Genomic DNA, 72,089 nt, shown 5'->3' with positions numbered 1-72,089 from the left:
ATCTGGGTCATGTCACACACCAAAACCCTTGCACCAAAGGCAGGTTCCAGATCCTGAACAGCAAATCAAGCAGTTCAGTTACACATCACAGAAACTGGAAATCAGGCAAGTGAAGCCTATGGTATTCCCAAAGGTCAAGATCAAAGATAGGAAAGATTCAAGTCTCTCTTTGGCCATTTGCAAGCTATCTTCATTGGGAGAAGAATCACCGAAACCACATCCAAGATCTTGTCTTTCTCCTCAAGGGTCTGAAGGAGTAAGCAGTTCTTTTCGCAACACACTGCACATTTGGGAAAGTGCTTTAGCACAAGGTGACCAAAAATATGATGCAACACCACCACAGTGTACAGTCAGGACAACTTCTCTTTCCCACCCACAAGTTGCGATTTTGACAGAGGACAAAGCAAAAATAGCTGGACTTAAGCAAGGGATGGTCCTTGATGTGTGTAAGCCTCAATCCCATGTATACAACGAATTTGTTCCTACAACTTCACCTCCGGTTCCTCCAAGAAGTCATACAAGCTTAAATAAAGTGGTTGCTGGTTTTTCTCCAAGTAGTTTGAACAATTTAAACAGTCTAAGCAAGGCCTCAAATGGTAAATATCATGTTTAATTTTCTTTTCTTTTCTGATAGGTCTAAGAACAATTATAGTCAGAGCACAGGCAAAAAGTGATTAGTTTACAGCTGTTTCCTAGGCTTTTAGAAGTATTATATATATCCATCGGTGATAACTGTTTTTTGAGGTTGTAATCTGGGGTTAGTACAGATTGTTTTCCTTTTATATTCTTTAAGAAATCTTGGAAATTGAAGATGTTTGGGTCATGCTTGTCTCACTATTTACAAATGTGAAAGAATCCAATACAAATAGGTTCTGTTGACTTTATTTCTATTATGAAGCTATTAAAATATATACTAATTTTTAACACAACTTGGGAATGGCCAATAACATTTTATTGGCTATAAGACCTGCTGTTAATATTTGGATAGTGATAGAGGGTGGTTGATAGAGAAAGGCTCATATCACACCAGCCAGCATAGAAGTTACTCCCCCTTCTTTATTAGAATGAGAATTCTTAAACTAACATAAGCTTAACTTCTGTTTGGGGACATTTGAGTGCCAAAATATCGTAAAGCTTTTTCTAACACATCATCAAATCAACTTGCTACATAGGTGACAACGGGACAGCTAATGCAACAGCGAACTCCATGCCTTGTTTCACAGACTATAGCTTAATACTAGTAGGAGACGGATAAAAGTTAAGCTTTCTGACTGTGTTATTTCTCTATTGTTTGATTAAAGCCTTGAAGTGATGGCACCCAAATAGTTACTAATCAGCGTATGTTCTTCATAAATATTAAGCAATGTGCCTGCTCTTATAGTAACCAAAGAGAAAAAATGTGGTGGCTTCCCAGGCAAACATTCAGAACATGCTGTTGTGGCTACTGAAATGAATTTTTGCAAACTCAGGAGGAGAAACCTACCATCAGGAAGGTTGACAGGCTTCACAAAATCCAGGACCAAAGCCAACACTGAAGAAGATTAATATTGAGTTGGTTTTGTTTTTTCCTGGAAATAGTTGCCTTACAGCAGGGGTGTCAAACTCAATTTCATTGAGGGCCGCATCAACATTGCGGTTGCCCTCAGGAGGCCGGGTGGGTGTGGCCTGGGTGGGCGTGGCCTACTGGGTGGGCATGGCTAGAGTGCATATGGCCTACTGGGTGGGCGTGGCCAGCTCTACATCGTTCGCATCAAGGGTGCCTATGGGGCCCTGGGCAGGAGTGGGACAGATCTGAGGGTCTCTGGCAGGAGGAGGGTCTCTGGGCCAGGGCCAAGGCAGTGGGGGCCGTTCCCTCACTGTTTCCAGGATGGCTTCGCGGGCCACATGAAACCACTTCGTGGGCCGCATCCGGCCCCCGGGCCTTGTGTTTGACATGTCTGCCTTACAGGAACTTACTATTGAATGGTAATTTTGCCAACTTACAATGAATGCAGGTGATTCATATGCTAAGATTTTGAACGTAGCTTCCAGGATTTTCTCCCATCTGACCTTTATAGGTGGCTTTTCAGTGCTGAGTCACAGGTTTTTTTCATTTTTTATGAGTCTAACATACAATATGACTGTCATAAAATAACATAAACAAGTTCTGCAAGATCATACAAATCCCATTTTATTAGCTGCTTATTTTCCAGTCCGCATGCAGGAGAGATGCGTCATCTCTTATTCATTTTCCTCAGCAAAAGAATATTGAGTTGATTTTATAAGGTGTCATACAGGTTCTTAAAATCAGTAACTCTGTAGCTATCATGGCTTTTGGTTGCTGATGGCCTTATCCAACACAAAGTTGTCCAATATCTTTTGGTTGTGTGAAGAAGTAATGCCCTGACTTTTTTATCCTATAGTTTCATTAAATGACTTTAGGATTTATGACAACCACACACAAAATAGAATTTATTTTATTTAGGAAAAGTATTTGGCTGCCCTTCTTAAGCAAATAACTGGGGGTGGGTGGGTGTAATGATTTTATTCATCAAATTTATATGGCCTCACATGGTTTCACTGGAAAGGTGGATGGCCATATAAGTTTCAGAGATTAAAAGACTCTTCCAGCTATTTTGTCTATGTTGTTTCAGTGCTGCCATGCCTTCCTCTCCCTTTTTTAATCAAAAAAGTCTTAAATTTAGGGAAGTTGCTCTAGGCTTTGAATAATTTGGGTTGAACCATTCTCCTTTTTCAATTCTACTACATACAATATGCAAGACTGCATTTTTTTGCAGTCCCCAAGGCCATTGCTTTATTAGTTTACCACATTTATATCCCAAGTTTTCTCAGAGAAATGGCATAGACTAGAAGGCAGCTCATTAATTTTATCCCTTAACAATTTAGTATAGGTTGAACTGAGAAGGAATGATTGGTCCAAAGCCATCTAGGGATCTCTGTGTGTCAGTGGAGTCCCGAATCTGGGTCTCCCAATTAAATCCAATGTATTTAAAATTGCTTGCCTTGCTGCAAATTAAATGACAGTATGATTTGCTGTTAGGGTTTGTTTGTTTTTCCCCCCAGAAAAGTACAAGAATAAAAAATCGAGTCTAATCCTTAAAGTGAATATATTTAAAGTGAATATATTTAAGCTACCCTTCCGCCACCAAAACATGAGAATCTTGTCCCACTGTGCTCCAATGATATTTTTGCATCACTGCTCACTCATTGCAGAGTTCATCCATCAAATAAATAAATTGGAGAAAAAAAAGAAATATGGTTCCTGTGATCAAAAAAATTGCCCATTCATGCTGTAACGTTTGGATGAGTGATTCTCCTCTTCCCTGCAAAATGCTAGGAATCAAAAGTTTGGAAGACATTAAATGATACCTTGTCGGTTATGTGGTACATATGCTGCCAGTTCTGCACCCAAAAGGCCAGAGCAGGCTTACATTGGCATGGACCTTCTCTTCCTAACTTTAAGAATAGGAAAGAAATGTTCAATTTGGAATTAATGGACAATTTACTACAGAGGAAGAGGAAGAAAATTTTGTGGGTTAATGCGGGTTAATTTGTGTAAGAACTATCTATTATAGCCTATTTTGGCTAGAGAGGTTAATAGGGATTGGTGCTTGTGATGTGTAAGTGAGAATATGTCTAGGTAATAGTGAATTGTGGAAGAACATAGATGGGAATGATGCTAGTTTTCTTTTATTTTAGTTCTTTATACATATTTAGTATTGTTAAGGATTGGTTTACTCTATATAAGCTAGAGAGTGATGGATTTTAGAGTTTATAATTGTTAGTATATGATTGTTTATGATTGCTTTTTAGATATATACCTTGTATTTTGCTCTGGGAAGTCGGGGGGGGGGGGAGGGGGGGAGGAGGGGAAGTAGAGGGGTGGGAGGCAGGGGAGGGAGGAGGGAGAGGGGGAGGGGGGGAGGTAGGGAGGGGAGGAGGGAGGGGGAAGGGGGGTTTTTCAAAGGAAAATTGTATTTTAAAACTTTTCAATAAAAAAAAAAAAAAAAGAATAGGAAAGAAAGATGCTGGAACTAGAAGAAAACAATTTGTTGTTTCATGAGTATACATTTTCCACTCGTCTGTCCTCAAATCTTAAGATTGTTTCATTTCTTTGGTACAGGAAGATGTCCTGATGATGAAGATGCCAAAGTTCCAAAAATCAAGCTCCTTCCTTCCATCAAAGAGCTTGGTCCTCCTCCAAAGAAACCACCAAGACCTCCCAAGGTAGATCTGGGCACCTTTCAACAAAATTTTCCAGGTAGGGTGTTTACTTGGAAAGAAATGGTTATTAAGTGCCCAGAACTGCAGTTATTACTATTGAAGTGAAGCACTTATTTCAACATATCCTGATAGCTATTGAAGAATAAGGAATTTTTATTTTATTTATTTTATTTTAATTCCATTTATATCCCGCCCTTCTCCGAAGACTCAGGGCGGCTTACAAGCTTAGCAGTAGCCTTCATTCTATGTATATGCCTGCTTATTAGGGCTTTCACACACACACCCCAAGCGGCATTATTACAAAGTCAGCTTAATTGCCCCCAACAATCTGGGTCCTCATTTTACCTACCTCGGAAGGATGGAAGGCTGAGTCAACTTTGAGCCTGGTGGGACTCGAACCTGCACTAATTGCAGGCAGCTGGTGTTACTTAAGGAGACATTAGCCCACTGCTCCACCAAGGCTCTTTGTTCATTTAAATCTGGGATTGTTTTTCTTTTGTCCCAAAATTCAGTAAGTGATGTTGGCTGCTATTTTAAGGTGCTTCCCCTCTCTTGTGTTCATCAGTCTGAAGTGTCCTGCATCACCATGGCTCTCAACGCTGACATCAAGTTTTAACGAGTGACAAATATCACTCACTTTTAACTCCTTTGAGTCCCTTTTTATTTATTTTTATAAAATTTATATGCTACTCAGCTCAATGCTAAGCAATTCTAACATATAATGAAACTTCTACATGGGCATTTTTCTCATAGTCTTCTCCAGCGTTAGCCCAATAATTAGTCCAATGTTTGGGATAGGTTTGTAGAAATTCAGAGACCTCTGGAACTCTTACTGAGAATGGATCTATTCAAGCACTACATTGGTAAATTTAACTTCTGTTATATTGTATGGTTCTATTAATTATTTCCTTTAAATGTTTCTTTTCAGATGCTGCAGATGATGCATACCTGACTCCCGAAATGTAAGCAAATATATCTTTACTGTCTAGGAATTCACTCCAGATTTCTTTTATGTATATGTTTTGCTGTGGTTTCAGGTTTCTGTGAATAGCAGTGCTAAGCTGCCTTTTGTAAAATGAATCACTGTTTTGTGGGTACATATATGCCATCTTAAAAATGAGATTCAGAAACTGCCGTTGTATATATGCGTCCTATCCTCAGTTTTGTATAAATGTATGGAATGGCTAATAGATTTGGCAAAGGAAAGAGAAGGTGAACAGAGAAAATCTGTAAACATCTAAGAAAATCCCTTCATTACTGGCTTTCTTGGCTGAACCTGATTAAAGCAGTGTTCTTTGCATTAAAAAAACCCAACAGGAATAAATTTATAGGTGCTATATCTCTGCTTTATAAACCATACTGTAATTGAAAATATTTGCTTCAGGAAATATTCCTAGTGTTTTACATTTTATTACCTTTTGGCAAAATCATTAATGCAAAGCATTGTTATGAACTACTATCTCACATTTCCCTGCTCACTGCGAAGATATTCACAACTGGAGCAATTCATCAGTCGCAATTAGCTTTCTTGACTTGTATCATAATTTTTTAGTAGCGGATTTCAGTGCAATGCTGTAGTATATCTGTAGGTTTGGCTGGAAAGTAGCAAAGCTGCATCCCGGTCTAATTTATTTCATAGGCTTCCCTTCCTGCTTTATGCTCTGGAGAAAAGCAAAGCGGCATTGGCTACATTGCCTTGGAAGAAAGACTGAATGGAAGTAATACACAAATATCACTAATTGGATTTAAATCAGGGATACAAATGTTTATATAGATAGCACTGAAATGGTAATGCAGATATATGGCAAAGTATTTCCTTGTTGTGTGTTTTTTCCTAAATATTACAACATTAGTACTTCTATTTGAAATTATTAGGTTGTATCAATAGGCTGTACTAACCTGTCTTTTGTTGGTACTCCTGGGAACATGAAGTGTGCATGCTCTGGGGATCTGAAATAATGGGCTATTTTTTCCCATCTCTCCAATAAAAGAAATTGCCTCCCCTTCTCCTTCATTCTCTCTGGCTTGAAATGTCTGAAGTTCTGAAGACTGCAAATACTTGCATCAACAGGATCCAAAAATACTTAATCCATAGTTATCAGTGAATTTCAACAGCAGATGTGGCTTACACTCATTTTTGTGTCTGGAATGAATGTGGGTTAAGCTATCTTAAGTTGTCTGGTAGGTTCTATTTAGACAGGCTTTTGAACATGGCTTGGATTTCTGGATCTTTCTTGCTAGCAACGTATGTCCCTTGGGTATCTGGTACTGTGATAAGCAGACTAATGTGTCAGGACCAATTAAGACAGCTCATATCAACAGCATTAGAAGTCTTATTGAGTTGCTATTGTACTTTCCTGAATAAGTTTTCATATAATATTGAAAAGAAGTACATAATAGAAATATAAACCACTCAGAAGGCTTCTTGGCTAGTAGAACATCTGTAAGCCTCTATTTATGAATAGAAACAGAACTGATTCCAACCAATATACTGTTCATTTCTGGAATGAGGGCATCAAAAATATCTAAATACTTCTATTGTTTTCTAAGTTCTTTTTCATAAAATGATAATGGTAAGGTCCCTTCCTTTATTTTCAGTACTGAAATGGAAGATTTAAACACCTATGAAGAAACCATATACTACCAGGAACAGCAAGAGAATTGTCCTAATTCTACTCAACGGCCTATACATTGTGAGTTTTAACTCTTGTTTCATTTATACATACTATCTGGTGTATATTGTTCAATAGATGTGCAGGTGCTCCTAAGACTCATTAGCTTGCAACATGAGGGAATTTGGTGATTAACACTGTGGCAGAAGTAATACTTTGAGAATTTAAGTAGCAGAGGTGAGAAATTAGTTGACAGCTAACATTTTAAATCCAACAAAAGAGAATATATGTAGGTCAGGATTGAACTATGGAGATCTTGGTGCTGTTGGGAATGTTGTTTGCTAATAGAGGTTTCATCACCCAATTTGGGAATATCAGTGTACTTAGGTAAAGGTAAAGGTTCCCCCGCACATGCGTGCTAGTCGTTTCCGACTCTAGGGGCCGGTGCTCATCTCCGTTTCATAGCCGAAGAGCCAGCGCTTGTCCGAGGACGTCTCCGTGGTCATGTGGCCAGCATGACTAGACGCCAAAGGTGCATGGAACGCTGCTACCTTCCCACCGTAGTGGTCCCTACTTTTCTACTTGCATTTTTACGTGCTTTCGAACTGCTAGGTTGGCAGAAGCTGGGACGAGTAACAGGCGCTCACTCTGTTACGCGGCACTCGGGATTCGACCCGCCTAACTGCCGACCTTCTGATCAACAAGCTCAGCGTCCTAATCCACTGAGCCACCGCGTCCCTTTATCAGTGTACTTAGATACTAACTAAAATCATCAGTGCACTGCAATTTTGGCTTTTATATTCTGTGTTATATTTCATCACATTCATCAAGCTTTTCTCCATTTTCCCCCTTTTCTTTTTGTACTACTTAAACTTTTTTTTAATTTATGTGCCTCTGAAAAGAGGTGATCTTTTATAGACTTTTATTACACAGGTTTTTCATTTTTTTAGATTTGGATGGGGATAGAATTAAGATTACTTTTAATCAGTGGTGCATTGAACCTTGCAGTTTTTGTCTTTTTTTTAAAAAAAAAATCTTAGTTTGGATTTACTTTGTTTAGCTGGTAATGTAAAGGAGCCTGGATGGAAAAGGTAGAGAAACTGCAAAATGGAATGTACTAATTTCTACAAAACTTTGATTCTAGCTTTCAAGTCTGTGAAAAAGGAAGATACTAAGGTATGTGCTCTCAATCTCTAATTTGATGAGATAATTGGAGTGAGAAAGAAAAAAGAGAACAATGGCTCAGCACACCAAATCTTGGCTTGCTAGAGAAATATCCATCTTTATGGAGATCATCCGTCTAATTCAGGGGTGGACAATTAATGGCCCCTTTATGGCTTGTAGACTTCAAATCCCAGAATTCCTGAACCAGCTGACTCAGGAATACTGGGAGTTGAAGTCCACAGGTCACAAAGGGGCCATTAATTGCTCACTCCTGCTCTAGTAAGCTTCCTTTAACTTATTGGCTATTGTTTATTTATAGCTAGCACCTAGATAGGAGAAGATTAATTTTAAAACAGAAATGCATCAGGTCTCAGCCCTTATTCTGGAATTATTATTTTTTTTTTACCTCAGGACAAATTACTTTTTATTATGATAAAATTTGTATGACATTTAGAATAATAAACACAAGGCAATATTTTACAACTTATAGCTAATTACTTTTTTCTACATAGCATTTTCATTATTTAAATTGGATAGACCTAGTCCTAAAGTCAAGCCATTGTGATGATAATTTTATGTTATTGGCTTCATTGATCTATTGTGTTGCAGGTTACAATTATATAACCAAAATTATGTAATATAAACACAATCTAAATATGTTACATTTTATTTGTTGATAGAACTGAAAATGTTCAAAAACAAGACAATTCTCAACCAATTTTTCTAGTAAACTAATTAATTTTCTTCAAATGTTCCATATGAGAATAATATAAGCTGAAGCATCTGGCAATCATACAAGCACTAAAATGAGTTATCTTGCATGCAGGTTATTTCTCTCATAACTTTTGTGCCAGCCTACTTTTCCTTGTGCTTCAAAGGTTGCTTTGGAAGATTAGCTAATGTTTGAAATGACAACCCTTTTGGAGTTGCGGGTTAAAGTCAGGAAGGAAAATTTGCTTGTGTATGTTTCTCTGCATGCTTTGGAAACTTTGAGTAGTGTCTTTTGGATTCTAGCCACATTTCACTGGAAGGACATAGAACATAGATGCAGACCAAGATATTCTTTAAAACAATGCCCAGGTCAACAAAACTATTATTTTGTGACCAATCTGTGAAAACTAAAGCATTCTTTGTTTTGCTATAAATAGGTGAAGGAATATTAAGACAGGAATATTTATGTACCATTGCCCTTTATGTTGGGTTTTTTAAAGCCTTTAATACAATGAATTATGCAGCTGTATAGTGTGAATGGTTAACACAAAAATAAACAGGACATTTGAAGAAGGAACAATTTGATATTTTGAATGGCAGACAGCTTCTAGTAGAGAATCTCTTATGGATTTCACTGGTGCTGTGATTAGTCTCAATATCTTGAAATTGCTAGTCCAATTATCTACAGTGTTGAGTATCCTCAAAGTATGATCTTCAGAATATCAAATATATATCTGATTTAGTAAGTGGCCAATTCTTAATGTTGATTTTCTGATTGGATTATATGTGGATATCCTGTCTTGTAAAGAGTGATGTGTCTTTACTGAAAACCTTGCAAGCTGCTGCCCACTCTACTCACAGATGTTTCAGAAGATCTTTTAATTGGGAAAATTGAATAATTGCTAATGTTGAATATGTGAAATAGCTCTGTTTTCTTCTTTCCCTGTTGAAATTTTCTACTCACCTAGTCTATTGTCTTAGCCTCGCTTTGTCTTGGGAAAGAAGTAGGACATGCATTTCGCCTTTACTTAAAAGTTCAGTAGAAATTACTCAAAGGAGAACATTCAGCTTGGAGAATGTTTTCTTCTGATGAAATGTGTCTATGCTATAACATGAATAGAAGGTGCAAGATGGAGACAGATTTGGACCTGGATGATGCCTGGTCAGAAATTATTCAGTACTTTACTTAATCTGCTTTGATTTCTATGGTAGAAAAGGTGCTTTTGAGCACCAGGTGCGTTTGAGCACCAGGGACCGGTTCCATGGAGAGAGGTTTCTCTGGACCAGAGGGGGCGTGGTTTCATGTATGCCTGAATCCTACGAATGGGGCTTTGCTTGTTTGCATGGCTTGGTGCCGGTCCAAGAACAAGGGGTTCAGGATCCCTGCTCCATGCTACATCATGAATTTAGCAAGGATTGTTGTAAAAATGCTCTAACTTGAGTAGTGTAATGTTTGCTAACAGATTTGCAGTACCCGAAGTATATTTATGAAACCTAGAATCAGAGGGAATGAGAAAAACGTGCCTCAAGAGGAAACAAATCAGTCTTTCTCTGGTGGAGGATTGGCAAAAGATGGAGATTGTGAGTAAATGTGTGTTGATGTTACTGCTGCTTTACTTTGAGTTAAGTGACACTTATTCCCTTATACCTCTGCATACTTAACACCTCTCGACAAGATGTCCTTTGTATCTCTTGACTTCCTGCCAAGGACTGAAGGGCTTTAACCAAGTTTCTGTTGAAATGATGACACCACAATTTTTCGCCTCCCGGATTGTTTTTAAATCTAGTTTCAAGTAATCCATTTTTGGCTCTAAGGAGTGAACATTTGCAAACAAAATAGATGGAATGGTCTAGTTTTTAGTCTAGATGTTAGACCTCCATATTTGCCACATTTCCTCTTTCGGTCACACCGCCTCCTCTTCTTCCGAAGATGGTCAGCACTGGAGGGAAACCTCCCAGCTGCAATGGCTACCACCCCACTCTGCTTCTGCTGCCTGAAATGCTGCCGTCAGTGCTCAAAATGCTGAGCATGATTCTGACTCCACCTCCAGTTATTCCATTTCTTCCTCCACGCTCCTCCAGACATTGCAACCAATCTCTCACCCTCCATGTGAACCGCCGGTGCCTCTGCTGTTGACTCTTTCCACCACAGTAATCCAAAGCCATGCAGACTCTCCAGAACAGTTTTCTCGACATTTTCTCTCTCATGAAATATCTTCATATCCAATATGGACCGACATTCATATGAAAGTTTAGCAGTCCAACTCTGCTTTCTTGTCTCTATTTTAAAAAAGTCATTCAGTCCAGATCGCTCACTCCCTTCTATAACCCCAACACTTTTGAGAGCTGAAGCAGCTGCAGACAAGCAAGGCACCGGCATCTTGAACCAGCATATGTTAGTGTTTTTCAACCTTACCAACTTCAGTTCTCAGAATATGCGGACTTCAGTTCTCAGAATTCCCAAGCCAGCAGCTTTTATAATAACTGGATTCTGTGACTATGACTGCGTTTTTAAAGGATTGCTTCAGGCCAGGGACAATGTAGAGGGAAAATCAAGGCAAAAAACTTTTGGCTGCTTTCCCCTTAATGGTATATTTTGGAGAAGCATGCATTGAAAAGGAGATGCACTTTTGATAGCTATCTCTCATATCTTCAGAATGCATGTTGCAATTTCAGCATTTAGGCAGGTTTACTCTTTCGTGTATGTTCAGGAGAACTTGAAACAAGAATTTTGCTCCAGTTTCAGATGATTATGTATGCCTGGAATCTTTAAGAACAGATGAAGAGAAATGGAACCCAGATCTAAGAACTGCTAAATTGGAGCAAGCTGCAGAGGAATTGTATGATGATGTGGAAGGAATAGAGAGAGACCTGTAAGTGTTTCATAGACATTTAGAAAGTACATGTAGATTTAAGTTTTTGAAAAAATTTGTGACTCTTAAAATTTCAACTGTACACTACTTTTTTTAAATGTTGTATTGCAGACAATCCTCTGATGCCCACAGATCATTTGCTTTAGAATCCAGTAAGTATAAAAATATTACTTCTTATAGAGCAAAGTGGGGTTGAATATTTAACTACTTAAAGAACTTATGCAAAGGTAGTTTTAACTCTTGAAAAATCTTCTAGATTCCTAGTGAATTCTCTGCACTAGTACCCAAACCATTGGAAAGAGTATGAGTGTCTGTAGACAGAAAAAAGCATAGCTTTATTTTTTTTTCCTGGTTGAGATCCTTTTAGGAAAGAAATATCTAAAGCTTTTGAGTAGTGTGTCAGGAAACACATTCTCAAAGGTAGGTGGGGCCAGGACAGTAGTTTAATTTAGATATGTTAAAAATCACCTGATATGGTCAGATCCCATATGTTTAATAATGCCACCCTTTTGTCACATGAAAATGACAAACTGTGGCAAATTTTGGAAGAATTTGGGGTTTAATACTCAAGGTTTAGAGCAGGGGTGTCAAACTCAATTTCACTGAGGGCCACATCAGCATTGTGGTTGCCCTCAGGGGGCCGGGTGGGTATGGCCAGGGTGGGCGTGGCCTACTGGGTGGGCGTGGCTAGAGTGCGTATGGGCATCATTTGCATCAAGGGTGCCTATGGGGGCCTGGGCAGGAGTGGGACAGATCTGAGGGTCTCTGGCAGAAGGAGGGTCTCTGGGCCAGGGCCAAGGCAGTGGGGGCCGTTCCCTCACTGTTTCCAGGATGGCTTCGCGGGCCACATGAAACCACTTTGTGGGCCGCATCCGGCCCCCGGGCCTTGTGTTTGACATGTCTGGTTTAGAGCTTTAGATTTTGTACCCGCTCCCTCCAGTTGGCCATAAGCCTGAAATCATTTGTTTAAAAGTTTCATATCTAGCAGCATTTTACTTTTATATTTTTTTATTGGAATCTTGGTGTTTGGTAAGCTTGGTTTTCTTCTAGGTGAAGGGTTACTAGATTGATAGTAAAACATTTACCAAAAGAAAACCAAGTTCACTAGTGACTGAGATTCCAATAGTTCAACCTACACGCTATATAATTCATATTGGGGATTTCGCTTTGACTTGTGACACATTCAAGCTGTAGATTTGCCAATGGGTATCTGATACATTTTCTAAAAGTAGAAGGACCATAGTACTTCTGTGTTAGCTTGTATTTAATATATGCGTTCTTATTTTGTAATTATCCAATGGTCTTCTGGGAAGTCACTGGCTGATTGTGATCTATTCAATGAGAGCCCATGTTGGTATGTTCTTTTTCATAACCCAGCAAACTATTCTAGGAATAAAGATTTCCCCCATTTTTCTGTATATGTAGAGTTTATCTGAAATTGTTAATCCTCAAAGCCTGAATAATATACTCTGTCATTTCTCAGTCTGAACTTTCCACTTTGCTCTTGTCATCGATGGAGAGATGATTAGTTGCTTTCTCCATTTTTTCCTTAGTATATTATTCATTTCTTTCTCCCTTCTTTCAAAGGAAAGATATATGGGTCTCTTCCAACTCATCCTCATTTTGTTAGGTTAGGCTGATTGATAGTACGTGGCCCAAGATGTCTTGGTAAACCATTTGGCTAAGCAGGTCATGCTTTTTACTGACAATCTTATTTGAAGACGCTTCAGTTAAAATATCTGTCAAATTAAAAAAATTACCCTTAGTGACACAATGACTTTCAAATGATAGTACTCATTCCACATGGTGTGGTTAAGTTATGGTCACTGAATTTTTAATGTTAATTTATGTGAACTTTCCTCATCATAACAAGTCATGGTTTTGAGCTTGTCTCTGATTCAGTTAATTTATAGACTCTTATTTATTTGTTGGTTGGTTTTATAGTATTGGTAACCTGCCCCAATCCAAAACCTCTAGGAAGCATATGACAAAATGGGTGTGTATGTATAAATCATCTTTTTTTTAAAAAAAATCCAAACTAATTCCTTGCTCAGTCATGAAATTTACTTGATGATCATCGTTGACTCACCAAGTCAGAATATTTGAGTACTGTAAACATAAAAATGAGATCACATTTGGGCTAAACTGAGCTCTTTGGAAGAAAGGCAGAATATGAATGCAGCAGAAAATAAAGTTCAGAAGTTAATTTATATAAGAATATGAAGTAATTTGGTGGTTAGATAGATTCTTTGGGGTTAATCTTTTGGGTGATTTCCCTACCTCATCCTTTCCTACAGGATTGAGACAATTATAGGATGCAATAAAAGCTACAAAGTTGTAGAAGCATTCTTTTGACATATTTTTGAATAGAAAACACATGCTTGTTTTATTCCATACTCCAGTTCATAGTGTTCCATATTTTATAATCTCTTGTAATTTGAAAGTCTGTTTTGTTTAATTCAGGCACTACTTTTTGGATATTCCAAAAAAGATTAGTTAGATTATTAATGAAGCGCAATAAATGGATGACATAAAAAAATAACACTTTTGCTATATTGCCAAATGGTAACTTTTCTGACTATACTTTAAAATTACCAGCAGTGGATGGTTTAGCTGCAAATATAACCTTTTATTGCTTTATATTTCAGATGATACCTATGAAGAGACATATGAGGATATTCAAAGTGAAATTCAAAGTGAAGGTTACAATTCCTCCAAATCGGAGTGAGTAGGTAGTCTTTGACTGTTTGTCTGAACTTCGAGTCTTTTATAACACTGATATAAAAGGGGTAGGGGAAGCTGGTGCTTTTTTGCTAAGGCACATTAAAAAAGAGCTGTATTTTAGTGCTGTCTTCTTGGAAATGGGCAAGTATGTTTACTGTGTTGCTACAGTCCCTTTTCGGAGTGTAGGAAATATTATAGAATCGTACAGTTGAAAGGAATCTCAGATATCATCCCATTCAATTCCCTGCTGGGAATAGGATTTACTATATCATCTCTGATAGATGACTATCCAGCCTCTATTTGAAGATCACAGTAAGAACTCACCTCTTAATAGAGGAGCCTCTTCAACTGATTGGCTGCTTGTATAGTCAAGAAAATTCATTCCGATGCTTAATACCCATATTCTGTGTGCAGGTAGTCCTCCACTTAACGATCACAACTGAGCCCAAACATTTCTGCTGCTAAGTGAAACATTTGTTAAGTGAGTTTTGCCCCATTTTCTGGCCTTTCTTTCCACAGCTGTTAAGTGAATCACTGCAGTTGTTAAATTAGTGACATGATTGTTAAGTGAATCTGGTTTTCCTACTGACTTTGCTTGTCAGAAGGTTGCACGTCATCCTGGGACATTGTGCAACTGTCATACATGTGGCAAGTGTCTGAATTTTGATCAGGTGACCATGGGGATACAGCAATGGTCATCAGGGTGAAAACTGGTCATATCACCTTTTTCATTGCTGTTGTATCTTTGAATTGTCACTAAATGGAACTGTTGTACTACATTTAGGACTCTATACTACATTAGAATATCGACGAACAGACTAGGCCCAAATTTCCTGACTTGATACCCATCAAATTCATTGGACTTATTGCTTACAGAATATTTAACCAGCATGGCTCAACAGAAAACCCTTAGTCCAATTTTGAGAGCCTAAGGTAGCGAACCCTATTACCAGAAATAATCTGCACTGTCCTTCCCTACACTGGTGCCCTTGGGAGAAAGTGGAATTGATACCTCTCCACCACTGCCAATCCTGCATGCCTCCCGCCCCAACATCTTTATCTAACAATAAGTTTATCAAAGTAGTTAAACTTAACTTGGAACTAACTTCCACCTTAAAAGCAAATCAGAAATAGATGCTTTTAGTAATAATCTTCTCTTCTCTTCCATCTTGCCCTCCCAGAATTTCTGGAAAAGGAATTATTCATTCCAGGAATTATAAAAGGTTGGTGTTCCTCAGAGTAATAATGCTAGAATATAACAGGCTTCTTCTGACTTGTTTTCATCCCGCATGGAGCATGGTTATTAATGCCTGGGAAGAATGGATTCCTAGCAGTCTGACTTCTGCTTTTAAATATGCATTTTTCTTTCAGTGTTAACCAGCTGCTTAAGCACAAAGGGGCTATTGAAATGGTCTTTGCTGTATGTTAGCCTGAACTCTTGTAGGAGATGCCCTAACATTGTCTGCCTCTGAAAACTGATTCCACCTTTAGATTTACGCACCATTTGTTTCTCTATTGTTTTTATAAATTCTAGAAAAGAGCAATTACATGTTGGGATGGTGCCAGAAGTCACAAAGTAAAGGCACGTTCACGTTCTCTTTTCCCAATGTTATGTTCATAAACAAAGACAATGTATAAAATGCAGATACACACACACACACCTTCGCTTTGGTATTTGTTAATTTCTCTCTTTTTTTTTGTTCTAGAGATATCAAAGTTGAAAAACTTAAAAGATTTGGAAAATTTTTCAAAGAAAAATTAAAAATAAAAACCGCACATGTGAAAGACAGTTCTCGGTAGGTAATGTGTTACTCTAGTAGTAGAGAATATACCGTATGGTATGTAGAGAATATACTGTATGTTCCTAATCAAGGAACCATCAAGCAAGAAGTCATATTGCAAACAAGACTGGCAGGAGAAGCTACTCTCTATACACTAAACAACCAGCAAACTTCAATTCCCCCATGCAATGATGATCTTAACTAGGTTGGTAATGAAACATCTGCAGTAAAACAACCTCAGAGAACACCAAGAACATCATCAACATCATTATCATTCATAAAAGGCATCTATTGATTAACTTAAAGTGCCAATCCTTAATTTTATTTCATTTTGGTCACTGTGGTGGCCGATGAACCTTTGAAATGCTGGGATACTGCAATAGAAATCACAGCACTATGAGGGTTACAACATCTTAATTGCGAGTTCAATAATTGCATGTATCCCATTGAAATATAAATGGGATATCAATGCAAAAGCTTTAGATACATTTACAGAATGGCAAGACCTTTCCTTTCCATCTTTTCTGGATTGAGTGGAAAGGGCAGAAATGTTAGTGAATGAGGAGCACTGAATATTAAGCTGAAGGAGAAAATGGTAGACGGTATGCAAACAAACACTTTACCTCTCAAAATAGAAATATGGGCCCCGAGGGTTGCTTGACTGCATTTCTTGTTTTTGGTTGAGCCACAAATAAGTGTGACACTTCGTGTTAAGATTTAGCTTTTAGCTTTGTGCTTATCTCCATGCAGATTGGGATGCTGGAAGAAGAAAGTGATCATATTTATATGCAAGGAATTTGAACTGCATTACTTAACTCCTCTCTTTTTTATGTTAAGTAAGGTAAATCCTGACTGCCAGGTTTTCTATTAATATTGAAGACTTGAGCAGGAAATTTTAAGTTGCTTTTGAGACCCTAGGTTGTTCTAGTACCTTACATTAGTCCAAATGGCTGTCCACATGTCCAGATACTATCTGAACTAAAAAAAGTATTTGGGAGAAAAGAGGAAGATTGAGAATGCTGAATTTTTAATATTCAAAGATAATCAGTGATTATTTTGCAATTCTTTGGGAACAGCACTCAGCAGCCAATGCAATTTAAGATGCCATTGATGGAGTAGATTATGTCCCATCTTAGAGATTTCTCAGACTTGTCGGTTTGAAAGCCACCCAATGACTGAATAAGAAAAGGTTATTATAATGCCATTCATGAAAGAAATTCCTAATTCCTATTTGGCTCTTTGTGTGTTACGTAGCCCTCTACTGCGTGTGTATTTTTTGGTCTTGGTTTCTTTTCTCACAGGTTATGTATTGCTGGTTTATTTGAGACTAGAGCTTAATATGCCTTTTCAAAATTCTTTTACTCTTTTTATGTTTACTTCCATTAGTCTTGAGAGCTGTGAAAATACTCTCTGGTTGAATATTTCCCCAATTTTTATGAATAAACCTCAGTTGAAACTATTCCCTTTTTCTAGGCTCCAAAAAATGTAATGCATTTTAGACATGTATATGTGCTGCTTTCAGGAGTCGATAACAAAAATACTGTGAAGTTCAATTTTTTCTATTGGTCCAACATTTTATTCTACGTATGCCTTTTTTATTCAGTCATATAATCTTCAAAATTAAGAGTCACACCAGTGTTATGAGCAATACAGAAATTGATGCATGCTAATTCCTGTTTGAAAATCTTAGCTGAATATGTTGTTATAAATATTATTATTTATAACCTATGCTGAAATGCACATTTGTTTTATTTATCTTCTACAGCAATCTTTCCCGTTCTGTACCAAACCTAGGTAAGCTTATATGCCTAATAGATAAACTGACTCTCTTTTGAAATAACATTTTTGGTCCTGTCGTGTCTGAGATACTTTGGAATAGGCACCCCTTTTTTATTTTGTAATTATCAACCAAAAATATAGTACCTGTTTAAAACACTGCTTCTCCTTTCTAACAGATCATTTTTTTTATGATGGAGTAGTAGAGCCAAGAAGGATTTTTTTAGCAGGTCTGCCATTGTTAGTCTCTTAATTCTACAGATTCAGTCTTTTGTAAGAATAAATTGGTCCAAAACTATTCTTTGTAGAGCTGCTTCAGACAAGTTAGATCTTTTCAGATGTTACAACATTCTTAAGTTATTTTAACCCTTATTACATAGACACTAGTCCTTTAGGAAATCACTTCTAGAGTGGGAAATTCTTAAGGAAACAAATGATAATTGTGCCACTTGGGGTTTTCAAAGTCACCTTGCTCACTTTATGAATTCAAAGGCCATTCATTTTCTGGGATGCACTGGAACTTTTTAGAGGCTGGTGATTGAATTTGCTTATTTCCTACTGTCACTCCATTTGTTTTTCTTTTCATGTTGTGTTTGATAGACTGTAAGATTCTTTAGATGATTCTCTTTATAAATTCTGGGAAATTGTAGATAGTTAATCACACTCTCTGGTTTTAATTGCAGATGTCATGGCCCAGGAAAACTTTGTGTATAATGACATTGACCCAGAACAAAACGATACAAAGTAGGTAAAATAGTCATGATGGTATTTTTCCCCCCTTTCCTATCTAACATTTCTCATGCCAGTAAGACTTTCTTCAGATCTATAAATTATATCGTTATCCTTAAAATGCATGATAACATCACTGGCTACAGTAATATAAAATGCAATAATATAGTTAATTGATTATGTGCTTTTAGAACTGATTCTTAGTGACCATGTAGATACGTAGATTGTTTCCATGATGATCTGTCCCTAACTTGGTCCTTCAGGTTTTTTAGCAGTGCACCTATTACCATTGAAACTGAATCCACCCAGCTTCTTGCTGGTCATCCTCTTCTCTTTCCTTCCACCTGCCTAGCATTAGAGCTTTCTTCAGAGAGCTGGATCTTTGCATAGTGTATTTAAAGTAAAATAATTTGAGCCTGATCATTTGTGTCTCTAATGAGAACTCTGATCTGATTTGTTCGAACATCCATTTGTTCATGTTCTTGGCTGTCCATCGTATTCTCAGGACTTTTCTCCAACACCAAGGTTCAAAAGTGTCAATGCTATTAAGGTGAATATAGAAGTATTAAGAGAGGTCTTTTTTTGCCTTGGAATTTATTTTTAAAGACTCCGATGCACATCTGGAACATTTTTGGAACATATTTTATTCATTTATTCACAAAACTGGTATCTCATCTTTCTTCTATGACAGGGGTGTCAAACTCATTCATTGAGGGCCGCATCAGCATTGCGGTTGCCCTCAGGGGGCCGGGTGGGTGTGGCCAGGGTGGGCATGGCCTACTGGGTGGGCGTGGCTGCAGTGCGTATGGCCTACTGGGTGGGCATGGCCAGCTCTACATCGTTCGCATCAAGGGTGCCTATGGGGGCCTGGGCAGGAGTGGGACAGATCTGAGGGTCTCTGGCAGGAGGAGGGTCTCTGGGCCAGGGCCAAGGCAGTGGGGGCTGTTCCCTCACTGTTCCCAGGATGGGTTCACGGGCCGCATGAAACCACTTCGCGGGCCGGATCTGGCCCCCGGGCCTTGTGTTTGACATGTCTGTTCTATGAGGTCAAGTCAGTTTACTTAGCATTTCTCCAATTTCCTGATTGTCAGCCATACAAGATCCAGTAGATCACACCAAGAAACTGATGCTTAAAGCTACTTTTATTAAGATTGGCTATAGTAATCAAATCTTGCAAATCTGAATATGGTGCTTTTCCTCTTTCTTCTACCTTCATGTGAATCTGGGGAGTATCTGTCAGATATGGTTTCATACCTTTTCTCATCCTTGTTGGAACTTCTGCAATGTTTATCTGCTCATTGCCTTCATAGAGCTCCTTCCCTTTCTCCAGCAGCGTCATCCTCTTTACTTTCTATATTAATTCTAGTCCAACTCATGGTATCTCGCCATTTTAGCTATACAGATTTTGTTACATTTCCTTTGGAATATTCTCAGGATTCCTGAAAATGAATTCCCGGTAGCCTGTTCAAATTGCATTTCATTGAAATCTTTGGAGTGAAACTGATTGAGCTCCAGATGGCGCCCGACCTTCGCTCCTTCCGACGCGATCTGAAGACACACTTATTCGAACAAGCCGGCCTGGCCTGATGGGGGGGATGGGTTTGGGATTTTATTGTTGTTTTTTTATATATGTATTTACTGTTTTAGTTTGGGCATTGTATTTAATTCTTTTTTAACTTTTGTATTTTTGTATTTTTATATACTTGCCCTGTTCACCGCCCTGAGTCCTTCGGGAGAAGGGCGGTATATAAATAAAATTATTATTATTATTATTATTATTATTATTATTATTATTATTATTATTATTATTAATAATAATAATAATAATAATAAACAAGATAAAATCCAATGTACGTTTGAGAGAAGCAGTTTGATGTACTGATTAAATATCAGGCTAGAAACCAGGAGACCGTGAGTTCTAGTCCCACCTTAGGCAAAAAGTCAGCGGGACATCTGAAGTGTCCATTGAAACTCAAGTAATAAATTGAAAATAATTTTAAGGTAGTGATGAGGTGTAGGCCAAGTCTTGAATGAAAGGTAATATATTTGTTGCAGGAAGTAGTTGCTTCGTTGAGTGTTCCCAGTGACTTTATTAATAAATTATTGTTTTTTAAATTCTTTAATTCTTATATCTGTAAAGACTTGGGGTAAACTTCCAGCAACCTCAAATATTTAATATTTTAAACTTACTGGATGGTGTAGATTTGTTTCCCTTGTACAAAACCAGCAACTGTGTACAGCCAGAAGAAGCAGAGTTTTCAGTGCCATGCAATAAATGTTTCTCAGGCATTGTAAAGATCACATTTCCATCTGTCTTCCACTATGGAATTTAAATGTTTTTCATCCTAAATTCTTTTATTTTTCTCTACCCTAGTTCAGTCTTGAGATTTTTCAGTTAACACACAAAATTTCAGCTAAGCTCTTTGGTTAATATGAAACTGAGTGCAAACGGTCATGTGTGGCAACTTTGTTGGTAGGGTAGGTGACTCTGCAGGTGATATATGTCAGCGCTGATAATAAAACTGAACTAGTTCTTCAGCAGCATGAGAATAATTGAGTATTAAATGCATTTTTGTGGGGAATGGAATGCTGTGGAGTCAAAGGCTGCGTGAAATTCAAATAGCCTTTTAATTCTAGCATCAGCTTTTTTTGCTTGCATTAAAACAAAATCCCTTGTAACTTTCCGGCTGGGTGAAAGCTGCTCGGTGCTCAGCTTGCCACCTATTGAACTACAGGTCTGGGTGATACTGTAACTACATGATTCCTGTTTGAAAATGGTTTTGTGATTCAGTGGCGCATGAAATGAGGCCTGTTGTGTGGTATCTTAGTTGATCGCACAGATACTCATTGTCTCTCTGGAACCCCAGCATTCTCTGACATCCCTGACATTAGGAAACTGTGTTTCAGTCCCCTTCTTCTTTTACAAGAGAGAATATTTGTCATAAAACTGGACATTTACATTTCTTTTCTTGAAAGGAAGAGAGAGAGAAAAGCAAACAACAATCATGCAGAAAGATAAAGAACATTAGATGCATTTACTTTTAAAGGGATGGGAATTTCTAAAAACATTTTTTGCATTTCTATTATTTATGTGAGAAGCAAAATATAAAGTACTACACAACGTTTAATGCTATTCAACAGACACTTTTTACTGTTGCATATTTTAAGCTGAAATTTTACATCTTTAAAAATACAAAGGTGGAAGATTTGGTTGACATCAGGTCTAAATCAGGGTGATCTGAAGTAGCCAAACCATAGTTCAATTTACCACAATCCAAATTGTGGCGCCTTTCTTCTTCTGCCTTGGGGGTAGAGCTTAACCAACAGAGAAAATTGATGTAGTTTAGGAAGCTAACATTTTTGGGAAAGCTTGTTTTCTTACTAGCAAATGTGTCTCCAAACATACAGTTGATTTGTTCAGTTTATTGTTATGCAGAAAAAAGGTTAGGTTCCTGGCTTCAACGTCATTTGAGGATCTTTCCAGATAAGGTCTATGATGCAGTTTTGGCAATGCTGAATAATCCTGATTTTTTTTTCTCTCTCTCCATGGTTCTCATATGTTGGATTTATTCTGTACATGTGTCTTTCTTAGAAATCCCTTTAAAGTCAAGAAATACATTGTAGAAAAGAATAACAAGATGACAAAGGAGGAACAATCGTTTAGAGAAAGATTTATGGTAAGTTTCTTCTTTTAAATAGCTTGGAAGATGTTGGCATGGTTACTGTTGTGTGTATGATATATGAAAATATGCTGTGCGATTTGTCATCTCTTGTCACAATACAGAACTATGAATAGCAACATTCCAGAAAATGATTCTTGTTACATTATATTGTCATTAGAAATATACATAAATTCTTAATGGTAAACAAGAATTCTGGACTTACGAGAAAAATCTGTGAAGGGTATACATATATATATTTTTTTATATAGTAATTTTATAAAAGATTATGATTACAATGGTAAAAAACAAATACAGACTGAAAAAGTAAAAGAAAAGTAAAAGGTGTAAAAGAGGGAAAGGGGAGAAAAAAAATAAGAATATAGCGAAGAAAAAGAAAAGAAATATATAAAGAAGTATCAAAAATTTTAGTAACTTATCCCCTTCTCTTAAAATACAGCAAATGATCTCTTCTTCCCATATCCCATCTCTTATCTATAAACAAATCCATAAATATCTGTTCATTTCAGTCCTAATGTCAGCAAAAATCCATTTAGGATTACCAGGATAACAACTTACCTATTTTAACCCTGATCAAATGAAACAACTTTATATTCCTTCCTCTTAACTTCGAACATTGCAAACCTAGAATAGAATAGAGCTGGAAGGGACCTTGGAGGTCTTCTAGCCCACCCCCCTGCTCAAGCAGGAAAACCTATACCATCTCAGACAGGTGATTGTCTAGTCTCTTCTTAAAAATTTCCAGTGATGGAGCACCCACGATTTCTGGAGGCAAGCTGTTCCCCTGGTTGATTGTCCTCACTGTCAGGAAGTTTCCCCTTAACACCTTAAAACCTTCTTTTGAGTTTACCACCTCTTCCCACAAAGTATATATTTTCTGGGAAAATTTCACCTGAGAACTGGTGCCACTTCACTTTTCCTTCCTGCTGTCCTTTCCATTCCTTGGACCTGTCGTGGAAGATGGGCGTGCATACCCCAGGGTTGCCCAGATCCTGGGGCCAGCAACGGGAAAAAGAAGACAGATAAAGTCACCTGAGGGTGCCACAGCTGGGGTGGTATCATCAGAGAGCAGCAGGAATAGCTAGTAGAGTATAGGGCAGCCAAAAGGGCAGAGATGGTGGGGAAAGGGGGGAAAGATAGGCAGTGAGTGGGAGTTGGAGCAGAGACAGTTTGTGTAGGGCAGGAAAAGATGAGGTGAGACTGAACTTTGAGGATGGTCATAACTACTCTTCATTTAGCACTGTCCTAACTTTGAATGGTGACTGAATGGTCATAGCCCAAGGCGTTCCTGTATACCAAACCACTTTTGAAATTGGCACTCAAAAGTATGTTTAACATGTATACAACGGCACTGAAGTAAGTGATGTATGGCCATTTTTCAGACTTTTGACTGTTTCAGCATCTCCATTGTCATGAGATCAAAATTCAGATGCTTGGAAACTGGTCCATATTTATGACAGTTCCAGTGTCCCAGTGTCAAGTGATCCCCTTTTGCAACCTTCTGACAAGCAAAGTCTTCCGCTTTGCCACCCCCCGCCGTGGGGGTACGGAGCCAATTAGATGGTACCGCCCCAGACGCCTAATGGATCCTGATAGATTCCAAGCGGCGCTGGGGTCCCCACCTGCCTCCATTGCTCACAGCTCGGCGGATGCCTTAGTGGAAGCCTGGGAAAGGGCAGCCACTGAGGCACTTGACCGGGTTGTACCCTTGCGGCCCCTGACCCGGTGCAGATCCCAGCGAGCTCCATGGTTCTCCACGGAGCTCCGGGAGATGAAGCGTCGGAAACGGGGCCTAGAGAGTCGTTGGAGGTCTAGCCGATCCGAACCCGACCGGTTGCGGTTAAGAACCTATATTAGGTCTTATCTCGCAGCGATGAGGGTGGCGAGGTGTAATTACTTCTCCACCCTCATCGCGTCCGCAGATAATCGCCCGGCCGCCCTGTTTAGGGTGACTCGCTCACTTCTTAATCAGGAGGTGAGGGAGGATCCCTTGCAGGGTCGTGCCGAGGAATTTGGTCAACATCTGTCGGATAAAATCGCTCGGATTCGGACCGGTTTGGACTCCAACTGGGCAGAGTCAGGCGATCAGGACACGGGCGGTCTTGTCAATGTTACCTGGGAAGAGTTTGATTCTGTGACCCCTGATGAAGTGGACAGGATTATGGGGAGGCTGAGCTCCTCCACATGTTTGTTGGACCCGTGCCCTTCCTGGCTGGTTTATGCAGCCAGGGAGAGGACACGAGGCTGGCTCCAGGCAGTTATATCTGCTTCCTTGAGTGAGGGTTATTTCCCCACCGTCTTGAAGGAGGCGGTGGTGAGACCTCTCCTCAAGAAGCCTGCCTTGGACCCAGCTGTATTGAACAACTTTCGTCCAGTCTCCAACCTTCGCTTTCTTGCGAAGGTTGTTGAGAGTGTGGTGGCGCATCAGCTCCCTCTGGTCCTGGATGAAGCGGATTTTCTGGACCCCTACCAATCGGGTTTCAGGCCCGGGTACAGCACGGAGACGGCATTGGTCGCTCTGGTGAATGATCTCTGGAGGGCGCGGGACAGGGGATATTCCTCTGTCCTAGTCCTATTAGACCTCTCGGCGGCTTTCGATACCATCGACCATGGTATCTTGCTGTGGCGTCTCAGGGGATTGGGAGTGGGAGGCACAGTTCTTCAGTGGTTCTCCTCCTATCTCCTGGGACGCTCGCAGTCGGTGTTGGCAGGGGGGCAGAGATCGGCCCCTAGGTCTCTCGTTTGTGGAGTTCCTCAGGGGTCGGTTCTCTCGCCTCTCCTGTTCAACATCTACATGAAACCGCTGGGTGAGATCATTCGTGGTTTTGGAGTTGGGTATCATCAATATGCCGATGATACCCAACTTTTCTTTTCGACCCCAAACCACCCCAGTGATGCCCTCGCTGTGATGTCCCGTTGCCTGGAGGCGGTTCGGGTCTGGATGGGGAGGAACAGACTTCAACTCAACCCTGACAAGACTGATTGGCTGTGCATTCCGGCATCCCGGGACATTCAAAATGTTCCATCTCTTTCTATGGGGGGTGAGCTCTTACCCCCCGTGGATAGGGCTCGCAACTTGGGAGTCCTCCTAGATTCACGGCTTACCCTGGAAGACCATATAGTGGCCGTGACTAGGGGGGCTTTCGCCCAGGTTCGCCTGGTGCGCCAGCTGCGGCCCTATCTGGACCGGGATGCCCTGTGCACGGTCACTCATGCGCTCGTGACCTCTCGTCTTGACTACTGTAATGCTCTCTACATGGGGCTTCCCTTGAAGACCACTCGGAGGCTCCAACTGGTACAGAATGCAGCCGCGAGAGTTGTCTTGGGAGTTTCCCGGTACTCCCATGTTACACCTTTGCTCCGCGAGCTGCATTGGTTACCAGTTGTCTTCCGGGTGAGGTTCAAGGTCTTGGTTATGATCTTTAAGTCCTTACATGGCATGGGTCCGGGTTACCTCAGGGACCACCTGCTGCCGGCGTCAACTCCCCTCCGCCCTGTGCGTTCCCACAGAGAGGGCCTCCTCAGGGTGCCTCCGGTAAGGGAATGCCGACTGGTGGCCCCCAGGGGGAGAGCCTTCTCTGTGGGCGCTCCGGCACTATGGAATCAACTGCCGGTGGAGCTCCGGATGACATCAGACCTCCGAACCTTCCGTCGCGGCCTGAAGACCCACTTATTCGAATTAGCTGGTCTGGCCTGAAGGGGGAATATGGGCTCTTAAAATTGTTGTTTTTATTATTGTATTATTGTTTTTATTTGGGCATTGGTTTAATCTTATTTTAACTTTTGTATCGTAATTTATATATGCCCTGTGAACCGCCCTGAGTCCCTAGGGAGAAGGGCGGTATATAAATTAAATAAAACTAAACTAAACTAAACTAAACTAAAGTCAATGGGGAAGCCAGATTCACTTAACAGCCATGTTACTAACAGAACAACTGAAGTGATTCACTTAGCAACTTAGGCAAGAAAGGTTATAAAATGGGGCAAAACTCACTTAACAGCTGTTCCATTGAGCAGCAGAAATTTTGAGCTTGATTGTTGCCTCCAGAAATTGGGAATCCTCCAACACTGGAAGTTTTTAATAAAAGTTTGGACAACCATTTGTCTGAAATGGTACTATAGGGTTTCCGGCTAGAAGACGTCCAAGGTCCATTCCAACTCTGTTATTCTGTTATAATTTTGTTATGGTCATAACTTGAGGACTACTTATATGCAAATGTTTAAAATCTTTGGTATTCTCAGTGCATCCTATCCAAACTGTATCTGTAGACCTGATCTCCATTAAGTTGATGTGAATTGTAGCTTGCTTTCTCTCTCCCCCCCCCACCTTTTACTCTGCCACAGTACAATAAGGAAATCACAGTAATAAATGCAGCAGTTGCGCACTGCTCAAATACTCCTATCAGAGGAAACCTGGATTTGAGGATCTTGCCTGGAGAACAGCTTGAAGTTATAGACATCACTGAAGGAAATCAACTGATATGTCGGAATTCTGAAGGCAAATGTAAGGTTTCAAAAGGAGTAAAACTGAAGAGTTGAGCATTTTTGCAAATTGGGCATGTTTGGTATGATACAGAAGTAGTATATAAAGAACTATACATAGTTTTTGGACTTGGATATTTTTTGACTGTGGGTTTGAATGGTTTGTTTGTAAATGTGTGACTAAAATTTCTAACAAAACTCAATACTATAATAATGTATTTTATTTTATCCTTTCCTAGATGGGTATGTGCTATTAGAACATTTGAATTTCAGGTAAGTTTTAAAATGACTCAGTTCTAAAACACGGGATTAGCTAAAATCGGAACTAAAATCGGAAAATTCAAAGCTGTAGTTTTTCTATGGATGACACCATTTGTATGCTAGAGTAAATGTAGCTTTGTTTTTTTTTCCTTATACCAGGCACTAGTGCTGTACAACTAAAAGGCAACGTTTTGTAGGCGCAATATAGTGAAAATAATCATTTATATGAATTTTTCTTGCTTGTGAAAGAAAACAAAAATGGAGAACACACTCAGCCTGAATTCTTCAGAAGCTTACAACTGCTACCGCTGATTGTCATCAAAGTGACTTTTAAATAAAATGTTATCCTATCCAAAGTTTATCAATCTAGATACACGCTGAGATACAAATAACTTAATGTCATTGTCTTTGTTTCAAGTTACAACTCATCCTAGAGCAGCTCTTTTTAATGGTAACAGCCCCGGGGAAAACTGCAAATTTCACTTGGTTCTTTGGATATTGTACTTAGTATTTGTGTGCAAAACATATTATCTGCTATCGACACATTTTTGTATATGTATTTTGTCAATGTTAGGAGTATCACACATGGATTTATAATTAATTCTGTATTTAACCAGTGTAAAAATTTGTGGACTTAGCATTTAGAGAAACATTGGGAGATCATTTAATGCACTATTTTTAAATGTAAATAGGAGAAATAAAATATGAATTGGCAACTAACACATTGCTGCTAAGTGTACAGTTTGACAAAACTTTGCAGAATTAACCACATAATTAGAAGTGTGTACTGTTTCAATTATTTAAAAAAAAACCCAAACAGAATCGTATCCAAAATGGTGAATGTTTACCAATATAATGAATACTGAAATCAGAATAAGTTACCTTTGTGCTGGAAAGTCCCATTTGCTTTAAATCTGCTGTCAAAGGATGGAGACAGAGGGCAGGAAATATAAAGATGAAGATCCATTGTGAAAATAGATACAGTACCTGCCTGAACAACTTTGATGATACCCAAAGGAACTGGATTTACGTTCTTCCATAACAACTTATGGTCTGGCAACAGTGTAAAAACTGGTGCCTCTCAAGTAGTTCTCATGGATTTTTGTGACTAAGGGGAATAATCATTCTGGATTATGATATCATTGGATGGATATATATAAAGATTTCGCCCATATTTGGGTTGATGAGTTGCTCAAAAACACTTGATAGATAGATAGATAGATAGATAGATAGATAGATAGATAGATAGATAGATAGATAGATAGATAGATAGATAATTATACACACACAGGCAGTCCTTATTTAGTGACCATTTGCAGTTATGGTGGTAATGAATAAGTAACTTCACAACGAATCCGCACATTAATGACCTTCGCAGGTCTATAAAGAAAAGGAAAGCTGAACTCAGACCATAAACAGAGTCACAGATTCACTTAACAAATTGCCAGTCTCTACCATATTCGCTAAATGAGGACTACCTATAACAAACTTGAATACCACAATATTCAATTTAATTTAATGCAAATTATAAATTGATAATGTGCCATGTTTATTGCAAACTAAATTTCAATTGACACAATGGTAGTTGAGTCTAATGCAAGATAAGACTATTAATTTTCTCAAGGAGCCACATAAGAAACTGAGGGCTGGACAGGGATGCAGCTTGTAAAGTGTGGACTAGTGCATGCACAGTTGTCATTGCGGGTTTTAGATGCTAATTGCTGCTGTGCAAAATGGGAAAAAAGTTTCCATTTAAGGAAAGCCCCTCTCCCCAAAAAGAGGCTCATTATGAAGAACTAACCAGAATATAGGACATCAGGTATAGTTTGCATATGGTTTTCTCTTATAGCTTCTCCTTTGTTCACTTGATTTATTTTAAATATTTATGCAACCTGTCTATAAGATTTCATGGTAAGTTATGGTCCATTAGAAAGAAATAAAAAAATTCTAAAACCACTTAAAAGTAACTGAAAGGTGGTCTAAGCAACAATCTTAGGTAAAATGAGGACCCAGATTGTTGGGGGCAATTAAGCTGATTTTGTAATAATGCCGCTTGGGGGCCCCCGAAAGCCCTAATAAGCAGGCATATACATAGAATGAAGGCTACTGCTAAGCTTGTAAGCCGCCCTGAGTCTTCGGAGAAGGGCGGGATATAAATGGAATAAAAAAATAATAATCTTGCTACCACTTTGCATATTACCTACTGTTTTTTTTAAATCTTTACATTTCATTAATAAGCATAACATTTATTTCCAGTTTCCATCAAGTTAGAAGCAATTGCCCCATTTTCCTTAAAATATGTCAAACAGTGCAAATTTGAATAATACAACAATGATGTTATTGGCCTGCTTGTATTAAAGTTTAAGTCAAAGGAAGTGACTTGAGTCTACTGATCAAGTCACTGGGGGAAATGTAAAACAAACAAGCTAATAAGACAACAAATACAAACATCGTGCCTATTTTTGAAGGTTGTGTCGATTATCACATTATGGTTGTGCTTTTTCTGTGAAGAATATTACAGTTGGATAAATTTAATGAATCTTGTATCCATGTTATTTACCAAATGCACAACATGGACAGGCAGATTTCTACTTATCTTGCTCCAAAACAGAGCAAGGCGAAACACAGTAGGGCAAGGGTCCCCCAACTCACGGTCCATGGGCCGGTACCAGGCTGTGGCATGCCAGCAACCGATCCACATAAACAAGCAAAGCCCCATCCGTGGGGTGCAGGCAGCACACAAAACTATGCACCCTCCGATCCGCGGAAAAAACCTCTCTCCATGGAACCAGTCCCTGGTGCCCAAAAGGTTAGGGACCTCTGCAATAGGGCATACATCCCTACATGTGAGTGCCAATAGGCTTACTCAAAGTAGGCTAAAGTGAAGTTTGTCATAAAAAATAGCAAACTATTGCCAGCAACAACAAAAAAATGGAATTTGAAAAATGATTTTCCAAATTTGTTCTTGGTCATAGAATATTGTTTTTGCTTTTAATGGCAATTCCCTGGAAGCTTACGTTTTCTCTGAGCACAGTCTGATGAAAACAATAGCCACTGCCACAGTATTTATATTTCTAAAATTTTAAAGTATAAAAGAGCTGAAAAGTTCACGAGTAACTCATGTGTTTACAAGCTTATAATCTGTTTATTAAAGTGCAAATGTCAACCATGAAATAACATGCAATGAGATACAATAGAGATAGGTACATGGAAACTTCAATTATCCAGGTTTTTTTAAAACGATAAAACTGAAAAAACTGTGCTTATGCTGCCTTCTTCTAAGTTCTTATATAAGTCGAACAAAGATCAAAATGATCTGGACTACCTCCTCTATAAACAACAATGAAACATGAAAGCCATCGGTGCGTATTATTTTATGAAATATAGGGATATTGACAAAGTCTGCTGTGGCTGGTTATGTGAATTCTATGAATTTTCTCATTATAAACAAAATCTGAGGCAGAACAATACTGATGTCCTTAAAAGTGACCTCCACTTAATATTTAGTCATCTTGTTTTCCCCTTACTTACCTTTTAAGGAGAAACAGCCCCTTGCCTCCCCCAGTTTTTATGAACAGATTAGTAATGTCCTAAAGTGAAGTCCTAGATGAAATTACTCTGAGGAGCATTTTGACTATTGCAGCAAACAATTTAAAGACTCTCCAGACTAGTTTACAAACTACGTCAAATCATTTCAAATACAATTCTTGTTAAGAATGAAAACCTCTCTATTTCTCCCAAAGATGCTTTTTCACGAGGCAACTGGACTTTCTCTCTTTCTCAGATGTAATTTCACTAGTTGGTATTAATGGAGGAGTTTTATTTTACATTTGTAAATTACCAATAGAAGAATACCGACTCTTTCTGAGTTTGCTTTAACAGTGCTATTTTCCAAAAATACATACAAATGTGTGTATAGTCCTATAGTTTGTATTTTGTACATTTGGCCATTGACGAAAAAAATAGTCACGCTGAAGAAAAAAGAGTGCTAGATATACATACATACCAGTGTACTTTAATATGGAAAAAAAATATGATTTCACTTCAAATTAGGGATGAAATAATGCTGGAAGATAGGTAACCATTCAAACGTTTTATGAGTTTTACAATAATAGACATGTCAACTTTTCAAATAAACATTATGTCGGATTATTTTAGATTACTTAAGGCAGTTTCATTAGCAGTTTCAAAGCATTTAGGGAGAATATAGCGGTCAATGCTAAAATGCTTAAACTGTTGACTAACTTTAATCTGTCAACAAATACAATTATAGATATCAAAAGCAGGATTTCCATTTATCATTCATTTACTGGCTCAATTTCCAATTTCACCTAGTTTTCATAAACAGAATAATGTTTGCAGTGACGGCAGAGCTTATGAACAACTGAAGATCCAGGTATTTGATGATCAAAAGTCGTTTGGATACAAATAAAGGAAAAGTTTAGTGATAGGTTTCTTTCTTCCTTTTTCAAAAGCAGCTTTTATGAGAAAAGCTACTTTTGGGGGGGAAAAACTAATGATGTCCATTCACAGGAATAGGTTTCTTAGTCAAGTATGACTTACAACAGTTCAAAGTTACAGCAATACTGAAAAAAGTGATTTATGACCATTTTTCACACTTATAACCCTTGCCGTATCCCCATGGTCATGTGATCAAAATTCAGAAGCTTGGCAACTGACTCATATTTATGACGGTTGCAGTGTCCTTGGGTTATGTGATCACCTTTTGTGACCTTCTGACAATAGCAATAGCACATTATATACCCCTTTACAGCCCTGTCTTAAGTGGTTTACAGAGTCAGCATCATTGCCCCCAACAATCTGGGTCCTCATTTTTACTGACTTAGGAAGAATGGAAAGCTGAGTCAACCTTGAGCCGGTGAGATTCAAACTGCCAAACTGCAGGCAGCCAGCAGGCAGTGGAAGTAGCCTGCAGTACTGCATTCTAACCACTGTGCCATCATGGCTCATGACTTTGACAAGCAAAGTCAATAGGGAAGCCGGATTTACTTAACAACGCTCTTACTAAATTTAATAACTGCAGTGATTCACTTAATAACTTTGGAAAGAGAGGTCACAAAATGGGACAAAATTCACTTTAACAAATGGTTTCACTTTACAACAGAAAATTTGGGCTCAATTGTGGTCATAAGTTGAGGACACCTGTAGTGGTAAAGCCTATTCCATTAACTATCTCTACAAGGCATTCAACTATATTGTACAGCTGTTTTCTTGGGAGTTCAAAAGGTAGATGCCTCCACCCCCTAATGCAGTATGTTTGTACATTGTTATTGTACAATACAGGAGCTCCTTATATACACTGCAATGCACATTTAAGTGGGCTATTTTAAAATGGCGCACTCGGATGTGCATTACCATTTGAAAGTATTGAGGAAGTGGCATTAACACTAACAGTTAAGATAAATTCTGAATAGGAGTGAAAGAGGAGGAGAAAAACCATATAAACATTTTAGCCCAACAGAAATGCAGCTTAATTATATTTATATTATCGATAAGGCAAAGAAATAGAAAGAGCTGGCTTGCGTCAGGTTAGGCCACTGGTCTACATAGAAAGACTGGTGAATTAGCCATGGGCTTCCTTGATGCAATAGTTTATGTCAAGCATATGAATGTTTATGCTTTGATGGCCACTTCTCAAAGACAGGCTCCTGTGATGTGCTTTACAGAGGACTGTATCAAGTGAAGAAGTACAGCTAGTCAAGAGGTCAAAAGTGGAGTGAAGAGGCTGGATCAAGTTAAGCACCTCTCTGAATACTCCTATGATCAAGCTCATTCTTAAGTTACAATGTGGTTTCTAAATTAACAGGTAGTTCTCAACTTACGACCACAATTGAGCCCAAAATTTATGTTACTAATGAGAAATTTGTTGAGTGACTTTCGCCCCGTTTTGCAACTTTTCTTCCCACATTTGTTAAGTGAATCATTCCAGCTGTTAACCAAATAATGGGGTTGTTAAGTGAATCTGTCTTCCCCATTGACTTTGTTTGTCAGAAGGTCGCAAAAGGGGAGGACGTGACCCCAGGACGCTGCAACCGTCATAAATATGAACCAGTTGTCAAGCATGCAAATGTAAATAACGTGACCCTGGGTATGGTGAAACGGTCATAAGTATGAGAAACTGTCATAAGTCACTTTTTCCAGTGCCGTTGTAATTTTGAATGATCACTAAACAAACTATTGTAAGTCGAGGACTACCTGTAACTCTCTGGATTCATAAGTCCTGCCTACAAAAACATACAAACTACTAAGCTAGAACTCATCACGAATAACACTTTGGTTGTACAGGATGATTATAGTAACAAGTGTCATCACATGCAAATGTCATCAATTAGGCAAAGTAGTAACAGAAACAGTACACTTCAAGTATTTTAAATAATCTCTTCCTATGGTAATGAAGGCGAAAGACTTTTCTGTAAAATGAGCAAACATGGTAACATTCTGTCATTTTCAGCAGCTGGTACAAGAAGGCACATCTTTCCATCTTTAACTTAGGTCATATATTCAAACAGCAACAACAACAACAAAAAAAAACCTCCAACGCTACTATGGAAGAAATTCGGATAATGCGGTGGCCATTGCATTTTTTTTTCTTGCAAGGGAATTAACCCTGCTTAAAATTCAATTTAAGTAGCCTTATCTGAAATCTGCAGCCTAAAGGGTTATAGCACTATTAGATGTGAATGATAACCTGTTATACAAGCCACCACTCTCACCGTCCTTACACATTCTGTATTGATTCAAAGGCATGTTGGGGGGAGGAATTAGTGATTTTCTAACTGGAACATGCCAATAAACCAGTGGTTGGAAATTGTACTTTCACCTCAACAGTGTAGCAATGTGTTTATCCTGTTTGTTGGGGGAAAACAACATCACTATCAATCCTCACTTAAATAGATCAGTAACAGCCACCTGACTCTAGACTGAATACCACATTAGCTCTATAGCTCAAACACTGCCCTTTCAGAAGGCAAAAGGGTAATTCATCTTAATTCTAGTCATCCTTTTCACAATTTAGTAGACGCCTGACATTTGTATACATCCAAATTTTAATCCCAACTCCACAATGAAAATGCAATAATCAGGAGGTCTTTACATGAGCAAGCAAGGATAAATTTCAGTTGGCCAAAAGAGTATCATTGTCTTGCAATCAATGGTTATTTTGTTAAAATTTATCTTTCACACATGTGACATTCCTAACTTGTGATACTTATTGAATGAGCGTTGCAGGTAATCTGAATTGGATATTAAAAAAAGAGATAAAGTGCAACATGAATGTACAACAATAACATGGACGTTAAGAAATTGCACCTTTTCTGAAAACATCTGCTTCCATCCAGATGGATGAAAAAAATTTTTTAGCAGTGCAGGAAAAGTTTACATTCGCCTTAAATCAATAGTGACAATAACCATCCTTTTTATTAACACAGCTTCTCTCTCCCAGCTTCTTTGCATCTCCCTCTTCAACATTCACTGGGAGCACAGAAAGGTTTTTTTTTTATGGAACATACCTCTGCCTTTCTAAATGTTGAGAGAAATGAAACTAGTTCAAGTATTATGCTTACTGTCGACCAGCGGCGGGGAATTATGACCCTTTTACGAACTGTGACTTCAACTCCCAGAATTCCTGAGCTAGCCATCGTTTCCCCGTCTCTGCTGTAGACCAGCCTAGTTCTAGATGTATTGAGACACCAGTTTCCAACAAACGTAGCCTTTGACCTTGCTGGTTGGGAGTTCTGGGTGTTTCTGTACCCAAATATATGAAGAGTGCCGGATTAAAATATGACCTGCAATGGCTATCAAATAGGGCTGAAAACAGAGATACACAAGAAAAAGCTTTTTTGCTGCCATGTATGCAGTCCAGCTATGGTAATCCTAGATATGCTCCGGGTTTCTTTGTCTCTGCATTAAGTGTTGATAGGAGAGGCTGCATACATATGTTTATGTAAGAGCAAGAAGCATGATCAGACAACATTCCTGAAACTCTAAATCCATATATCCCCATATTCAGAGGTCCATGTACACAGGCTTTCATGTCACAGGTAGTCCTCGACTTACAATAGGACCGTTGAAAGTTACAAGGGCATTGAAAAAAGTGACTTATGGTCATTTTTCACATTTATGACTTGTTGCAGCACCCCACATGGTCACATGATCAAAAGTCAGATGCTTGGCCATTGACTCATATTTATGACAGTGTCATGTCCCGGGGTCATGCGATCCCCTTTTGCGATCTTTTGACAAGCAAAGTCAATGGGGAAGCCAGATTCACTTAACAACCATGTTATTCATTTTATGACTGAGGTGATTCACTTAACAACTATGGCAAGAAAGGTCATAAAATGGGGCAAAATTCACTTAGCAACTGTCTTACTTAGCAGCAGAATTTTTACAGTCAATTGTGGTCATAAGTCGAGGACTATCTGTACATACATCCATGTTCAGCAAAACAGTGGCTGTACTTGCTATTCCTTTTAATTGTATCAAAGTTCATTAAATGAAAGAAATTCTGTAAAATCAATATCCTCAAGCAGGAAAAAACAAAACAAACCAGCATCTCAAGAGTTATTTTCAGATAAAGTAATGCCATATAAAAAAAACTCGGAAAAAAAAATCAGCTTTTGAATTATTTGGAAAGGCTTTGTACAAAGTTATTTGGCTAAAATTGTTTTCCCATTTTGTCTAAAATAACGTTTTGACTCCAGCCTAGTTTATACCATCTAGATTTGAGCCTGTTATATTTTTAATTCAACCTCAATTAGCACTTATTAATATCAAGTATAAATATTACAAATAGCTATTGTAAAATTAAAGAGCAGCTGTTATGAGAACAAAGCATAAATAAAAACTCTGAAACAACGTACCGCACCATCTACAAAGTGTGGTTTCACCCTCATGTTCAACGAATATTATCATTTCCAATAATAAAAGGTTTTCTTACTACGCTTTTAGCAAACGTGATGCCTTGAGATAGCCTAGAGAAAAGGAACACTAAACATAAGTCATTCCTGCTTTATCTATATCTCAGCGAAGTCACAGGCAGTTAAGCTTTACAAGTACACAAAAGCCCTAAGGTCTGGAACAACGTTGTCAAATTCATATTCCAGTTCTCAAGACATAGTATTGTAAAAGGATGCTTGTCTACTAAAAAGGCAAAAGTATTTTCTTATTGAAGGGGAAAATGAGAAAGCTTTACTCACACAAAAGCGTATCTGAAATCTAGAATTCAATGAACTCCTTATATTTCAAGATAATTAGTGATTGTATAGAAAATGCCCATTAATCTGTTACTTTTAAAAATGTACTGCAGACAATCTCAATGCAACAGTTACACATTTGACAGATATTCTGGTCAACTTAGATAATGCTGTATTTGTGGGCTTAAAAAGATCAGAGTTTTTGTGATTAATAAAATGACACATATCCAAATTGATTCTAATGCATTCCCCCTGTTGCACAACGTTTGGCTCCATCAATCATTCTCAAATCCTGGGGATGGAGGGATGCTAGAGCCAACACAAATATCGAGAGGCATATCAATTTTTTTGGCCTGTGTTAGAATGTCCCTAATGATCTGGAAGTGGCAAATCAGAAATGAAGATTAAAAAACAACAAAAATGGTGATTTGACCAAAGGGTGAGCTGGGGAAACATCCTTGTCTGTGAAAGATCTCAAATCCATCCACTTTTACAACTGCAGCAGTCCAAAGATGCTCCTTTTGTATCAACGTTTAAAACAAATGGACTCCCCCATCTTTTTTTTAAAGCATATATTAAATATTTTTGTTAGCACTGCTCTATGTTCTTGCTTAGACCTTTTATTTTCTGAGCAGACATGTACAGCAGAGGTTCCCAAACCCCGATACGTGGACAGGCACTGGTCCACGGTATGCAGGCAGCACGCAAAGCCACACCCACTCTGGTCTACGGAAAAACCTTTCTCCACGGAACCGGTCCCTGGTGCCCAAAAGATTGGGGACCGCTGATGTATAGGATTACCCCACATGTGAATAAATAAGCTGTGTATATCGGTAAACGTTTCTTCTCAAAACCTGCCTAAAATTAGCACCTAGCAAATATTGCAACAGACAACTAAAGCTACGGAAGCATTTAAACACTGATTAGCTTTTCAAGCAAGAAGAAATTGTCTTGAGTACCCTGTTCTTTTTTTTCAACTGAGTCTTTTCTTCACTGCTCTAATGTTTTCTGCTACCTTCTCTTCTCTGAAAAGTGTGGCTAGCCTGCAATTACCGTACCTTGCTTTTACCAGTTTATTAGCCTTTTTTTTCTGAAAGAGAACATTACCAAAGGACCTCACTCCTGAAGGAAAATGTATTTTTTTTCTTCCTCTCCCCACAATTCTGAATTTTATATTGTGGGCTACAGATGTTTTGATCTGTTGCTGCCATGGGATGAATAAATATTGCTAATTTAAATATGCAAACCCAGCATTTTGATACAGTCGATGCAAAACATGGCCTCAAATGATTGATGGGAGAACTAATAATGAGTTTAAAAGCAGAGTGCAAATTTTGTTTATGAGATATATTAGGTGGTCTGAGTCTGGCAAACGTTGGATGATGAACAGCAGCAAAGGCCAAGTGGTTATGAAAGGCTGCAGTGAAAAGAATTCCTTCAATGAAAAGAGAAACTCCTTAGTAAATTTTTTTTTAATTAAAACGGGAAATGTTGCGGCTGGATAGCTTGCAAAAAGAATTGGTAACCCTGACTACCTCTCAAAAGAATTGTATTAAACTGATTTCTAAATCTGAATGGTTGCCAGCATCTGGGTTTGGGGGATTTTACAGTGAATCATTTTAGTCTGATTCATCCCCAAGGACATTTTTCTACTGGGATGAGAAACAGGTATAATGTACAATCCAGGAGCAACAACAGTGTAATTAAAAATGTGTTGAGATCAGGTAGAAGTTATTACCTAATAACTGAATTAAGAGAGATGTTTCTGTATTATTTGCCACTTGCTACCTCTAATAAAAGTAGTTGCTTTGTTTAATTTTACCACAATGTCACAAGAATCACTTTATAATGAATCATCTAGCTCAGATTTGGAGATTTCTGATGCTCCAGGTGTTTACTTCTAGATCTCTGCTCTTGAGTCAGCAAGTCTTGAATCCTGTTCTACACTGTTTAGGAGGTAGACTGCAATAAATATTTCAGATGAATCCATGAGTAGGATACAAAAGCGCTATTGACTTCCAAGCATTCCACAAGCATTTCCATAGAAGAAAAAATATATATACGAAGCTTGGCCAAGGGCTGATCATAATATATTTCTAAACTTAAATATCTAGGTCTAAATTATAATTATTTAAAATATGATATTAAAAAAAATGCACTTCTCGCTGAGCTACTGTCCTACCCTATGGGTGATTTTTGCATGTTATAATACATGGAAGAACAGCAGAGACAAACCTTTCTTCCATGAGTATAAATCTAAATTAATTCTATCTAGGATTCTATTGCTTTTGTTTTCTAAAGGAACTTTTTATTTTTATTTTTTTAAAAAAATCTTTTGATGGTCAAGTTTCCAGGAATATTATTGCACTGTTCATTCAATATGGCATGAATTTATGGATTCTTCAATTGTAGAGATTTTTTCAGATTTTTGGCAGCAGTGCAGCATCTGATTTTGAATAGCAGCTACTAGAATCCGACAGCTACCAGCTATTGGCTGAAGTCCTCAGTCTTCACACCTGTTAAGCACTAACTCCACTGCTCATCATTTCTACCATAATTATAACATCAACAATCCCAAATTCCTGGCAAAAATACAGCAAAATCTGCAGATAGATTTACTTTAAATTGCAACACCTTTGTCTTCTCTCCTAAACATATAAAGTATTTTCTGGGTACAGAATCTGATATTTCTATGTCCAAAATGGGGCTTCCTTTGCCACGTGCCATGCACTCCTGACTCAGCTCGAGTACAAGGTTTACCAAGGTCTATGCTCACCCACTGAAATCAAGCTTCTGAATGATACCTGTCAGCCAGCTAGAGCTATAATGAGACTGGCACACATTTCAAAGAAATCCATTGTATGGCTCCCAAGGCGTGGGGTCACAGAGAACATGCTCCCAGTCAAAGAGCCAGTAGGGGACCCAGAAAGTGACTGGCAATCGACAGTGGCGGAGTCAAGACTTAGTCTTGGTCTGTGCAAACGAGCTGCTGAGCTTGAGCGTTGAGGTGTAGAAGAACCCGATCTTTGTTCCACGACGTCATCTTAAAAATACAGACAAATGATTTAAAGTTTACCTTTTTATGATGGTGGACAACTCACCTAGCAAAGGCTAATTTGACGAATAGAGTGAGGGTAAGCTCCTGCTCTTATTTTATACCTCCTCTTTCTACTCATGATCACCATCACCACCATCCTCCTCCTCCTCCTCCTTCTCATCATCACCATCATCATCCCCATTTCCATGAAATGGAAGCGGCTTCTACATGCGGCTTCCTACGCAATCTCCAAACATCTCAGTCAATAGTCTCATGTAGTTCCCCATCTTCTCTGTAAGTCCCAGACTTCTGGTGTCTTCTTGAGAGAAGAAGAAGGAACTGTTCTGCCATAATTTCTATGCTGCAGAAGTAATTGTTTTAATTGTATTGCTACTCTTATTTCTTTCATGACATGCTTTTCTTCAAATATTTCACCATAATTGTCTGTGGAGATTCTCAGTCATCCAGGTCATGCTTGTGACTCAAAGGTGCTTTTTCAAGAGGCAACTGGACTTTGTTTTTCTTTGAAGACGTTTCGCTTGAAGAAGCTCCTTGGATGAGAAGCGAAACGTCTTCAAAGAAAAAACAAGAAAGTCTAGTTGCCTCTTGAAAAAAGCACCTTTGAGACTACTTTTATGCTCTTCACTATTCTAGATTTTTACCAAACCTGACCCTTTCCCTTCACCTTAAATGGCTTGTAGCTGTCTTCGAAACTACCAACAGCTATCTCAACGTCAAGCCCATTGGTCTCAAGCAAAATGTTACAGGTCCAAGAATAAAGTCATACATGCATGTTCCATTAAGTTCAGAAAGAGTCACTATCAGATAAATATCACTGTCTTTCAAACTAGGCAGCTTTAAGATGTAGGGACTTTAAGTCCCAGAATTCCCTAGCAGCCTGCTGGGTTTGAAAAAATACTGAAATAACTCATATAAGAGTATGACTTTGCTTTAATGTATAAATAGTACTGAAACTGGACTGAATTTTCACAAATTTTGATCATTAGTTTACAGATCTGGGAAAGCAGCGTGTAAATCTTTTATGAATCAATTTTATGAGCAAACTGCATGCATATACATTTCTCTAATTTGGTTTAGCATCTAGGATTTAGACATCTCACTGCATCCAAGAATGTGGGGAAATCACAAAGGGGCAAAAAGAAAACCAAGGAATTGAGGTGGGGTTTTTTTTTTGAGATAATGAACTGAAAGGGATACTAATTATATAGTTTCAACTAATAGAAATAAGAATAATGGAATCATCTGGGGTAGAGGGGGTGGGGGGGGAAAGGAAATTCACACTTGTGGAGAAAATGCTGTTAGGGGTTCAGAAATGGTCTGGGATCAGAAAAGGCTTGCAAGAATATTTCCTGCTGAGGGATTATTGTGAATCTTGCAAGAAGCAGATTTTTTTTTCTTTTTACCTACATGTGTCATTAATCTGTCACAGTTAACACTGAGTGATGAGAAATGGACTGAAGAAGTGTTGCTAAACGATTGTTCTGACTAGTAAAATCACAACGTAGGTATAAAGTTTGATGGGGGGAAAGAGAAGAGAGAGCTATTTTGAGGGTTTGGTTTTTTTTAAGTCTTCCTTCAAGCTTGGAAGTATTTCTGCAGTATTTCCTACATACCATCGATGCTTTTAAAGTCCAAGAGATAGCTGCGATTGTCCACCTGATACAACTGCAAACTCATTTTCACGTAATTTCCTGTAACTGGATTCTTTCTACGCACCCGAAGATGATAGGCATTCACCACCTAAACACATAATCACCATTTGAGAAAAACATAATTGTGGAAAAGGAAAAAGAATTTTAATTTCATATTTTAAAAAAAACACGGAGTGTAATCTCAGACTTTTCTCTTCTGTAATATATCCAGTTCAGTTCAGTGGCACATGCCTTTCAGGGAACTGAAAAATGCATCTTAACTAGTTTAATCTCAGTGCCACAGTTTGAGAAAAAAAAATGTAAATAGGCTTTTCCATAATTCTGCAAAAAACTATCAAATAACATTTCCTTAGAGATTCTACAAAAGTCTCTTAACAGAACTCTCTTCTGATTTCTTAACATTAGCATTTTCTGTTCTAGGCATTGCTAGTATAGATGAGAGACAATGAAAGATAGTTGAGAATGGTAAGTCATTTATTCTACGTGAAAATTCTCCAATCAGCTTGCTTAATTATAACTTTGTTCATACAGGAACTTTAACAAGTTGCCACCCTGCATTGAGATAAATGTTGTTGGGAGATGGATGGTTTAGAAATGTGATAGATGACAGATAGACAGACAGACATAGCTGAAGAATAAAAAGTTAAGCTTTCCTGGACAGATCATGGATTTTAAGGCTTAGCTCTCTAGGAAGAAAAACTGCATAGCAAAATGTAAAACATTACTCGGGGGCAGTCTGTGCATGCTCTTAAATATTATCCTACAGGGGAGAAAGCCAGGATGAACAGAGATGAAGAAATATCCTGCCTCTGCTCAGGCTCTCTGTCCATGAAATTTTAATCAATTAGACAACATGTTTAAGTTATATTTGAGCTTTATTCCCATGTGATACATGGTATATATAATTTTCAACATACGAATGGCCTGATTCTTCATCAGAAGTTTTCAATGAACATATATAAAAACTATAGAAAAGGGATTCTTTCCCATTGTATTTATCAGGCAGCAGAACACAAATGCTAGTGAATGGATTGGCCTTCTCGTCTGCAGAAGAAAGCTGCAATGGTTGGAAATCCAGGTCAGCTGCTAAGTACCCAGACTGTGATCATGTGAACTTGGGAGGTCCTGCGATAGTCTGAATTTTGAGGACACATTCAAAGGTAGCACTCACATGCTTTAAATTAAAAGGAACATAAATACATAAAGTTACTCATCTGAAAAGCTTTCAAGAGCCACACGGCACTGCTATTCTTACCTTCCACTCAAAATCCAGATGTTTCATGGCCCGATAAACCTCAGCCATGATATCGTAAGGCTTGCTTTGGCTTCGTATTCCTAAATGCCACTTGGCTTTTTTCACAGTCAATGATTTTGGCTTAGTGGTGTTCAATGCATCCAAAGAGCTTTTCGCTTTGGGACTATCTGCAACTAGAGGAGGCATCCTTTCTGGATGAGGTTTCATCCCTGGGGGGATATGCATAGAGTCATCCATAAAAGAGCCACTGGGTGGGCTGGAAGCAAGGTAGAACTCACTGGCCTGATTCATGATTCGCCTGTTGTCAATGATCAGGTGATAAGCTACCGCAAGCTGGTCTTGAGGATCTCCACTGTATAAACTGGCCATCACTTCCGACTCGGTGCATTCAAATTTCTCACAAACCTCCCTCACAGCATCATCATCCATGACATTGGCATCATATGATGGATCTTCCGGGAACAAATAACTGGGCAGATCTTGTTTGAACCATTCGTGCTCTCTAGAAGAAGAAAAAAATGTTACTCCAGTTATAACAATGGCATTTTTAATGAGTGTATTAAAATCTCCTTCAATCTCCCAAATGTTTTTCATCATCTTCCGTCTCCCTGAGGATTTTACTGAAATGTTATCCTTTGCAAGAAAGAAATGAAACCAACTTGTTTCCCATCAAATTAAGTTAAAATTGTAAAACAAACCCATCATAGAAGAGAAAATGTTTAATGGTGATAACAATTTTGTATGCTTGCACGTGTTCAGTTTTTATGGTCAGAGGCTTATGATGCCTCAGGACTGATTCATGTGTTCTTGATAAGCTTCTAGATATGAAAAAATAATTGTGCAATATACTAGGCAAGAAACTCTTGAATCCAAGGAAAAGGTAAACTTTAACTTAACAGATCTAGAGCAGGGCTTTTCAACCAGTGGTGTGGGTATCACTTGTGGTACGTTGGCACCTGGCAGGTAGTACGCGACCATCCTAGAAAAGTGGTAGCGGGGGAGGGGAATGAGCTGAACCGGTGGCAGTACCGCACAAGCCTGAGCGAGAGATGGCTGGAGCTGCAGGGCTGTCAGGGCTCAGTGTAAGCGCCAGGATCAGCGCCAGGCTCCAGCTGGAGTTCGGCACTGATCCCGGCACATCTGCTGAGCCCAGAAGAAGCGCCGATCAGCTGGAATGTTGCAGCATCTCCAGCGTCTTGTGATTTACATTCAGATGCTTGGCAACTGATTCATATTTATGATGGTCACAGTGTCCCAGGGTCATGTGAAGTGACCAAAACCTGCTGCAACCACCCAGCAGACGGGGGGGGGGGAAATAAAAACCAAACACCCCCCACCCACCCCCTGCTGCCAATCCTCAACAGAAATGCTCACAACAATGAAAAACCTCGGAAAGGAGGAAGAGTGCTGCCCGGCGGGCAGGCAGGTGTCTTGCTTGGCTGTGGCTTGGGGGGCACTTTTTTCAGTGCCATTGTAACTTCGAACAGCCACTAAATGAACTGTTGTATGTCAAGGACTACCTGTACTTCATTACTTTTTTCCTTCTTTTTTTTTGGTCATCAAGTTTTTGACACCTTGCTAGGTGACTGGTGGTACTCGGATGTTGCCATATCCTAAAAGCAGTACAATGGGTGAAAAGGTTGAAAAGCCCTGATCTAGACATTAATATTAAAGTGATCCCTTGTATCCCCAAACAGAACATAGATGCACAATCAATAATTCAAATCATATATTGCATGAAGGTTTCAGAGTTTTGGAATGTGGCACACCTAGAGATACTGAAATAAGGCTGAAACAAAGAACAGAAATCCAATCCATGCAGTGGCATAACTGCTAAAGAGTATCATGAATTAATTAAGGCTCTTATATATATTTTGTGTGTTTTTAGCTAAACAATTTTGCCGCTTGTTAAAATGTACCTTTATTACATGTGTTTTCATTTACATGCTATTTTATTATTCAAGATTATTTTAAATCTCATCTCAGTTTTTCTAATATCTGTTTACGAGGACTCCAAATTCAATTTATTTTAATTAACTTTCAGTCTATGTTTAATCAGATCAGAAATGATTGTCCAATCTCTTTCTACTATCCAATTACACAATAAACACATCCTTCTGGCAATCCTCTTCTTTCTTACTTTATAAAAATGTTAATCAAGAGGCCTGTTAGAATTTTGGCACAGACTTACCGTATGTCCTTGATGGTGGCTCGTTTGAGTGGATCAACCTGCAGCATATGCATCAGCAGGGTTGCTATTGAACGGTTGAGGTATTCAGGAATGTAGAAGACGCCTCCCCGGATTTTTTTAAACAGGGTTGGAACATGGTCATCATCAAAAGGAAGAGTCCCACAGAGAAGAGCATAAAGAATAACACCACAGCTCCAGATATCAACTTCTGGGCCAGCATACAGTCTGAAGAAAAATGTCATTAATCTATTTCTTAATATAATATTAAATAGTTCGGAAAAGAAGAGGAAAGCAGTGCTAAATAATTGCCTTCACTCAAAATGATGTTCGGAAATTATGGAACCCTCCTGCTCCTTTTCTCTTGATCATTTTGTGTTGATACCTCTCCTCTCTGATCTCTCTTCCACCTTCTCCAAGTATCCCTGAATATATTCTTTAGCACTCCAAGTTGTCGATGTTTAGCAACATGGTACAGAAGAATCTATTTGGTAATGTTCTGTCAGCTAAACTGAAATAAAATGTTTTTTTTTCCTATTGGTCAACTCATGGTATCTGCCACCCTCTTTTTAGACTGGTTTCTTTTTTAAAATAAAATCATGTAACTCTCATTACTTAAATTAATAACATAAACTATTTCACTTCATTCCCCAAACATTTCAACATGCAATCATTTCCTTCATCTTTTACCTTCCGGAGATTACTTCTGGTGCTGCATAGTTGGGTGAGCCACAACTGGTTCTCAGGAATTCACCATCTGACATCATATTGGACAGCCCTGAAAAAAAGAAAACTTTTTAGGTATTCACTATATAGATGAAGCAAAAAGGTGTCAGGTAGCAGAACTCTTAATAGGGAAATTACAGTGAGAATAAGAATAAAACAGAATAACTAGCTATAAAATAATAAAATAATCCTAGAGCTATGCCACTTTTTTGCTTACAAACAGTCACCAAGTAATACATTATGACTGATTATGGTTTGCTCCATGGTGTGGACATCAGCTTCTTCTAGACATTTCCTTCATATATATGTAAAGGTAAAGGTAAAGGTTCCCCCGCACATGTGTGCTAGTCATTTCCGACTCTAGGGGCTGGTGCTCATCTCCGTTTCAAAGCCGAAGAGCCAGCGCTTGTCCGAGGACGTCTCCGTGGTCATGTGGCCGGCATGACTAGACCCCAAAGGCGCACGGAACGCTGTTACCTTCCCACCGTAGTGGTCCCTATTTTTCTACTTGCATTTTTACGTGCTTTCGAACTGCTAGGTTGGCAGAAGCTGGGACGAGTAACAGGCGCTCACTCTGTTACACGGCACTCGGAATTCGACCTGCCAAACTGCCGACCATCTGATCGACAAGCTCAGCTACATACATTTTTTCTACAGACTCCTGCATCCAAATTAATCCTACCTACTGTATAATTAAATTTTGCTCACAGAAACAGAGGAAAACGTTCTGGATGTCCAGACAAGCAAATCTAAAACTTTGTATTTTATACCTGACCTGGAATACTGTTATTTATCTAGCATGAAGATGAGCATTAGTTTAAGTCAGAAGTCCCCAACCTTTTGGGTACCAGGAAATGGTTCCATGGAGAAAAGATTTTCCACAGACCGGAGAGCACATGGGTTTGTATGCTGCTTGCATCCCAAAGATGGGGCTTTGCTTGTTTGTGTGAACCAGTTGCTAGCATGCCGTGACCTGATACTGGTCCACGGACTGGGGGTTGGGGATCCCTGGTTTAGGTGACATATTTCTATATTCTGCCATTTCTACTTGAAGGGCAGTGAAACAGACAAGAGGAAAAAAATGAAAGTTGTTTATTTTAAAAGTACATATACTAGTTTGTATTTAAGAAAACCAATTAGTTATTTTGCTCACAAGATTGGTGGAATGACAGACACTAGAGCAGATGTTTTTGTAAATTTATTTTCTTCATTGTGGTGGGAAGGTAAAGAGAGATATGGGTAACACCTGCCGCCACTGATAATTCACCATGTATTTTCCAATGAAGTTCGAATACCAATTTAGGCTATGGTGAAGTTCACCTGGCTGAATAATACTCCCCATAAAATAAATAATAGAAAAATAGTTGTTCTAAAAATGGCTCCGAATCTGCATGGAATCTTAACTTCCTAATTTTGTTGTTGTTCTATTGAAAACCTTTCAGCCAACCTAGAGTTTACTACCTTGGAGAAGATGAAGCCAATGTTTTCAATGAAAAGAGCTCTTCACAAGAATGTAGAAGCTTCTAATGGCGATGGAAAATAACACTGAGTTCCCTGAAGGATGTTAACATTGACACAGTCCAGGGGAATGGCTCCTAGCCAATTACATTTTTGGAATGCTATTAGGGTCACATACCAAAATCAGCTATCTTGGCATTCATGTGTGCATCCAGCAGCACATTCTCCGGTTTCAAATCTCTGTGAACCACCATATGCCTATGGCAGTAATCCACAGCTGACAGAATTTGCTGGAAGAGGCGCCTGGCTTCAGCTTCTTCTACCTGAAACAACAACAACAAAGCAAATAAATGCTCTAGAATTTTCTGTATGCCACTCAACAATGCGGCAATCATCTCTTAGATAAGCCACAAGACAAATTTAGAATTAGGTAAAGGTAAAGGTTCCCCCGCACATGTGGGCTAGTCGTTTCTGATTCTAGGGGCCGGTTCTCATCTCCGTTTCAAAGCCGAAGAGCCAGCGTTTGTCCGAGGACGTCTCCGTGGTCATGTTGCCGGTATGACTGGACGCCAAAGGGGCACGGAACGCTGTTACCTTCCCACCGTAGTGGTCCCTATTTTTCTACTTGCATTTTTACGTGCTTTCGAACTGCTAGATTGGCAGAAGCTGGGACGAGTAACAGGTGCTCACTCTGTTACGCGGCACTCGGGATTCGACCCGCCAAACTGCCGACCTTCTGATCGACAAGCTCAGTGTCCTAACCCACTGAGCCACCGCGTCCCTTAATTTAGAATTACAGTACGGTTAATAGCACCAAATCAAAAAACAAGAGGAGATATTCTTGCATAGTTTCTGAAAATTAAGGCTGTCCAACAATTAAGCCTCTCCTCACCTGATTCACTCTGGATATATCCTGTATGCATCAGATCACTTCACTTAGAGACCAGACTAGAGGAAATACTTAACTTTGGATTAAATTTATATATATACAGTATATATATTTGGTCACAAAGTCTAGCCCTTTTAACAGGGGATATATATTTTCTATATATATTTTCTTTCAGGAAACTGAAAGAACAGTGAGAAATTGTCCAAATGCTGGTAGGAATGGGTTATGGGTTATGATCAAGCTAGAGATTTGCTGAAAGGAATACCCAGGAGGATAAAAGTAGCACTTCTGCAAGGGCAATAGCCATTATTTGGTTACACAATCCGCAAATAACACAATAAGACAAAGCAGCATATTTGTTCTCCAAATATTGCAGAATGTTTGCCATCTTTCCTTCAGCAATTCTTGATGATATAATTAAAAGCACTCCTCTAAATAAAATAATGGAGAAGATGAGATGGAAAGAGTGCCCTACAAGAAATGGTGCTGTCATATGGATTATAGAAATCAAGGGCCTTTCCCTTTTATTTTTCTGCCTTATTGTATTTTATACTAATTTTTGTAATTTTTTAAAATTAGTTTTATCCATTTTTAATATACAATGTGAAAATAAAAAGGAAATAGTAGGGGACAACAGTAGAAAAAGGGGAAACAAAAAGGTGTGAAGAAGGGGAGAGGAAGAAACAAAAGGCATTGACTTCCGAATTTCTCTGTTGCAGTAAAATCGGACATTAAAATCAAATCTCAACTTTTTACATTTCTATAGTAGTATGTACTAGCCGTTTCTGTGCCGGCAAATCAGTCTAGTCGGTAAAACCCAAAATCATAATATCATTTTTTTCCACCTCAAGCACAAAGTCCAGAAGCGATTTCCAAGTAGAAACAAAAGTATTTATGTTCTTTTCTTTTATCAGAACAGTCAATTTGGCCATCTCAGCTAATTCCATCAGCTTTTGTAACCATTCGTCTATGGGGGGAATCGAGGCATCTTTCCACTTTTGTGCACAGAGCAATCTTGCTGCTGTCACCATATATAAAATCAGAGCTCCAAATTTTTTTTCTAGTTCTTTTTCCATTAGACCCAGAAGGAAAGTTTCTGGTTTAATCTTTATGTTCACTTTAAGAATTTTCTGCATTAATATATAAATCCTACTCCAATATTCCTTTGCCTTATCACATGTCCACCATAAATGATAAAAAGTCCCTTTCTCTACATTTACATTTCCAACATTCATTTGAGAAACCTTTATACATTCTAGATAACTTATCTGGTGTTAAATACCAGTTATACATCATTTTGTAAAAAAATTCTTTTAGGTTATAATTTAATGTGAATTTTAAGCCTTTTATCAAACCTCACATTATACCCAAAATAACTTGCCCACTGAATCATACAGTGTTTTACATATTCATTTTCCAAATTCAATTTTAACAACGTTTTATAGACCTTGGCAATTATATAATCATCACTACCACATAGTAGGATTTCCAATTCATTTTTAGCAAATTCAAAACCATGGTCTTTTTTGTCTTGCTTAAATCTTTCCTTCATTTGTTGATATGTAAACCAGTGACAAGCATGACCTTCTAATTCTTTCCTAGACTTGAGAATGGGGTTTCCAGAATTGAAAGATACTATTTTACCATACATCCATGAGCCAAGCTTCACCACCATTTCTTTTCTAAAAAAAAGCTTCTTGGGGGGGGGACAACCATAGGGGCAATTTGGTAAAAAAAACATTGTTTTATATTTATTCCAAACCCTTAATATGGCACGTCTAATAAAATGATTATTACAATCAACATTAACTTTATCGTACCATAAATACCCATGCCATCCAAACCTTAATTGATGGCCTTCCAAATTGTTGTTGTTGTTGTTAGCTGCGAAGTCGTGTCCGACCCATCGCGACCCTATGGACAACATTCCTCCAGGCCTTCCTGTCCTCTACCATCTTCTGGAGTCCATTTAAGCTCACGCCTACTGCTTCAGTGACTCCATCCAGCCACCTCATTCTCTGTCGTCCCCTTCTTCTATTGCCCTCGATCTTTCCCAGCATTAGGCTCTTCTCCAGTGAGTCCTTCCTTCTCATTAGGTGGCCAAAGTACTTGAGTTTTAGCTTCAGGATCTGGCCTTCTAAAGAGCAGTCAGGATTGATCTCCTCTAGGACTGACCGGTTTGATCGTCTTGCGGTCCAAGGGACTCGCAGGAGTCTTCTCCAGCACCACAGTTCAAAGGCCTCAATTCTTTGGCGCTCAGCCTTTCTTATGGTCCAACTTTCACTGCCATACGTTGCAACTGGGAAGACCATAGCCTTGACTATACGCACTTTTGTTGACAGGGTGATGTCTCTGCTTTTTAGTGTGCTGTCTAGATTTGCCATGGCTTTCCTCCCCAGGAGCAAGCGTCTTTTAATTTCTTGGCTACAGTCCCCATCTGCAGTGATCTTGGAGCCCAGGAAAATAAAATCTGTCACTACCTCCATTTCTTCCCCATCTATTTGCCAGGAATTGAGAGGGCCAGATGCCATGATCTTGGTTTTCTTAATGTTAAGTTTCAACCCAAGTTTTGCACTCTCCTTCTTCACCTGCAACAAGAGGCTCTTTAGTTCTTCTTCACTTTCTGCCATTAGAGTGGTATCATCTGCGTATCTTAGGTTGTTGATATTTCTTCCGGCAATCTTAATTCCAACTTTTGATTCATCTAGCCCTGCCTTTCTCATGATGTGCTCTGCATATAAGTTAAATAGGCAGGGCGACAGTATACAGCCTTGCCGGACTCCTTTCCCAATTTTGAACCAATCAGTGGTTCCGTGTCCAGTTCTCACTGTTGCTTCTTGACCCGCATATAGGTTTCTCAAGAGACAAATAAGATGGTCTGGTACTCCCATCTCTTTAAGAACTTGCCACAGTTTGTTATGATCCAAACCCAAGTTTTGCACTCTCCTTCTTCACCTGCAACAAGAGGCTCTTTAGTTCTTCTTCACTTTCTGCCATTAGAGTGGTATCATCTGCGTATCTTAGGTTGTTGATATTTCTTCCGGCAATCTTAATTCCAACTTTTGATTCATCTAGCCCTGCCTTTCTCATGATGTGCTCTGCATATAAGTTAAATAGGCAGGGCGACAGTATACAGCCTTGCCGGACTCCTTTCCCAATTTTGAACCAATCAGTGGTTCCGTGTCCAGTTCTCACTGTTGCTTCTTGACCCGCATATAGGTTTCTCAAGAGACAAATAAGATGGTCTGGTACTCCCATCTCTTTAAGAACTTGCCACAGTTTGTTATGATCCACACAATCAAAGGCTTTAGCATAGTCAATGAAGCAGAAGTAGATGTTTTTCTGGAACTCCCTAGCTTTCTCCATGATCCAGCGTATGTTGGCAATTTGATCTCTAGTTCCTCTGCCTCTTCGAAATCCTGCCTGCACTTCTGGTAGTTCTCGATCCACATACTGCTGAAGTCTAGCTTGTAGGATTTTAAGCATGACTTTACTAGCATGAGAAATGAGTGCAATGGTGCGATAGTTTGAACATTCTTTGGCACTGCCTTTCTTTGGAATTGGAATGTAAACTGATCTTTTCCAATCCTGTGGCCATTGTTGAGTTTTCCAAATTTGCTGGCAAATTGAGTGTAGCACTTTTACTGCATTGTCTTTTAAGATTTTGAATAGCTCAGCTGGAATACTGTCACTTCCACTAGCTTTGTTGTTGCTCAGCTTTTCTAAGGCCCACTTCACTTCACATTCTAGGATGTCTGGCTCGAGGTCAGTGACCACCTCATTGTGATTATCAGGGACGTTAAGCTCATTCTTGTATAGTTCTTCTGTGTAATTTTGCCACCTCTTCTTAATCTCTTCTGCCTCTGTTAGGTCCCTGCCATTTTGGTCCTTTATCATGCCCATTTTTGCATTAAACGTTCCCTTCATTTCTCCAATTTTCTTGAAAAGATCTCTGGTCCTCCCTATTCTATTATTTTCTTCTATTTCTTTGCACTGTTCATTTAAGAAGGCATTCTTATCTCTTCTAGCTATTCTCTGGAATTCTGCATTCAATTGGGTGTATCTTTCTTTTTCTCCCTTGCCTTTCGCTTCCCTCCTTTCCTCAGCTATTTGCAAAGCTTCCTCAGACAGCCATTTTGCTTTCTTGCATTTCTTTTTCTTTGGGATGGTTTTGGTTGCTACCTGTTGTACAATGTCGCGAACCTCTGTCCATAGTTCTTCAGGCACTCTGTCTATCAGATCTAATTCCTTAAATCTATTTGTCACCTCTACTGTATATTCAACAGGGATATGATTTAATTCATACCTGAGTGGCCTAGTGCTTTTCCCTACTTTCTTCAGTTTAAGCCTAAACTTTGCAAGGAGAAGCTCATGGTCTGAGCCACAGTCAGCTCCTGGTCTTGTTTTTACTGACTGTATAGAGCTTCTCCATCTTTGGCTGCAGAGCATATAGTCAATCTGATTTCTGTGTTGACCATCTGGTGATGTCCATGTGTAGAGCCGTCTCTTGGGTTGTTGGAAAAGAGTGTTTGCTATGACCATTGTATTCTCTTGACAGAATTCTATCAGCCTGTGCCCTGCTTCATTTTGCACTCCAAGGCCAAATTGAACAGCCTCTTATTCTGGAGGTTTCCCCACTCTTTTAACCTAACCAAACAGCATGCATCAAAATACAATTTCAAATCTGGTAAACCCAGACCCCCTCTTGGTATCTTGCAATAACTTGTATTTGATTCTTGGTTTCTTTCCTTGTCATATAAATTTAGAGATATCCCTCTGCCACTATTTAAACAGAATATCTGTTGCAAGTATTGGTATTGACTGGGTCAGAAAGAGCATCTTTGGTAAAACATTCATTTTAATTACTGAAATTCTGCCTAGTAATGATAAATGCAGTTTGTCCCATCTTTGTAGATCCTTTTTTTATATATCATTTCAAAGAGGTACATAATTTTTTGAAAGAGTTTTGTGTTTGTATTTGTCAACACAACCCCCTAATATCTTACCGTATTTTCCGGCGTATAAGACGACTGGGCGTATAAGACGACCCCCTACATTTCCTGTTAAATTATAGGGTTTGGGCTATACTCGCCGTATAAGACTACCCCTCTTCCAACGCACACCAAATAAAAATTAAAAAACATCAGATTTGATTTTAATATGGTAATTTTTATTCAAATGCTTATGACATGCAGGTACTTAGTAGGAAAACTGTCACTTATAAACATAAGGCTGTTTGTCATCAAATATGTAAACATAAAACAGTGCAAGTGGATTAAACTTTTCCTAATTCACTCTAAAGATTTCCCTACGCAGACCAAATGGGAGATCCGCTCCAGGTTTTCCAGCCAGCCCGCCCAGTACCTGAGTCAAATGTGTCCTTAGAGCTAAGCAGCTGCTCTGGCTGCTGCATTCCCCACCTGCCTTTCAAGTTGGGATAGACTGCAGCTGCTCTTCAACTTTAGAAGGAAAGATGCCCAGACCCCAGCCTGTAAAAAATCACAGACTACAGCTTCTTCTCCAATTGGTCCCACTTTCCCTGTGCAGACCAAATGGGAGATCCGCTCCAGGTTTTCCAGCCAGCCCTGTCCCTAAAGTTTCAGCACCCGGCGTATAAGACGACCCCTGACTTTTGAGAAGATTTTCATGGGTTAAAAAGTCATCTTATATGCCAGAAAATACGGTACCTTTTTCTCAACCTTGAAACCAGAACTTTTACTCAATATATCAACATCTTGGGAGGACATATTCTTGATCAACATTGTTGTTTTCTGTTTATTTATTTAAAAAAACTGCTAGAACTCCAAACTCATTTAATTTCCTCAACATATATTATATCTTATTTTTTGGGTCCTGCAGGAATATAACCAAGTCGTCAGCAAATGCCCTCAATTTGTAAACTTCTTGATATTTATACCCATTATTCTCTCATCTTGCCTAATGTCTCTATTTAAAACTTCCAATATTAAAATAAACTACAAGGGAAACAAGGGGCATCCTTGTCTCGTACCCTTTTGAATGTCACATGGATCAGTTAAATCGCCATTAATAACAATTTTTCCTTGCTGTGACGTGTAAATAGCTTTAACTCCTTGAGTAAAGCTCTCTCCAAAGTCCATTTTTTCCAGGACTTTAAACATAAAAGTCCAATTTAAATTGTCAAAGGCTTTCTCTGCATCTAGGAATGTTAAAGCTGCCTGTTTCTCACTGTGGTATTGTAATTATTCAGTGTTATTCAGAACAGTTCTCACATTATCCCTTAACTATCTTTTTGGCAAAAAGCCAGATTGGTCTTCATGAATATTGGTCTTCTGCCAGAATTGCAGCAAAGAGTTTATAGTCATTGTTCAGTAGTGAAATTGGTCTATAATTCTTTGTCTTTGTAGGATCTTGACCCTCCTTCGGTAATAACACAATATTGGTTTCCTTCCATGTTTGGGGTAACCTTCCCTCCTGAAGTAGACCATTTATTATGTCCTTTAGTGGCTGTAGAAGTTTCTCCTCGAAGCACTTATAGTATTGACTTGTAAGGCCATCTGTTCCTGGAGCTTTACCTGGTTTCATTTTTTTAATAGCTTCTGGTATTTCGAAGACTGCCTCTGGGATTGTGATAACTAGGTAACCTTTTTCTTAAAAAAGACTCATCTATTTTAGACCTATCTAACTCCTGTTTTTTTTATATAAGTTAGAATGAAAATTATGAAGTCTTTTTAACAAGTTCATTATCAGTTATTACCTTAATCCCTTCACAAATTTTCTCAATCATTCGCTTTTCCCTTTCCTTCCTTAATCTATATGCCAACCATCTCCCTCATTTATTTGCAACTTCAAAATGTCTGTTTCACATATTTCATTTTTGTTTCTATTTCTTGAACTGTTAATATAGACAATTGTTGCTGTAACAATTTAATTTGATGCGAAATTTTTACATCCGTAGGTGTCTTTTGCAACTCTAATCTCATCTAATATTTTTTCATTATTTTATGTAATTTCATGTAGCTTGAAAATAATAATAATAATAATAATAATAATAATAATAATAATAATAATAATAATAATAATAATAATAATAATAATAATAATAGAGTTGGAAGGGACCTTGAAGGTCTTCTAGTCTAGCCCCTGTTCAAGCAGGAGAACTTATACCATTTCAGACAAATGGTTGTCTAGTCTCTTCTTAAAAAACTTCCAGTGCTGGAGCATTCACTTCTTTGTTGCTCTTCTCTGTAGTCTCAACATCTTTTTTACATTGTGACCAAAACTTGATGAAGTATTCCAAGTGTGGCCTTACCAAGGCATTATAAAATGGTATTAACACTTCACGTGAACTTGATTCTATCCCTCTGTTAATGCAGCCTAGAACTGTGTTGGCTTTTTTGACAGCTGCAGCACACTGCTGGCTCATATTTCATTGACTGTCCACTAGGACTCCGAGATCCCTTTCAGTTACTACTATTGAGCAAGGTACCACCTATATTGTACCTGTGTATTTGGTTTTTCTTTTCTTTATCTTTTATTTCATTATAATCTAAAACAATGTAATAAATTTTTGATACTAGTCTGGGACTGTAATAAAAATGATTCATGAACTGACAATTCCAGTCATTCCCAAATCTCATGCCCACTAGCTCAAGATAGCAGGGATGAAAGATATAATAAAACACATCTGGAGGCAAACAAGATCGAGCTTTTAAAACAGTGATGCTCGAAGAATCAATGTATTACTGCATAATCCTCTTCAAGAACTTTACAAATATCTATAGAGATTCATAAATGATCTTGAACATTTTTGTGCTTATTCCTTATTTGACCCCTAATATACCATGTTTCCCTGAAAATAAGACCAGGTCTTATATTAATTTTTGCTCCAAAAGACGCATTAGGGATTATTTTCCAGTTAGGTCTTATATTCAGAGAAATACAATACTAAATGCGTCCGTCTGGCTGATGATCTTAACTGGAGCTTATTTTTGAGGTTGGGGCTTATATTACGAGTGTCCTGAAAAATCATGCTAGGGCTTATTTTCCAGTTGGGTCTTATCTTTTGGGAAACACTAAGTCACAGTCGGGGAGTGTCTTTATGTCTTAACTGTTTTAAAATCAGGGCTGGTGTCACTGATCAGCATAAAGAGGCATTTATGTTGCTGCTATCTATGGGCTCCTTTAGCCCCTCACACACAAGAAGTGATTTCAGCAAGGATGAAGATCAGCAGCTGCAATGACGTGCTGTCATGCCCAATCACATAAAGAAGCAGCAGTAATGACAAGTGAAGGATTTCCTAAAACAGCTGCCCCACCTTGAACGGCAACCAACAGATTCTGAAATCTCCCTTCAAGAATAATTGTATAAAAGGATAGTCTTCTAGGAAAATGCCACACAGTTATTTCTGAAAACAGACCTTGATGTTTGAGAACAAATTTCCTGATGCCTTATGCTTACAGTCCCATTCTTTTGAGCACACAGAGTATACTGAAAACGTTTGCTCCAGAACCAACTCTTATTCTTTATAAGATCTAATCCCAAGGTATTGAGTTTTATTCTAACTATGGTTTTATCCTGGCTTGATTTAAGTAGCTGCTATTAAAATAAAATACAGTTTCCTGGGCTTAGACAGCATCAGAAATTTCTGCATTTCAGCTCTGGAGTTGTTTTTGATGCAACTTGATTTTAAAATACAGAAAAAAGTGGTAGTGTACGCTCTATGTCTGGCCTAATACAATTTTTTAAAAAACCCAAATGACATAAAAACTACCCTTTTAAAATGGGAGAAACCACATGAGTGAGCCAACTCTATCCATTTTGCAGCATTGCTTGCATGCACACATCAGAACAAGCCTGGTGCTCCTGCAGCTCAGTTCCTGCAACATTTTGTGTTTTTTTTTAAAAAAAACCCACTAATGTAAATTTTCAAAATGAGCTTTGCATTCATTTTATATGTGTAAATAATAATAATAATAAATACATCCTCCAGTATTCTGAAGAACTGGTAGATGAAGAATAGGATGAACAGAGTACCATAATGGTAGAAAAGACTATTGCACACTGGTCTATAGGTGTGTGAGTTCACATTTTTAAAACATGTTATTACACATAAACCCCAGAAGCAATTCCCGAAGGGTGGGGTGTCAGCAAAGGTCGGGTTAAGTCAAATTTTTCTAAATGATGCATCTGCAGAGAGAAGTTAATTTTCACACAAGAGACATTTAAGTGTACTATTGCAACTTCAAGCTACAAGATGTCATCAATTACCACAAGACAACCTCATCTGGCTTTGTGTGTTTGTAGAGAATGATGTAGTTGAGTTCAAAACTAAAGTGGAATTACTTCATTAATTAATGAGCCTTATCAGTTGATTATAATGGTAGAATAATCAAAATAACTGCATACTTTACATTTTATAATTAACTATTATATATAACACATTCATCAATGACTAAATTTATAAACAGTAGACTAAACTACAAAAATGCAAAATAATGGTAGAAAATCTTATTCCTATACTAGATTTATATAATAAGCATGAGGAAGCATTTTGCTCTCCTAATATTTTCCAAAGATTAAAGAAAAGGCAAGAAAGATATTTAATAATCCAACCTATGAATTGGAGCAGTAAAAATTAAATCTGCTTTAACTTTACAAATGACATAGATTCTCTTATAACTCATATAACAAAATAACTCTATTTTGAAAAAAGAAAAAATCCAAAAATAAAGTACTTGTTAATTGTATTATTTGTCTAACAGCAAGCATTTGTGCTGTTCTTAGCCCTGAATCTTTATTCGTATTATAAATATATGGCTCATTTGCTAGCAATCATATCACTAACTAAACATACCTACCAATCTTTCCACAACACCAAATAAACTTTAGGATTGTGTGAAATGACAGCTGTATCTATGTTTGCATGTTTCTACAAAATCAGATAAACTATTATCTCCAAATCACTGTTACTGTGGATATTTAACAGAAATCAGTGGTATGGTGTAAAGCAGGGGTCTTCAAACCTGGCCCTTTTATGACCTGTGGACTTCAACTCCCAGAATTCCTCAGCATGCCTGGCTGAGGAATTCTGGGAGTTGAAGTCCACAAGTCATAAAAGGGCCATGTTTGAAGACCCCGATGTAAAGCAATGCTTCTCAATCTTGATCACTTTAACTCCCAGAATTCCCCAGGTTGGCCAAGGTTGAGAAACACTGATGTAAAATAAACCATTTAGCTGTAGAAGAATTAAAACAAAACAGGGTGGTGGAAGTTGCTTCTGATTATCACTTATATTAATTTCCAATTATTTAAGATATATTCAGTTTGAGCCATGATGATCAGTGGACTTGCTGGATTGTAAGACTCAATAGCAACTTTCCCCAATTTGTTCTTATTTCATGTGTTGGACTTTAACATTACAATCCAAGTGAACATGGTCCCTTTAACTTGTTAATCTAATGCATCTGATGGTCACCAGATGGAGAAGGGTATTGTAGCCAATAGCTATAATAAAGGAAAATATATTCAGTATATCAGTGATCTGATTCAATAGCAAGCTGTTTTACACACGGCTAATAGGCTTGGCCTATTTTTGACCTTAGCGACTTAAAAGAATCCTATTTAACAAAGCAATTCTATTTTCCACTATTGTCTCTTTGTCCTTTCATCCCATGCATTTTTATTCCAACTGGATAAGACACTTACATGTCCATGTTTACAGATATAATCAAACAATTCTCCACCAGACACATATTCCATCACCATGAAAAAATCAGTAGGTGTGCTGATCACCTGATACCTATTGAAAACATACAAGAAAATAATTGCATCTTAAATGTTTTTGCTAGATGAAGTCCTTACGACCTCTTGTCCAATCTTAAAAGAGTCCTTAACAAAATCATTGGAATACACTTTCTATATAATTGCTTTTCACTTCTGAAGGACAAATTGGTCACTTTTTTGCAGTGCAAATATAAACTCCTTTGGGACTCTGCTCAATTAAACTGTTTGATAGATCTTCATTCTCCCTACTCCACCCCCTAGATTAAACTTCTTCACTCCTCTAAGATCTGTTCAATAAACCTTCTGAGAACTAATATTCTGAACGTTGCTATCAAGAGAAAATTAAGACATTTCAGATTCAAAAGTCAAAATATGTTAGTACAAGGTTCCTTCATCTCACTATGAAGGACTGGTGAAGTTTTCATTAGCTTGATAATTTCTAATTCAGTCCCAAAATATGATGATGATGATGATAATAATAATAACAACAATAATAATAATTCTTATTTACAGTCTGTCTGGATCCATAACATAAAGCTGTATGTTCTCCATACATTCACCATTATAAGAACATAAGATACATCTATATATGTCTTTACAATAATGTAGCCATTTTAATGAAGGGGCAAAATGGAAACCAAGAAAGATCTCAACCATGCTAAGGTTTTTTTTTAGACATTGCTTCCAGAAGCACACAGCTACTGTGCTAAAATAAATACTCTCTTTTTATGCACTATTCAATGAAATCTAAAGACATTTCAATTTTACCCTTGAAATTTTAATACACAAATATATAATCCAATTAGTCTATCTAGACTCAAAAGATCTATTTTTCACTTCATGAATCTAAGGTGAACCTCTAATATATACGGTATGCTACTTCGCTTTTAAACAACTGTCCAATCATGTATCCCAGAAAAGTATAAGATGTTGCATCAAACTGATAATTTAAGGTTTTCTTCTGTTTGTTACAGAACAAGAAATATAATCTAGACTGAACCATTCTGAAGAACATTTTATAATGGTCCAGAGTCACTTCAAACTGTGAGATGGGCAGCATATAAATTTAATTTATAACAACAACTGATCTGAATCCCAATATATATCTACATATTGAGTTTTAAAAGGAAGAATGTCCATTTAGTATTCTATGGTATGGGAGTAAATTCAGTATAAGATCAATAAAACTTACTTCATAATTCCAGTGCTTAATTTATATTATTCTTAAACATGTTAAAAGTACAGTAAAATACCTGCAATACAGAAATATGTTTTATGTGTTTTCATGTGTTTTTATATGGCATGCTAGAAAGAGAATAAGAATGAGCAAACTTACAGTTTGATAATATGTGGATGCCGGAAAAGTTTTAAGTTTTGGATTTCTCGTTTGATCTTTCCGACAACATCCAAACTACGAATTTTTTGCCTGTTTAAAATTTTCACTGCTACTTTATGTCCAGTAAGCTGGTGCTCTCCAACTAAATAAAAGAAAAAAGTTGAATGTTAATTTCTGTTTACATAAAATGAAGAGTTACTGATTTGTGAGATGCATTACAGGTAGTCCTTGACTTATGACCAAAATTGAGCCCAAAATTTCTGTTGCTATGTGAGACATTTTAATTGAATTTTGCCCCATTTAACAAACTTTCTTGCCACAGTTGTTAAGTGAATCACTGCAGTTATTAAATTAGTAACCTGGTTGTTAAGTGAATCTGGCTTCCCCATTGACTTTGCTTGTCAGAAGGCTGCAAAAGATGATCACATGACTCTGGGACACTGCAACCATCATAAACGTGAGTCAGTTGCCAAGCGTCTGAATTCTGATATCAAAAAATGTGAAAAATGATAATAAGTCACTTTTTTCAGGCCCATTGTAACTTCAAAACGTCCCTAAGTGAACTGTTGCAGGTTGAGCATTACCTCTACTTAGGTTTTAGTTCTACAATAAAAAACCCTCCCTTTTTACAACCCTGTAATCCCTTAATTCGGGGTAGAGTTGGGGCAACTAGATACAGCTGAACTGACCGGATGCCTTCCTGACTCTTAGACAAGAGTTTGCAGCAGTTTTTTTTTATTTTATTTTTTTGCACTCTAGGAGAGTGCTGCTAGGAATGAACCTTCTGAATGGGAGGAAAGCATCATTACCACTAGGCCAGGAGCAGCCAACCTTGGCTCTTTTATGACTCGTGGACTTCAACTCCCAGAATTCCTGAGCCAGCATTCCTGAGCGTGGCTGGCTCAGGAATTCTGGAAGTTGAAGTCCACGAGTCATAAAAGAGACAAGGTTGCCTACGCCTGCACTAGGCCAGCACACTGCTCGGTATTAACACTACAATCTCAATCTTGCAAATGGTTTTGCCAGAGTACATTTCATGTAAATATTTTAAAGACTGAAATCTTTGCAAGGCTGCAAAATCCTGCCTCCAAAACTCCAAATCCAATTGGAGTTAATGGAATTTACTGTATTTTTAAACTTGTATGTGTGTGTGTGTGTGTGTGTATATATATATATATATATATATATATATATATATATATATATATATATATATATATATATATATATATATATATATATATATATATATATATATATGTATATGTATATGTTTGGGGCCTAGCAAGGTAATCTAAATAGTTAACATTTGACACATATCTCCCCTTGCAGAAAGCTAACAGAGCGAGAGAGATCCTGTGGCTCAAGAGGTAAATACACTGCCTAAGATGCAATCAGCCCAGGTTCGAATCTCAGAAGGGTATGGCTGACTGATGAAAACTAATGAGTTAGAAATGCATTTCAGTCTCCCTTAATTCTTTGTTAGTAATTTACATATATATATACACATACATACATACATACATACATAGAATTGCATTGTGACATAAATATAAAATTGCAGCTTATTCCAAATCTGTCTATTTATCTTTCTGGAGCTAACTGTACGATATAACTTATGGATAAATTTGTCTAAAATAACTCTTATAATGTCGATAAAAGTAATAACAAAAATATAAATGAACTCTGAGCGGAAATGCTTTTTCTTACATCAAGGGCAGCATAGAATTCATAGGTTTTTGAAAAGCGATGTTATGTGATTTTTAATTTTTTTTTGTAGAGGTTATCAAAAGCAGCAACTTTTTTCAGTTCAATTACTAGCAATGACAATGGTGCGCGGAATGAAAATAAGTACCAGTTTGCCTCCATGTATAACTGAGATAAAGGACATTCTCGCTGGTGACATGACATTGTTAAGAGGTAAGGCAGAATGCCCAAAAAGATTTGCCATGTGACGACTTCTAAAGCTACTTTAATACTTACTGCTTTGATTCTAATGGGAAAAAAAATACCCTGGCAGCAATCTGGTTATTGCCATTCTCAAGATCACTATTAATGAGAGGAGAAAGCTTTTATCATTTCTTCTTTTGTGAATGCTATTTTCAACTAATTATTTGCATTAATTAGGACAGCCTTGCTTTGCCTACCTTCTTCAATAATATTTTACATTACATTTCCCCCTATTCCTGACCAAAATTGCTCATGCCACCTTAACCCAATGGGAGCTGTAATTCAAAATTATCAAGATTTTTGTACAGATGCCTATTTTTGTCCACCTGTCTTTCAACAGGCCATTTGCTGCATAAAATATTTTATAGCATTTCATTATTTAATTAAGCTCCATTAAAAGCTTTCTCTCATCCATTTGCTATTGATTGCAAAACTTTCTTACATCATGCATTTTGTTAAGTTTTGAACCAAAAGGATGACATGTTTCAGTTTGTATTTAATATACATAATTAAGAAAGAAAAAAACCCTAAATCTTACAGTATGTTTAAAGGTAAAGGTAAAGGTTCCCCCACACATGCGTGCTAGTCGTTTCCAACTCGAGGGGCCGGTGCTCATCTCCATTTCAAAGCCGAAGAGCCAGCGTGTGTCTGAGGACGTCTCCGTGGTCATGTGGCCGGCATGACTAGACGCCAAAGGCACACGGAACGCTGTTACCTTCCCACCGTAGTGGTCCCTATTTTTCTACTTGCATTTTTACGTGCTTTCGAACTGCTAGGTTGGCAGAAGCTGGGACAAATAACAGGTGCTCACTCTGTTACGCAGCACTCGGGATTCGACCCGCCAAACTGCCGACCATCTGATCGACAAGCTCAGTGTCCTAACCCAGTGAGCCACCGCGTCCTTTACAGTATGTTTATTTAGAAGTAATTCCTACATCAGTGCATGGAACTCTCTTCCAAGAGTACATAGATTAGACTGCAATCATATGTGATTGCCCCATAGATGTTTATTTGACTTTTCGCAAAGAATAATCTTTTCTAAAGCGACATTTAAAATACTTAGATTTTAGAGCAATTTTATAGGATAAAATAGAAGATACAGAAAATGATTCAACTTGAACTAAATCTAAACTACTTCACCATAACTCAGCATCAATATAGTCCTCGACTTATATCAGTTCACTTAGTAACCATTCAGTTACAACAGCACTTATGACAATTTTTAACGCTTACCACTGTTGCAGAGTTCCCACGGCCATGTGATCAAAATTCAGAGGCTTGGCAACTGGTTCATATTTATGACGGTTGCAATATCCCATGGTCGGTCCTATGATCATGTTTTGTGACCTTCTGACAAGCAAATTCAATAGGGAAGACAGATTCACTTACATCTTTGTTACTAATTTAACAACTGTAGTGAGTCACTTAACAACTGTGACAAGAAAGGCTGTAAAATGGGGCAAAACTCACTTAACAGAAATTTTGGGCTCAGCTGTGGTTGTGAGTTGAGGACTACCTGTATTCATTTCAAAGTATGTCCTGTAGGATTAGAAAGCCAGTTCTGATTAGTCTTTAAGGTCGAAGAGACCCAGGTTCAAGTTCACCTCATCATAGAAACTCCCTGGATGATCTGAAATTGTCTCTCTCAGGCTTACATAGTTTTGCTACTCTGCCTTGAACTCCTGGAACAATGGAACATAAATATAAAAATACAAAATATATAGAAGACTGAAATCTTAGATAATGTAGCTGAGAATCTCATCCACCTCAGGCGATATAATATTTAATTTAATTTAATTTAATAATTTACCGGTAATTTGTATACCGCCCTTCTCCAGAAGGACTCAGGGCGGTGAACAGGGCAATAAATTACTGCATTACTATACTCTTGGTAAGCCACTGATTTAAAATGTATTATGGATTATTTCCTTTTTTTGGAGCGTCACTTCTTGCCCTTCTTCCTTTTATAAGTTATTTATCTATTCCTTATATTTTCAGACTAATAATGATATTATAATAATGATAATAATGATATTCTAAATGTCGATAAAACAAAGATCATTGAGGATTTTAAAAAGAGCCAGTATAGTCATATTCCACTCCGTATCGAGGATGCAGCTGTAGAGATGATCAACAGTATTAAATATCTGGGGGTGCAGATAACTTAACAATCTGAACTGGTTTCTCCACACATCATCCTTAGTGAATCATGCAAACCAGTGTTTGCATTTCCTGCATCGGGTGAGAGCATATCTCTCTCCTTCTGTCCTGGCCACTTTTTACAGAGGCATGATTGAGAACATTTTAACAAACTGCATCACTGTCAGGTTCAGTGGCAGCAGTGCCTCAGATAGAAAGTCCATACAGAGAGTGGTAAGGACAGCCAAGATGATCATAGGAAGCTCACTTCCTGGTATTCAGGATGCTGCTTATAACCGCTATGTGTTTAGAGCTCAAAGCTTTGTTAAGAGACCCCACACACCAACTTTACGGTCTGTTTCTGTTGCTCCCCTCTGGGAGGAGGTTTTGAAGTATTTCTAGCAGGACTACCCAATTTGCTAATAGCTTTGTTCCCTATGCCATCCATCTGGTAAACTCGCAAGATTCATTTTTCTCGCCATGCACATGTATACATAACCCAAACTAGACTATTGTTTCTCTGTGTCATATAATATATGTGGGTATATGCAAAATTCTGTTTTTATTTAGTTATTTTTGTCATATTTATGTAGTGCATATCGGAGGTGGTGACCTTTAGAGAGCTGTATGCAATGAAATTTCATTTTAATGTTGCCAATTAGTGTACATTCAAAGTGACAATAAAGGTTCTATTCTATTCTATTCTATTCTATTCTATTCTATTCTATTCTATTCTATTCTATTCTATTCTATTCTATTCTATTCTATTCTATTCTATTCTATTCTATTCTATTCTATTCTATTCCATTCCATTCCATTCCATTCCATTCCATTCCCATTCCATTCCATTCCATTCTGCTAGAACTCCAAACTCATTTAATTTCCTCAACATATATTATATCTTATTTTTTCGGTCCTGCAAGTTGTCAGCAAATGCCCTCAATTTGTAAACTTCTTTCTTGATATTTATACCTCTCTCATCTTGCCTAATGTCTCTATTTAAAACTTCCAATATTAAAATAAACCACAAGGGAAATAAAGGGCATCCTTGTCTCGTACCCTTTTGAATGTCACATGGATCAGTTAAATCACCATTAATAACAATTTTCCTTGCTGTGCCGTGTAAATAGCTTTAACTCCTTGAGTAAAGCTCTCTCCAAAGTCCATTTTTTCCAGGACTTTAAACATAAAAGTCCAATTTAAATTGTCAAAGGCTTTCTCTGCATCTAGGAATATTAAAGCTGCCTGTTTCTCACTGTGGTATTGTAAGTATTCAGTGTTATTCAGAACAGTTCTCACATTATCCCTTAACTGTCTTTTTGGCAGAAAGCCAGATTGGTCTTCATGAATATTGGTCTTCTGCCAGAATTGCAGCAAAGAGTTTATAGTCATTGTTCAGTAGTGAAATTGGTCTATAATTCTTTGTCTTTGTAGGATCTTGACCCTCCTTCGGTAATAACACAATATTGGCTTCCTTCCATGTTTGGGGTAACCTTCCCTCCTGAAGTAAACTATTCTATTCTATTCTATTCTATTCTATTCTATTCTATTCTATTCTATTCTATTCTATTCTATTCTATTCTATTCTATTCTATTCTATTCTATTCTATTCTATTATTTATTATTCTATTCTATCCTATCCTATCCTATCCTATCCTATCCTATCCTATCCTATCCTATCCTATCCTATCCTATTCAATAATACTTCCCTATTGCCACTAGAACTTCCACATAATGTGCACTTTATTAGCTTTCAATCCAGTATTTTCAAAATAACTGTTTTAGGGGGAAAATCAGGACAAAATTAGGAATTAATAATAATAATTTTTAAAAGATCTAAGCCAAGATGGAGATTTCAGTAGACATTGCCTATGGTTATATTCCATAAAGTGACAAAGACAAGAGGCACACACTTGAAGACACATACACATTCAGGTGCACATATACATTTCCAAGCATAAATTTCCTTCTAGTATCAGATTTACATAAAAAGACCCATTAAGATAATATTTATGCTGGAATTCAAAGAATCCTTATCACATTCTAAAAGGAAGAAGTAAAGAAAGAGGTTGCAGACAGAATTCAGCACCCCAGCTTAAAAAAATCATTACATTTTAAAACCAAGTGAACTTTGAACTAGAAATTCTGCAATTAAGAGGTAGCCTGACTAAAGGAGAGGGTGGAGTGGTAGTTCGGTAGCTGTATAAATTGAGCAAGTCACTATTATTAGCAGAGATAAGGGCAGCCTGAAATTCTTTCCTCAATAAGAGTGTTCTAAAAATAAACTGGCTTGTCATGCTTCAAAATAAAAATTGTTTGGCTTGCTCATTTTGTGTTCCTATGCAAATTCAGAATGAAAAGCAAATTTTGAGATAAATTATGCTTTGTAACATGTAAGATATATAGACCGGTATCTCTATGTTCCCTCTACTGGAACATACAATTCTATGATGCATAAGATCTTTCCAAGAAATTGAAAGCAACTTAAGAAATGGTCCAAATGATTACACAGAGGAAACCAGCAATTTACAACATTACCCAGACACTGCTGTGGTGATAAATTGCTAATGCAGACAGGTTACATACCAGTATGGCAATGCCTAAGTGATGCTGTAAGTTAGTATTACCGATACAGAAACACACACAAAAGCCCAGTAAGAACTATAATTTATTTTTCATTTGTAAGAATTCAGGATTAAAAAAACCCTATTTGATTACCTAGCCTGTCCTTGAAGTGCCAGAGAGGACCTGCATTAACCAGGCACAAAAGGTTTGCAGTGTCTTGAGAATTAACACAAGCACTGCAGCATTTAATTTTGAAAAAAATGATAAATTATGAAATTTTGGAAGTTTTCAAGGCTCTTCAACCATCTTTACTGATTTTGTTTACTCTTAATTTTATATCATTTTTGGGCTTCATCTTTTAAAAAGTGTATGCTCCTTACTGGCTGGTATTCTGGAAACAATAGTAATATTGGGCAGGTATCAATAGGTATGTTGTAGATATTTATGTATAGAAAAGGACATTTAGAAAAAGAAACATAGCTTTTTTTATTCTGGAAGTATACCCATTCAGATTTCATTGTTTTTGTTAAAGTGATAAAAAGTAAGGAGCAATATCTTTCTTTGTAGATAACTTTATAATTTTTTCTTAAACTAAGCTCTCTGGATCCTATCAAACATCTAGTTTTTACACCCAAGCTGTAAATCAGTACAACCACAATCTTCTTATCGTCTTATGTATTTTTCTCACTAACAATATGCATATGGGCCACAAATCCAGAAGACTATTAGATGACAGCGAAGAGTTAAGAATTTGCAGCTATCTAGTAAGTGATTAGGTTTCTGTACCCCAGATACGGTGATTTTAATTAAGAATTACTTGTTCGGCATACATTAGCAAGTGATGATGGTCATTTATACAGGTAGACCTTGACTTACGACCACAACTGAGCCCAAAATTTCTGTTAAGTGAAACATTTGTTCAGTGAGTTTTGTCCCATTTTACGACTTTTCTTGCCACAGTTATTAAGTGAATCACTGCAGCTGATAGGTTAGTAACCTGGTTGTTAAAGAGAATCTGGTTTTCCCACTGACTTTATCAGAAGGTCACAAAATGTGATCACATAACACCGGGACACAGCAAAGATCATAAATATGAGTCAGTTGCCAATTCTGATCACATGATATGGGGATGCTGCAAAGGTCGTAACTAAGAAAAACGGTCATAAGTCACATTTTTCAGTGCCACTGTAACTTTGAACAGTCACCAAACAAACTGTTGTAGGTCAAGGACTTCCCATATTCTATAAAATTCTTCTTCTACTAATTTCTGAATATTTGGTTTCTATCCCTGAGAAGAGAGACTAATAGGGGAAAAGGAAGATTAGGGCATTCTTTTCTAGTAGTCAAACCACTAATATTTAGCTAAATAGGCTGGGAAATGATACAACAGAGATGCTAGTTATATACATATCTGAAACAAGCTATGACTACAAATAGCAGAAATAACACTCAGTGCAATTAAATTAACCAAGCATTTGTGGGTATGTTAACTGTAGCTTGAGAGCCATCAAGGCCTCAGGCTAGAAACTGGAAGACCATGAGTTCTAGTTTTATCTTAGGGCATAAAGCCAGCTGGGTGACCTTGGCCTAGTTGCCTACTCTTAGCCCTAGGAAGGAAGCAATGGCAAACCAGTTTTGAACACCTTGTCAAGAAAATTGTGGAAATCTGTCCAGGCAGCTCTGAGAATTGGGAATGATTGAAAAAAAACCTATATTTATGTCTTACCACTCATCCCTTTCCCAAATATTTCTTCAACTGAAAGAGAGTCTGTTAATGGTAATAATGCAGCAGACATTATAGTTTGCTATGTCAGATGTGATAATAATACGTAATTTATTAAACTTGTATGTCACCCGACTCTCAATGAGTCAGAGCAACTTGCAATAATCAAACCTCCTCATTCGTGTAGTCCCATCATATGGTCTGATGATATTACTTCATGTATCTGTCATCTCCAGGAGCACTTATGGAAAAATATCCCACAGACATAACCAAGAATGAAGAGTCCCAGTTGTAAGATTTGATGATAAGACTAGGCTCTGCCCAACTCTAGGGTGATTATTTGTGTTTTATTCAGTGACCTTGATTAAAATAATTTAGAAAAAAAACATTGGCTAACTCCAGCCAGGAAAATAAACAAGCTTGTATGTACATATTCCTACTCAGTAGTCCATTTATAAATTATATGTGTCTACAAAATCTTTTCTAATACATTAATCATTAATAATAAACAGCCTGCTTTGTAATCCATCATTTGCTTACAGTAAGCAACAGATACAGAGATATTATTGTTTCACTCCTTTGGGACTTGTTAAGTCTACTTGAATGTCTTGTAGGATGAAATCACAAGAGAGGGTATTATTTGTTGTGTAATGTAATAGCTTAGGTTCCTAATATGGTTGTTTCTAACTGTACAAATGTAAGCAATGGTTCAACATTTCCAGAAAGGTTTGCCATGTTCCTCTGTACATGTACGTATGCTGTATATAGCTGAATAGTATAAATTAATGAACAGTGAAAAGGCAGTATCTTCTTAAACAATTAAACTCAATTATTGTACTACAACTTAGAAAATTAGATTCTACTTAGTGTTCTGTTCTTTAAAATGCACACAAAGAGCATTTCAGTTTGGAAATGAATCTGAATATTATTAATCCCAAATAAGTTTGTTAGAATATAATTCTAGAATTAGAAAGTCAAATTAGAACAACTAAATCATTTCTATTGCACTGATCAATAAAGCAGCACTCCAAAGTATATTATCTTAAGTATATTCCACCTCAGGAATGCTGTAGGAATAAAATATTCATCACCTAAAAGTTTGAGAATAGTTGATTAAAAAAGATAAACAACTGTGGCAGCAATCAGTATCAATTAACTGAGAATAGCTAATGGTTCAAAACAATTCATTCAAGAACACAACACGATTAGTTCTGATTTTGAATAAATAAACACTGAATTCCCAACAGCAGTATTAGAAAAGACATTTCTTGAGGTTAAGTTTCTCCATGGATTTATGGAAAATCAAACTGATCTGTGGGACTTATTTTCTTCCCCAAAATCGGAAACACAACGCTGACACAATGTCTTATTTCTCAGTGAGAAATACCTACTAAAATAGTGCAGAACTGTTGGGAGCCAAAAGAATATTGCATTATTCATCAAATGGATGGCCTAAGTCTTATCACTGCAATATTAGCATGCCTATTGCTTCCATTATATCCCCCCCCACCAATGTCACATTTATTGACATTGGTATAAATCAACCTACAGAACTGTAGATTGGGTCTTCCCACAAAAAGAAGAAGAAAACTCCCATTAAACTTGGCTTCTCCAATGTCTAATTTTCTGGACGGACTGACTCCAAACCCCATTCTCCCCAGCCACCTATTGCCATGCACTGGGGATGATGGAAGTCGTGCTGGGAGACCCACTCCGACCGGGTCGTGGAAGGTTGGTTGTGCGTGTGAGAGAAGACTCGTGCACTTTTGCAAACCCGGAGGAACAAGGCAGGTTGCTACGCTGCCTCACAACTCCCAGGCGTGCTCCCGCAGGCCGCCTCATTCTCCCTTCCCTTCCAACGCAGCCGCCACCGGAGAGACCGAAGCCCTGGAGGGGCGACCCTACAGAGGATGGAGAAGGCAGGGAGAGGCCCGGGGACGACGCCCGGCTGCTCGCTGGCTCCAATCCCGGGCGAGCGCTCCGGCTTGCTTGCTTGCTTGCCGCCGCTGCTGTCGCCGCCGCCGCGCGCGAGCTACTCGGTCCGCGGCGGGCAGCGACCCTCCGCCGCTGCCGGCCTCTCCGTCCTACAGCCCGGCCTGTCCCTCCCGGTGCCCCGTACTCAGCTCTTGACTTTGCCGAAAGTGCCGACCCCCAGCGTGTCCCCCAGCACGTAGTGGCCGATCTTCACCCGCCCGTCGTGCTTCGGCGGCTGTTTCAGCTCAGCCATCTTCGCTTGGCTCGGCTCGGCTCCGTTCTCACCGTCGTCGTCGTCGCCGCCGCCGCCGGTCCGGCCGAACCACAATGCAGCAGGGCCGGGAGGGGAGGCGAGAAGGAGACAGGCGGCGGGATCGGAGGCAGCGACGAAGCGGGGAGGGTGTGTGTGTGTGTGAACAGGTGAGTAAGGACTTGGGTGAGTGGGGAGGGGAGATGTCGGAGAAGGGAACGCGAGCGCCGCGGGGTTGCTCCGGAATATGGGTCCAAATAAGCCAAAACACTCTTTAAGGCAGGGTTTTCCAACCTTGGCAATGTTTAGACGGCTGGACTTCATCTCCCAGAATTCCCCAGCCAGCATGGCTGGCTGGGGAATTCTGGGAGTTGAAGTCCAGTTGTCTTAACATTGCCAAGGTTGGGAAACTCTGCTTTAAGGAACGTCTCCAATTTAGCGGGGCAGATTGCCCGCGAGCATTCGGCCTAACCCAACAGATTAATGCTCGTGGTGCTATTGATGCAGTGGGGAAAACAGGGTAGAGGAGAATGTGGCGCATGGGGCATGGCATAGTAGTGGGTAACAGTAACTACTATTTCTCCGAGTTAAGGCTGAGGAGAAATGGTGGTAGCAGTAGGGCTACAATACCAAATATGAATGCAAAACTTTAGACGATCACTGGATAGCAGCAAGGAGATTAAAGAAAGCTTTAAGTCCCTTGCCGCCAGCTATCCGTTGTCCGGATCTTTGTAGTTCACATGACTAGTCCTATTTGGTAAGGAATAAATGTGGAAGGGTTAATGGGGTGGGGAATCCTTTTCTTACATGCATGTATGAGACCTTTGGTGGTGGTGGGGGTAATTTATGAGGCAGGATATTTTTTTAAGCACCATGAAGACACACATGATGGCAGATTACAGTGAAAGATCTCTGCAAGGTAGCATGCAAAAATTCAGAATAATGCCAAGAAAATATTTGAAGCTGGAAATCAAACATCAGAATGAGATGATCACAGAGTCAGTAGATGATCTTCCAGGAGCTGAACGACATATTGAGTGTTCATGGAATCACAGAGTTGGAAGGGGTAATTTAGCTTATCAAGTCTAATCCCTGGCTGGGCAAGGAATTCAAATTAAAGCATTCCTGACAGATGGCTTTATAGCCTTTGTTTGAACATGGCGGGGGTCAGGGGAGCTCACTATCTCTCTGGGTAATTGGAACCTGCTGTAATTTCAGCAAAGTACCCTAGGATGCTTTCATTCACCTGTGGGTTTGATGAGATGACAGTTAAATGAATACACAGCGCTCTTGAAAAGTCATATTGAAAAGGTGCTCATCAATGGCTCTCCACAAGACTGGAGAGAAGCATCAAGTAGGCTGCCAAAGCATTCAAGAATAGAGGAGGCTCATGCCTCTGTTCTTTAATATTTGTATTAATAAATTGGATAAAAAGATGGCCAGATCACTTCCAATTTGCACGGGGTAAGATACAAAATTGGGCAGGAAAGTTAATATCTTAGAAGAGTGAAACATTCCTACGTGAGAGATTTGATGGGATAGATAGGCTATGTATTTCTTTAACATCATGGGTATAAGCCTGAAAACTAAATATGTAATAATGTTAATAGTAACTTTTGTTCATATTTCCATTTGAATGAGCTGCTTATGCAATTTTACCATATACCATATATTAGTTTATTTATTTATTTATTTATTTATTTATTTAGTTACATTTATATACCGCCCTATTCCCTGAGGACTCAGGGCGGTTTACAGGAAATTAAAAAATCCACCATACAAAAGTTAAAAAACCAAATTAAAAAATATTAAATTGACCCTGTATACTTAAAACCCCAATTAAAAATTTCTCCTCAGCCTGGGCCCGAGAGCTCAAAGAGCCAGGTCTTCAGGCCCCGGCGGAATGATCGGAGGTCGGGGGCAGTCCTC

At 38.3% G+C, this 72,089-nt stretch overlaps 2 protein-coding genes across 5 annotated transcripts in view; one reads left to right on the top strand and one right to left on the bottom strand.

Annotated features, from left to right (window-relative positions):
• The window catches only part of FYB2 (FYN binding protein 2), a 34,322-nt gene extending 5,292 nt beyond the window's left edge, over nt 1-29,030 (top strand). Inside the window, exons 2-18 of one of the 4 annotated variants that reach the window (XM_081324625.1) lie at nt 1-596; nt 4,124-4,261; nt 5,153-5,186; nt 6,823-6,917; nt 7,981-8,012; nt 10,175-10,292; nt 11,452-11,584; nt 11,696-11,736; nt 14,233-14,308; nt 15,490-15,531; nt 16,015-16,104; nt 17,855-17,883; nt 18,549-18,609; nt 22,187-22,271; nt 26,619-26,778; nt 26,996-27,029; nt 27,177-29,030. The exon at nt 1-596 is cut by the window's left edge and continues 128 nt beyond it. In XM_081324625.1, the coding sequence (XP_081180751.1) occupies nt 1-596; nt 4,124-4,261; nt 5,153-5,186; nt 6,823-6,917; nt 7,981-8,012; nt 10,175-10,292; nt 11,452-11,584; nt 11,696-11,736; nt 14,233-14,308; nt 15,490-15,531; nt 16,015-16,104; nt 17,855-17,883; nt 18,549-18,609; nt 22,187-22,271; nt 26,619-26,778; nt 26,996-27,029; nt 27,177-27,183 (1,771 nt within the window). In that variant the 3' untranslated portion in view covers nt 27,184-29,030. The remainder of the gene's footprint in view (nt 597-4,123; nt 4,262-5,152; nt 5,187-6,822; nt 6,918-7,980; nt 8,013-10,174; nt 10,293-11,451; nt 11,585-11,695; nt 11,737-14,232; nt 14,309-15,489; nt 15,532-16,014; nt 16,105-17,854; nt 17,884-18,548; nt 18,610-22,186; nt 22,272-26,618; nt 26,779-26,995; nt 27,030-27,176) is intronic. The other 3 variants (XM_081324624.1, XM_081324626.1, XM_081324627.1) reach the window with 3 other exon arrangements.
• Nucleotides 29,031-37,488: 8,458 nt separating this feature from the next.
• On the bottom strand, nt 37,489-70,163 carry PRKAA2 (protein kinase AMP-activated catalytic subunit alpha 2; the record flags this gene model as incomplete). Its single annotated transcript, XM_081322293.1, has 9 exons — nt 37,489-39,275; nt 40,904-41,030; nt 42,198-42,699; nt 44,389-44,613; nt 45,076-45,163; nt 46,748-46,892; nt 58,146-58,239; nt 59,560-59,701; nt 70,061-70,163. 9 exons carry the CDS (start codon nt 70,161-70,163, stop codon nt 39,040-39,042), a joined length of 1,662 nt encoding a protein of 553 aa, XP_081178419.1. The 3' UTR covers nt 37,489-39,039.
• Between the last annotated feature and the right edge of the window lie 1,926 nt (nt 70,164-72,089).

The sequence above is a fragment of the Vipera berus genome (genome assembly GCF_964194415.1).
Source record: "Vipera berus genome assembly, chromosome: 3".
Taxonomy (NCBI): Eukaryota; Metazoa; Chordata; class Lepidosauria; order Squamata; family Viperidae; genus Vipera; species Vipera berus.
Note: the sequence above shows the minus strand (reverse complement) of the source record. Positions and strands in the feature narration are given on the sequence as shown.